The following is a 72,089-nucleotide window of genomic DNA, read 5'->3' on the forward strand; positions in this document are numbered from 1 at the left end:
TTAAATTTCGATTAATATAAAAAAAAGTAAAAATGTCAGCAGCAATGAAATACCACCAAATGAAAGTTCTGTTAGTGATAAGAAAAGGAGGTAAAATTCAATTGGGTGGTAAGTTGCATGACCGAGCAATAAACAGTGAAAGTAGTGTAGGTCAGAAGTGTAAAAAGTGGCCTGGTCATTAAGGGTGTTTAAGCTAGGGGGGCTGAGGTGGTTAAAGGAGACACGCAGTCCTGGGCCTTTTCTCTGCCGACCGGTTCTCTGGCCCTCCGGTCGGTGGATGAATTTTTTAAAGCCTTAGGATTAATTTATGATGAACCAGATCGTGTCTTGATGGCGGAATCTATGTTGCATAATTTATTACAAGGAGAACATACTGCAGAGGCGTACTGCGTTGAGTTTAGGAGATGGGCTACGGAGTCTGAGTGGAATGACCCCGCGCTACATAGTCAGTTTTGTCAGGGGTTGTCTGAGAGATTGAAAGATGCCCTCGCTTTTCATGAGTATCCGGATACGTTGGAGAATGCTATGTCTTTAGCAGTACGGTTAGATTGATGCATTAGAGAGAGGTGTAAGGTTCCTTCCGCGCGAGGGATCCCTTCTGGGAGTGGTTTCGTCTCACCGGTTCCCCAGGGTTATATGACATGTAATTCTGAGGTAGGGGAGGAACCCATGCAGCTGGGTCAGGTGTCTTTCCGTTTTGGTAATAGGAACTTTAGGAGGTTGCATAAGCTATGTTATTACTGTGGAGAAAGTGGTCATTTTGTTTATGCTTGTCCTTTTTTTAAACCGCAAGATGATGATAAAGAACCACAAAGGGGTTTACATAAAATAAAATAAAAAACATCCCTGACTCTTGGTAGTGTGAATGGTGTGTCGGAGCAAACAGGTATGCTATCTCCCTGCAATACTCGTTTTCTCCTTCCAGCTCCGGTGGCGCTAGACTCAGGAAAATTTAATTTTCAAGTATTCATTGACTGTGGTGCTGGGGTAAACCTTATTGATTTTCTTTTTCTTCAAAATCTGGGCTTAAGTACTTGTACTTTAGAAAGAGAGAATCCTGTGTTCGCAATTGATTCTTCCCTCTTTCTCAAAGGAGTCTCACTCAAATTGCTCATGGTTAGGGATGAGCGAACCCGAACTGTATAGTTCGGGTTCGTACCGAATTTTGGGGTGTCCGTGACACGGACCCGAACCCGAACATTTTCGTAAAAGTCCGGGTTTGGTGTTCGGCGCTTTCTTGGCGCTTTTTGAAAGGCTGCAAAGCAGCCAATCAACAAGCGTCATGCTACTTGCCCCAAGAGGCCATCACAGCCTTGCCTACTATTGGCATGGCTGTGATTGGCCAGTGCAGCATGTGACCCAGCCTCTATATAAGCTTGGGTCACGTTGCGCTGCACGTCACTCTGCTGATTCAAGCATAGGGAGAGGTTGCAGCTGCGACGTTAGGGCGAGATTAGGCAGATTAACTCCTCCAAAAGACTTCATTCTGTGATCGATCTGCAGCTGTGGATCATTGAAGTGCTAATATTGACTTGCTCACTTTTTTGAGGCTGCCCAGAGCGTTTTTAGATCACTTTTTTTCTGGGGTGATCGGCGGCCATTTTGTGACTTGTGGTGCGCCAGCACGAGCTATCAGCAAGTGTATTTAACCATCAATAGTGTGGTTATTTTGTGCTATATCCTACATCAGCTGCAGGCTGAGCCTGTGTCACCGAAGTGCATTTAACCATCAACAGTCTGGTTATTTTTTGGCCATATACTACATCAGCTGCAGGCTGAGCCTGTGTCACCGAAGTGCATTTAACCATCAACAGTCTGGTTATTTTTTGGCCATATACTACATCTGGTGCAGGCTGAGCCTGTGTCACCCAAGTGCATTTAACCATCAACAGTGTGGTTATTTTTTGGCCATATACTACATCAGGGGCAAGTTGAGCCTGTCACCCAGCGCCTAAAAAATAGACCTGACATTTCTATTCAACCAAATCTGTACTGTTTTAGCTGGTCAAGTTATTTGTAGTGACCGTAAAAGCAGACTTTTAGTTCTGGGTTGAAAAACTATTCCCAAATTTGCCATTCTCAAAATAACTAGTTTCTGGTATATGAGGCCTACTTGAAATCTATCCCAAAAAGGATATCTTACATTGAAGGTGCTGATAATGTCATTCAGAAAAACCTAAGACACACGCTACCGTGCAGATAGAAGTCTGATTCTGTGATTAAACCTATACCTGTCACACAGCGCAAAAAAAAAAACAGGCCTCACATTTCTATTCAACCAAATCTGTACTGTTTTAGCTGGTCAAGTTATTTGTAGTGACCGTAAAAGCACACTTTTTGTTCTGGGTTGAAAAACTATTCCCAAATTTGCCATTCTCAAAATTGTGGTGAACGGGAACAATGAGGAAAACATCTAATAAGGGACGCGGACGTGGACATGGTCGTGGTGGTGTTAGTGGACCCTCTGGTGCTGGGAGAGGACGTGGCCGTTCTGCCACAGCCACACGTCCTAGTGTACCAACTACCTCAGGTCCCAGTAGCCGCCAGAATTTACAGCCATATTTGGTGGGGCCCAATGCCGTTCTAAGGATGGTAAGGCCTGAGCAGGTACAGGCATTAGTCAATTGGGTGGCCGACAGTGCATCCAGCACGTTCACATTATCTCCCACCCAGTCTTCTGCAGAAAGCGCACAGATGGCGCATGAAAACCAAGCCCATCAGTCTGTCACATCACCCCCATGCATATCAGGGAAACTGTCTGAGCCTCAAGTTATGCAGCAGTCTCTTATGCTGTTTGAAGACTCTGCTGCCAGGGTTTCCCAAGGGCATCCACCTAGCTCTTCACCAGGGGTGGAAGAGATAGAATGCACTAACGCACAACCACTTATGTTTCCTGATGATGAGGACATGGGAATACCACCTCAGCACGTCTCTGATGATGACGAAACACAGGTGCCAACTGCTGCGTCTTTCTGCAGTGTGCAGACTGAACAGGAGGTCAGGGATCAAGACTGGGTGGAAGACGATGCAGGGGACGATGAGGTCCTAGACCCCACATGGAATGAAGGTCGTGCCACTGACTTTCACAGTTCGGAGGAAGAGGCAGTGGTGAGACCGAGCCAACAGCGTAGCAAAAGAGGGAGCAGTGGGCAAAATCAGAACACCCGCCGCCAAGAGACTCCGCCTGCTACTGACCGCCGCCATCTGGGACCGAGCACCACAAAGGCAGCTTCAAGGAGTTCCCTGGCATGGCACTTCTTCAAACAATGTGCTGACGACAAGACCCGAGTGGTTTGCACGCTGTGCCATCAGAGCCTGAAGCGAGGCATTAACGTTCTGAACCTTAGCACAACCTGCATGACCAGGCACCTGCATGCAAAGCATGAACTGCAGTGGAGTAAACACCTTAAAAACAAGGAAGTCAATCCGGCTCCCCCTGCTGCCTCTTCTGCTGCTGCCGCCTCGGCCTCTTCTGCTGCTGCCGCCGCCTCGGCCTCTTCTGCTGCTGCTGCCGCCGCCTCGGCCTCTTCCTCTGCCTCTGGAGGAACGTTGGCACCTGCCGCCCAGCAAACATGGAATGTACCACCAACACCACCACCTGCGTCACCAAGCATCTGAACCATGTCTCACGGCAGCGTTCAGCTCTCCATCTCACAAACATTTGAGAGAAAGCGTAAATTCCCACCTAGCCACCCTCGATCCCTGGCCCTGAATGCCAGCATTTCTAAACAACTGGCCTATGAAATGCTGTCATTTAGGCTGGTGGACACACACAGCTTCAAACAGCTCATGTCACTTGCTGTCCCACAGTATGTTGTTCCCAGCCGCCACTACTTCTCCAAGAGAGCCGTGCCTTCCCTGCACAAACAAGTGTCCGATAAAATCAAGTGTGCACTGCGCAACGCCATCTGTGGCAAGGTCCACCTAACCACAGATACGTGGACCAGTAAGCACGGCCAGGGACGCTATATCTCCCTAACTGCACACTGGGTAAATGTAGTGGCGGCTGGGCCCCAGGCGGAGAGCTGTTTGGCGCACGTCCTTCCGCCGCCAAGGATCGCAGGGCAACATTATTTGCCTCCTGTCGCCTCCTCCTCCTACTCAGCTTCCTCCTCCTCTTCTTCCACCTGCTCATCCAGTCAGCCACACACCTTCACCACCAACTTCAGCACAGCCCGGGGTAAACGTCAGCAGGCCATTCTGAAACTCATATGTTTGGGGGACAGGCCCCACACCGCACAGGAGTTGTGGCGGGGTATAGAACAACAGACCGACGAGTGGTTGCTGCCGGTGAGCCTCAAGCCCGGCCTGGTGGTGTGCGATAATGGGCGAAATCTCGTTGCAGCTCTGGGACTAGCCGGATTGACGCACATCCCTTGCCTGGCGCATGTGCTGAATTTGGTGGTGCAGAAGTTCATTCGCAACTACCCCGACATGTCAGAGATGCTGCATAAAGTGCGGGCCGTCTGTTCGCGCTTCCGGCGTTCACACCCTGCCGCTGCTCGCCTGTCTGCGCTACAGCGTAACTTCGGCCTTCCCACTCACCGCCTCATATGCGACGTACCCACCAGGTGGAACTCCACCTTGCATATGCTGGACAGACTGTGCGAGCAGCAGCAGGCCATAGTGGAGTTTCAGCTGCAGCACGCACGGGTCAGTCGCACTGCGGATCAGCCCCACTTCACCACCAATGACTGGGCCTCCATGCGAGACCTGTGTGCCCTGTTGCGTTGTTTCGAGTACTCCACCAACATGGCCAGTGGCGATGACGCTGTTATCAGCGTTACAATACCACTTCTATGTCTCCTTGAGAAAACACTTAGGGCGATGATGGAAGAGGAGGTGGCACAGGAGGAAGAGGGGTCATTTTTAGCACTTTCAGGCCAGTCTCTTCGAAGTGACTCAGAGGGAGGTTTTTTGCAACACCAGAGGCCAGGTACAAATGTGGCCAGACAGGGCCCACTACTGGAGGACGAGGATGAGGAGGAGGTGGAGGAGGATGAGGATGAAGCATGTTCACAGCGGGGTGGCACCCAAAGCAGCTCGGGCCCATCACTGGTGCGTGGCTGGGGGGAAACTCAGGACAATGACGATACGCCTCCCACAGAGGACAGCTTGTCCTTACCTCTGGGCAGCCTGGCACACATGAGCGACTACATGCTGCAGTGCCTGCGCAACGACAGCAGAGTTGCCCACATTTTAACGTGTGCGGACTACTGGGTTGCCACCCTGCTGGATCCCCGGTACAAAGACAATGTGCCCACCTTACTTCCTACACTGGAGCGTGATAGGAAGATGCGCGAGTACAAGCGCACGTTGGTAGACGCGCTACTGAGAGCATTCCCAAATGTCACAGGGGAACCAGTGGAAGCCCAAGGCGAAGGCAGAGGAGGAGCAAGAGGTCGCCAACGCAGCTGTGTCACGGCCAGCTCCTCTGAGGGCAGGGTTAGCATGGCAGAGATGTGGAAAAGTTTTGTCACCACGCCACAGCTAACTGCACCACCACCTGATACGGAACATGTTAGCAGGAGGCAACATTTCAATAACATGGTGGAACAGTACCTGTGCACACCCCTCCACGTACTGACTGATGGTTCGGCCCCATTCAACTTCTGGGTCTCCAAATTGTCCACGTGGCCAGAGCTAGCCTTTTATGCCTTGGAGGTGCTGGCCTGCCCAGGCGGCCAGCGTTTTGTCTGAACGTGTATTCAGCACGGCAGGGGGCGTCATTACAGACAAACGCAGCCGCCTGTCTACAGCCAATGTGGACAAGCTGACGTTCATAAAAATGAACCAGGCATGGATCCCACAGGACCTGTCCATCCCTTGTGCAGATTAGATATTAACTACCTCCCCTTAACAATATATTATTCTACTCCAGGGCACTTCCTCATTCAATACTATTTTTAATTTCATTTTACCATTATATTGCGGGGCAACCCAAAGTTGAATGAACCTCTCCTCTGTCTGGGTACCGGGGCCTAAATGTGTGACAGTGGCCTGTTCCAGTGGTGGGTGACGTGAAGCCTGATTCTCTGCTATGACATGAAGACTTATTCTGTGCTGACATGAAGCCAGATTCTCTGTTACGCGACCTCTCTCCTCTGCCTGGGTGCCTGGGCCTAAATATGTGACAGTGGCCTGTTCCAGTGGTGGCTGACGTGAAGCCTGATTCTCTGCTATGACATGAAGACAGATTCTGTGCTGACATAAGGCCAGATTCTCTGTTACGGGACCTCTCTCCTCTGCCTGGGTGCCTGGGCCTAAATATGTGACAGTGGCCTGTTCCAGTGGTGGGTGACGTGAAGCCTGATTCTCTGCTATGACATGAAGACAGATTCTGTGCTGACATAAGGCCAGATTCTCTGTTACGGGACCTCTCTCCTCTGCCTGGGTGCCGGGCCTAAATATGTGACAGTGGCCTGTTCCAGTGGTGGGTGACGTGAAGCCTGATTCTCTGCTATGACATGAAGACAGATTCTGTGCTGACATAAGGCCAGATTCTCTGTTACGGGACCTCTCTTCTCTGTCTGGGTGCCGGGGCCTAAATATGTGACAGTGGCCTGTTCCAGTGGTGGGTGACGTGAAGCCTGATTCTCTGCTATGACATGAAGACAGATTCTGTGCTGACATAAGGCAAGATTCTCTGTTACGGGACCTCTCTCCTCTGCCTGGGTGCCTGGGCCTAAATATGTGACAGTGGCCTGTTCCAGTGGTGTGTGACGTGAAGCCTGATTCTCTGCTATGACATGAAGACTGATTCTCTGTTATGGGACCTCTCTCCTCTGCCTGGGTGCCTGTGCCTAAATATCTGACAATGGACTGTTCCAGTGTTGGGTGACGTAAAGCATGATTCTCTGCTAGGACATGCAGACTGATTCTCTGCTGACATGAAGCCTGAATCTCTGTTATGGGACCTCTCTCCTCTGCCTGGTTGCCACGGCCTAAATATGTGACAGTGGCCTGTTCCAGTGGTGGGTGACGTGAAGCCTGATTCTCTGCTATGACATGAAGACTGATTCTCTGCTGACATGAAGCCGGAATCTCTGTTATGGGACCTCTCTCCTCTGCCTGGGTGCCGGGCCTAAATATGTGACAGTGGCCTGTTCCAGTGGTGGGTGACGTGAAGCCTGATTCTCTGCTATGACATGAAGACAGATTCTGTGCTGATATAAGGCCAGATTCTCTGTTACGGGACCTCTCTCCTCTGTCTGGGTGCCGGGGCCTAAATATGTGACAGTGGCCTGTTCCAGTGGTGGGTGACGTGAAGCCTGATTCTCTGCTATGACATGAAGACAGATTCTGTGCTGACATAAGGCAAGATTCTCTGTTACGGGACCTCTCTCCTCTGCCTGGGTGCCTGGGCCTAAATATGTGACAGTGGCCTGTTCCAGTGGTGGGTGACGTGAAGCCTGATTCTCTGCTATGACATGAAGACAGATTCTGTGCTGACATAAGGCAAGATTCTCTGTTACGGGACCTCTCTCCTCTGCCTGGGTGCCTGGGCCTAAATATGTGACAGTGGCCTGTTCCAGTGGTGGGTGACGTGAAGCCTGATTCTCTGCTATGACATGAAGACAGATTCTGTGCTGACATAAGGCCAGATTCTCTGTTACGGGACCTCTCTCCTCTGCCTGGGTGCCGGGGCCTAAATATGTGACAGTGGCCTGTTCCAGTGGTGGGTGACATGAAGCCTGATTCTCTGCTATGACATGAAGACAGATTCTGCGCTGACATAAGGCCAGATTCTCTGTTACGGGACCTCTCTCCACTGCCTGGGTGCCTGGGCCTAAATATGTGACAGTGGCCTGTTCCAGTGGTGGGTGACGTGAAGCCTGATTCTCTGCTATGACATGAAGACAGATTCTGCGCTGACATAAGGCCAGATTCTCTGTTACGGGACCTCTCTCCTCTGTCTGGGTGCCGGGGCCTAAATATGTGACAGTGGCCTGTTCCAGTGGTGGGTGACGTGAAGCCTGATTCTCTGCTATGACATGAAGACTGATTCTCTGCTGACATGAAGCCAGATTCTCTGTTACTGGACCTCTCTCCTCTGCCTTGGTGCCTGGGCCTAAATGTGTGACAGTGGCCTGTTCCAGTGGTGTGTGACGTGAAGCCTGATTCTCTGCTATGACATGAAGACTGATTCTCTGCTGACATGAAGCCGGAATCTCTGTTATGGGACCTCTCTCCTCTGCCTGGGTGCCGGGCCTAAATATGTGACAGTGGCAGTGGCGTACCTCCAATAGAGGCAGACCACGCAGCTGCTATGGGGCCCCTGGGGGAAGGGGGCCCGCAGTGGAGGATAGGCCCCGCCCACTAATTACTCTTGTATGGCTACCTGAGAAAGTAAGAGGTGGCGAAGGACCTTTGGTGATGTCATCAACCATGTGACCAGTGCAGGAAACCAATGAATAGCAGAGCAGCAGATGTCTAAAGGACCTTTGGTGATGTCATCATCATGTGACCAGTGCATAGGACTGGTGAAAGACCTGTGGCATATCACTGTGAGGGGGCGGAGCTTCTGTGTGGTGCCTGAAGGAGAGGTTAGTGGTGTTCTGGGATAACATAACATCCTAGAAAAGCTGGGAGTTGTAGTTTTGTCGTATTATATGTTTCTCAATGTAATTTAAACGTATGCCCTAGTACAGGCTGGTAATGCTGGGAGTTGTAGTTCTCTCCTCTTATACCCCCTCTTTGGAATGTATACTGATGACCCATAATAAGTCTGGCCATACTGGGGGTTATAGTTATTTCTTTTTAAAGCTCTTACCTGGTACAACTAGATGATGTCCTATAATCTGGACATGCTGAGAGTTGTAGTTCTCTTTTCTTAGGCTGGATTCTCATCACAGTTTAGTTTTCCGTTTTGCATGCAGGACTTTTTTCTGTCTAAAATAACGGATCTCCGACAGAAATGGCATAAACGGATGCCAAATGTGCAGAACTGATGCTTGAAATACAATATCATTTTTTTTTCTTTATTTTTCTGTTTATCTGAAGGATCAAAAGAACTGAAAACTAAACGGTGATATGAACCCGGCCTTATACTCTGTGTAATATCTACTTGTATCTGATCATAACAGCCTGGACATGCTGGAAATTGTAGTTCTCTCCACTTTCACCTCTCCCTGTGTTGCTCCCTAATTTCCAATAATAATCTGGTGATGATGAGACTTGTAGTTCCCTTGTCACTATTATAATGTTCTGCAGCAGCTGAGGTGTATATTACTTGTTCACTTCTGTGCTGGTGACGGTCGCTGTTCTGCCGTCATAGGAGCACAACAACGAAAATCACCGCAGTTCCAGATCTGGCACTTCATGGACGACAACACCTGATGGATCCCGCTGACTATGATGAGATCTGTCAGGTTTCCATCTTCCAGGCTATAAAATTGTGTCCAGCATTTATGACCTGATCCACGAATGAGGCCCCAACACAGATGTGAACGAAGCTTTATATGTTCTGCAGCAGCTGAGGTATGCATTAGGAGGTTCTGACAGTTCATAAGGCAAGGGGGGCTATGGTGGCACTGGTATACTATTATGCCAGCACCACCATAGCACCCCCTGTGTGCTGCTTATAGTGGACAGTGCCCTCAGACAATGAATGGGGACAATCAAAAGCGGGTTTTTTCCCGGTATTGAGACCCTATGACGCATCTCAATACCGGAAAATAGAAACGCAAGTGTGAAAGTAGCTCCTAATGTCTACATGGCTGCAACAGCTGGGGGTATGGCAGGGGAGAAGCCAGGGCAGGTGGTGGGATGGGCCAGTGGACGGAGTTAGTGGGGCCCCATTAAGATTCTTGCTATGGGGCCCAAGGATTTCTATGTACGCCCCTGGACAGTGGCCTGTTCCAGTGGTGGGTGACGTGAAGCCTGATTCTCTGCTATGACATGAAGACAGATTCTGTGCTGACATAAGGCCAGATTCTCTGTTACGGGACCTCTCTCCTCTGTCTGGGTGCCGGGGCCTAAATATGTGACAGTGGCCTGTTCCAGTGGTGGGTGACGTGAAGCCTGATTCTCTGCTATGACATGAAGACTGATTCTCTGCTGACATGAAGCCTGAATCTCTGTTATGGGACCTCTCTCCTCTGCCTGGTTGCCAGGGCCTAAATATGTGACAGTGGCCTGTTCCAGTGGTGGGTGACGTGAAGCCTGATTCTCTGCTATGACATGAAGACTGATTCTGCGCTGACATGAAGCCAGATTCTCTGCTATGGCATGAAGAGACTGATTCTCTGCTGACGTGAAGCCAGATTCTTTGCTATGGGACCTCTGTCCAATTGATATTGGTTAATTTTTATTTTTTTAATTTTTATTTTAATTCATTTCCCTATCCACATTTGTTTGCAGGGGATTTACCTACATGTTGCTGCCTTTTGCAGCCCTCTAGCTCTTTCCTGGGCTGTTTTACAGCCTTTTTAGTGCCCAAAAGTTCGAGTCCCCATTGACTTCAATGGGGTTCGGGTTCGGGACGAAGTTCGGGTCGGGTTCGGATCCCGAACCCGAACATTTCCGGGAAGTTCGGCCGAACTTCTCGAACCCGAACATCCAGGTGTTCGCTCAACTCTACTCATGGTATTCAGTTAAGTGTGGGTGATTCACATGTTGAGATCATTTCTTGTTTTGTCATGAAGGACTTGCCCGCTCCTATGGTCTTAGTTTTATCGTGGTTGATAAAACATAACCCTACTATAGATTGGCACGCAAGGCAGATCATTGTTTGGAGTGAATTTTGTTCAGACAATTGTCTTAGTGCATCTATCTCAGGGGTGTCTACTACAGTTCTACCTCAGTATCTCTCAGATTTTGCGGATGTCTTTTCGGAGGGTGGGGCTCAGGAGTTTGCCTCCTCATCGTGAATATGATTGTCCGGTTAATCTCATCCCAGGGGCTAAGTTGCCAAAGTCTCGGCTATACAATCTTTCTCAACCCGAAAGAGAGGTCATGCAGAAGTATATTGCCGAGAGTTTGGCAAAGGGTCATATTAGGCCATCTAAGTCTCTGGTCGCAGTTGTTTTTTTCTTTGTAAAGAAAAAGGATGGATCGCTTAGACCTTGTTTGGATTTCAGGGAATTTAACCTCATTACGGTCCGTGATCCGTATCCCCTTCCCTTTATTTCTGACCTTTTTGATCAAATTGTTGGAGCCAAGGTGTTCTCCAAGTTAGATTTAAGAGGGACTTACAATCTGATCAGAATCAAGGAGGGGGATGAGTGGGAAACGGCCTTCAACACGCACGAGGGTCATTTCGAGAATCTGGTTATGTCTTTTGGGTTAACTAACGCGCCAGCGGTGTTTCAGCGATTTGTCAATGATATTTTCCATCATTTTGTGGTTCTGGAATGGGACCGACCGGAGAATCAGAAAGCTTTGATGCGTTTTTTAGGGTTTACCAATTATTATAGAAAATGTATCTTGAACTACTCTACCATTGTAAAAGCTTTGACCAATATGACTAGGAAAGGTGTCGACTTCTCTGTCTGGTCGGATGAGGCATTGCAGGCCTTTTCGGCTATTAACCCCTTAGGGACACATGACGTACCGATACGGCATGTTTCCCGAGTCCTTAAGGACCCATGACGTACCGGTACGTCATGTGTTGTTCCGATTACCGCCGGCCAGCGGGCGGTGATCGGAACACGGTGCCTGCTCAAATCATTGAGCAGGCACCACGGCTAAATGCGCGGGGGGGTCCCGTGACCTCCCCGTGTCGGCGATCGCCGCAAACCGCAGGTCAATTCAGACCTGCGGTTTGCAGCTTTTACTTGGTGCGGCGGTGGTGCCATCGGGTCCCCATGGGGCTGTGGGGGGACCCGATGGCATGGAAGGCAGCGCAATGCTGTCCTGAGGCATCTGCGCTGCCTTCCGGTGAAAAAAAAATTGGTAAGAAATAGGGGGAAAAAAAAAATTAGGTATCGCCGCGTCCGTATCGACACTATCACAAAAAGTACAACAGCAAGCGATCAAAAAGGCGTTTGCCCACCAAAATAGTACCAATCTAACCATCACATCATCCCGCAAAAAATGAGCCCCTACCTGAGACAATCGCCCAAAAAAAAAAAAAAACTATGGCTGTTATTGTGTAAAACTTACATAAATTAAAAAAAAAGTAGACATATTTGGTATCGCCGCGTTTGTATCGACCGGCTCTATAAAAATATCACATGACCTAACCCCTCAGATGAACACCGTAAAAATTTTTAAATAAAAACTGTGCTAAATAAACCATTTTTAGTCACCTTACATCACAAAAAGTGTAATAGCAAGCGATCAAAAAGTCACACACACCCCAAAATAGTGCCAATAAAACCGTCATCTCATCCCACAAAAATCATACCCTACCCAAGGTAATCGGCCAAAAACTGAAAAAATTATTGCTCTCAGATTATGGAAACACTAAAACATGATTTTTTTTGCTTCAAAAATGAAATCATTGTGTAAAACTTACATAAATAAAGAAAAGTATACATATTAGGTATCGCCGTATCCGTGACAACCTGGTCTATAAAAATATCACATGATCTAACCTGTCAGATGAATGTTGTAAATAACAAAAAATAAAAACAGTGCCAAAACAGCTATTTCTTGTTATCTTGCCTCACAAAAAGTGTAATATAGAGCAACCAAAAATCATATGTACCCTAAACTAGTACCAACAATTCTGCCACCCTATCCCATAGTTTCTAAAATGGGGCCACTTTTTTGGAGTTTCTACTCTAGGGGTGCATCAGGGGGGCTTCAAATGGGACATGGTGTCAAAAAAAACAGTCCAGCAAAACCTGCCTTCCAAAAACCGTGTGGCATTCCTTTCCTTCTGCGCCCTGCCGTGTGCCCGTACAGCGGTTTACGGCCACATATGGGGTGTTTCCGTAAACTACAAAATCAGGGCCATAAATATTGAGTTTGGTTTGGCTGTTAACCCTTGCTTTGTAACTGGAAAAAAATTATTAAAATGGAAAATCTGCCAAAAAAGTGAATATTTGAAATTGTATCTCTATTTTCCATTAATTCTTGTGGAACACCTAAAGGGTTAACAAAGTTTGTAAAATCAGTTTCGAATACCTTGAGGGGTGTAGTTTATAGAATGGGGTCATTTTTGGGTGGTTTCTATTATGTAAGCCTCGCAAAGTGAGATTTGCTTCTAAACTTCTAAGCCTTGTAACATCCCCAAAAAATAAAATGTCATTCCCAAAATGATCCAAGCATGAAGTAGACATATGGGGACTGTAAAGTAATAACTATTTTTTGAGGTATTACTATGTATTATAGAAGTAGATAAATTGAAACTTTGAAATTTGCAATTTTTTTTTACAAATTTTGGGTAAATTTTGTATTTTCTTATAAATAAAAATGACTTTTTTTTACTTCATTTTACCAGTGTCATGAAGTACAATATGTGACGAAAAAACAATCTCAGAATGGCCTAGATAAGTCAAAGTGTTTTAAAGTTATCAGCACTTAAAGTGACACTCGTCAGATTTGCAAAAAATGGCCAAATCCTTAAGGTGAAATAGGGCTGAGTCCTTAAAGGGTTAAGGAATGTTTTGCGGCTGCTCCCATTCTGATGCAGCCCGATGTGTCTCAGCCATTCGTGGTGGAGGTGGATGCATCAGAGGTGGGGGTTGGAGCAGTGTTGTCGCAGGCAAATGGCGTCCGTGTGCTTTTTTTTCCAAGAAGCTCTCGGTTGCCGAGAGGAATTATGATGTAGGAGATAGGGAATTGCTGGCCATCAAATTGGCCTTTGAGGAATGGCGTCACTGGTTGGAGGGGGCGTCTCATCCAGTTACGGTATATACTGATCATAAGAATTTGGATTACCTGCAATCTGCCAAGCGTCTGAATCCTAGACAGGCTAGATGGTCACTTTTCTTTACTAGGTTCAATTTTGTGGTTACTTTTCGCCAGGGGGTTAAAAACGTCAAGGCAGATGCATTGTCTCATAGTTTTCCTGGGGTAAGTGATTCAGAGGATCCTGCTCCAATTTTGGCTGATGGGGTGGTGGTCTCCGCTCTGTACCCAGAGTTGGAGATGGAGGTGTTGGGAGCCCAGGAGGGGGCTCCTGATTCTTGTCCCCCAGGGAGGTTGTTTGTTCCTGCCGGACTGCGATACAAGGTATTCAAGGAACATCACGATACTGTCCTTGCTGGACATCCTGGTGTCAAGTCCACCTTTGATCTTATTTCTCGGAGGTTCTGGTGGCCCGGGTTACGTTGAGGATTACGTAGCAGCTTGTGAGACCTGTGCACGGTCAAAGGTTGCTCACACTTGACCTTCTGGTTCACTTCTTCCTTTGTCTATTCCATCTCGTCCTTGTACGCACTTGTCTATGGACTTTATTACTGATCTGCCGAGTTCCTCCGGGAAAACTGTGATTTTGGTGGTTGTGGACCGTTTTAGTAAAATTGTTCACTTTGTATCGTTATCTAGTCTGCCCAATGCTAAGACTCTTGCTCAGGTTTTTGTTGATAACATCATGAATCTACATGGCATTCACTCGGATGTGGTTTCTGATAGGGGCATACAGATTGTTTCCAGGTTTTGGAAGGCATTCTGCTCTCGTCTTGGTGTTCAACTTTTGTTCTCTTTGGCTTTTCATCCGCAGTCGAATGGGCAGACAAAGCGTACACTACTAACCAAAACCTGGAGACCTACTTGAGGTGTTTAGTGGCTGAGAACCAGGAGGACTGGTCCTTATTCTTATCTCTAGCAGAGTTTGCTTTGAATAACCGTAGGCAGGAGTCCATGGGTAAGTTGCCATTTTTTGGCGCATACGGTTTTCATCCTCAGTTTGGTACCTTTTCTGGGACTGGTTCCTCTGGGATGCCAGAGGAGGAGAGATTTTCTTCTGCCTTGTCTTCTATCTGGCGGAGGATCCAAGTTAATTTGGAGAAGATGGGTGAGAGGTATAAGCGTATGGCTGACAGGAGATGTATGACTGGTCCGGAACTGTGTGTGGATGATCTGGTGTGGTTATCTACTAAAAATATTAAACTGAGAGTACGATCTTGGAAACTGGGTCCAAGATTTATTGGACCTTACAAAATATCTGCAGTTGTCAATCCAGTGGCATTTCGTCTAGATCTTCCGCAGACCTGGAGGATCCATGATGTGTTCCACAGGTCTTTACTGAAAAATATGTGAAACCGGTGGAACCATCGCCATTGCCTCCTCCACCTGTTATGGTTGATGACAATTTAGAGTTCTAGATCTCTAGGGTTCTTGACTCACGTGTTCTTCGGGGTTCCCTTCAGTACCTGGTACACTGGAGGGGATACGGCCCCGAGGAGAGGATGTGGGTTTCGGCTGTGGATGTTAGTGCCAGCCGACTGGTGAGAGCCTTTCACAGGGCCCACCCGGATAAAGTTGGGCCGGGGTGTCCGGAGGTCACCCGTAGAAGGGGGGGTACTGTCATGCCCTGCTCAGGTTATGTGCGGAGGTCTGCCAGGTTAGCAGCACATGTGTAGTTTTTTGTTTGTTTTGGGTTTGGAGTTGAGCTGTATCCACCTCCCTTCAGGTGCACTGGGTGGGGTCATTTGTGTGAGTTTAAATTACGCCCCTTTCCAGTGTCCTGTGCGGGTTATAGCTTCTATCTTGCTCTGAGGAAAGGTAGATTTGCTGTTTCTGCTCTGCTACAAGATAAGTTGGTTTTGGTTTCCTTTTTGTGTTCTGTCTAGGCTGTTAGAGAGACACCTGCCTCCTCCAGGACCTGAGGAAGCAGGCTGCCTCTTTCCCCCTTTCCACCATCTCAGGGATTTTAGGGAATCTTCAGCCTTAGGCACAGGGGCACGTTGATTTCTACCTTTAGGTTCTGAACGTGGGCACAGAAGTCCAGGGAGAGCTGTTAGGGAATTGTCAGGAGGTGACCTTTATCCCCAGCTTCTGGCCTAGACGCTTGTTTTGAGGTTTTCTGTGTGTTTATTGTATTTTGTATCCTACCCACCGTGAAAATCACTTCATCTGCCTCTCTTCTTACCCTGATGCACCCATCACTCTGGAACAGGGTAAATCTTGACTCATCAGACCACATGACCTTCTTCCTTTGCTCCAGAGTCCAATCTTTATGCTCCCTAGCAAATTAAAGCCTTTTTTTTCTGGTTTGCCTCACTGATTAGTGGTTTTCTTATGGCTACACAGCTGTTCGGTCCCAATCCCTTGAGTTCCCTTCGCATTGTGCGTGTGGAAATGCTCTTACTTTTACTATAAACATAGCCCTGAGTTCTACTGTTGTTTTTCTTCAATTTGATTTCAGCAAACGTTTAAGTGAATGCCGATCACGATCATTCAGGCATTCACTTAACATCTGCCGGGACGGTTCGCGAACGCGATCGCGCGAATGTGATCAAATGTTCGCGAACCGCAAGTTTGCGGCGGGTCCCAATTATTTTAATAGCAGGTGAACCTGAAAAACCTTCAGCTCATATTTGCAGTCAAGAAATAATTACTAGAAGTGCACAAATAGTCCCACAACATGGACAGTGACATACCAGATGTATTATTTGAATTTGCGATCTCCATTCATTATTTTTTTCAATGCGAAATATCGGCAATATAATTTTCGTGTATGCACATGCGCAAATGCACTATACAGTACCCAAATGCACTATAAAGAAAGTATATTGGTATATAACACCCCACTTCAATCAGTTTTTTGGGGGGGCGACTGGTATATCACACCAGTAGAAATAATTTGTTCCAATAATGCTTGTCCCTCTATATATCAGCAGTATCGCAGCAGAACCGCACACAACTGCCGCACAATACAAATGCACGATAATATACTTTCTAACATAGAAAGTATATTATAACATTGTACAAGGAAGGCAATCCATTAGAATATACATAAAGATAAAACGTAACCTTTAATAATTTTACTATAAGGGTCCATTCACAAGTCCGTAAGTGTTTTGCGGATCCGCAATTGCAATGTGCATTCCGCAATTTGTGGACCGCACATCGCCGGCACTATAATAGAAAATGCCTAATCTTGTATGCAATTGCGGACAAGAATAGGACATATTCTATTTTTTGGAGGAAACGGAAGCACAAATACGGAAGTGCGGATCCGCAAATGCGGATGTGGATCCGCAAATGCGGATGCGAACAGCACATTCTGGCCCCATTGAAAATTAATGTGTCTGCACCCGTTCCGCAAAATTGCGGAACGGATGCGGACCCATTTTGGGGACGTGTGAATGGAAAAGATGTCCCTCAAAATGAAAATAAATAAAATTATTAAAGTTAAGCAAAAAGCATAGATGTGGTAGGCAATAACAAGTGCTCGGCGGCACTAAATCAGGTGCTTGGCGGCACCAAATCAGAAACCATATGTCCTACCACAATCCGGGGGGTTCCAGTGCACATCGATGAATCCCGGGGGGGAAGCAAAAAAACATCTATCCCTGGGCTAGATGATGATGTGGTATTGAAGGACAGGATGGGCAAAGAACTGTCCCTGGTATTGCCCCACAGGGGGGTGCTATTCTGGCCCTGATAGCCTAACCACAGACCACCCACCCTGATAAGAGCGACCCCGTCCGGAACCTTACCCTATATAAAAATGGCCCTAGTAAGCCCTTAGCCCCTAGGCCCCTGACTTCCAGGTGATCACTATATAGATCTATGTGTTTTTGACTCATTATAAAAGTATATTATAAGTATATCGCACCCCTCTGTGTATCACACATATCGATAGCACACCTATACTAGTGCTTAAAATGACTTCTGTGGCTCTATTAGCTAGCGTTTGGTGTCCCTAACAGCCTGTCCCTGCTCCACACAGCAACCTCTTCCTACACTGGCAAAACACTGAATTTAAAATGGCGGCCAGATCAGGTTTATTTATAAGGTAGGGGGTGTGTCCATGTGTGGAAATGTCTCAATTGGCTGTCCTGTACCACTTGATGGATGTGTCATGGGTCAAAGTTCTTCATAATGTAAAAGAATATGGCGGGCGCAAATTTCTCCATATGTTCGCATGTTTGGCGAATCGTGAACACACAAAGTTCGCCGCGAAACGACCGCCGGGCAAACCACAAGGCCATCTCTAGTCCCCACTATCCTTCCAGTTTTTAATAATGCGTTGGACAGTTCTTAAACCAATTTTAGTAGCTTCTGCAATATCCTTAGATGTTTTCTCTGCTTGATGCATGCCAATGATTTGACCCTTCTCAAACTGTTGTGCATTTTCATACATATATAATATTATCTAATGACATTATAATCAAAATGAATGCTCATCTCATTGCCTTTAAGAATAAAATCAGCCTGAACCAAAGTTCTATTATGTGGCCGAGGAAGCCAAGATGAGTTCATGGCAAGTTCAGTTTATATAAAAATAATTTTGAACTTAAAACGGACATTGTATTTAAAAGTTATTACTAAAGATATGGGACTATCTGTAAGGAGTAAACCAACTTCCTAAGACATGTCTGTCTGGAGGGAACAAGGTTATTTCATAGATAAGCAATGACGTGATAAGGATTCATATCCTTGAGGCACACCTGCTGTATGAGGTTCAATTTATATATTCATAATTATATTATACAGGGTGGGCCATTTATATGGATACACCTTAATAAAATGGGAATGGTTGGTGATATTAACTTCCTGTTTGTGGCACATTAGTATATGTGAGGGGGGAAACTTTTCAAGATGGGTGGTGACCATGGCGGCCATTTTGAAGTCGGCCATTTTGAATCCAACTTTAGTTTTTTCAATAGGAAGAGGGTCATGTGACACATTAAACTTATTGGGAATTTCACAAGAAAAACAAAAGGTACAAGTCAACCTATATTTCAAAAAGATAGGAGAAGACAGCCAACTCCAACAAGTCCAGGATATAGGTAATTAAAAGTGTCAGGAAAAGACCTTCCTCAATGATTTATATTAAGAAGGTCAACGAGGTCATGTGAACGTATTATTAGATATTTAATTTTAATGCTTAAAAGTTGTGATGTTCATCTGCAGTACCGCGGTGCCATCTGGAGGCAGATGGACAATATTATATTATTTCATTATTTGTTCTATACCATATTAGGAGTTAATATGACATCATGATGTTATTAGCATGCAAATACACCCACCTTACCTGATTGGGAATCCCTAATTTAAAGGGGATGATTCTTAGATAAGGGGGGGAATAATTACTCATGTACGGAGCAGCAAGGGAGCCATATAGATTCATATAGATCCAGGGATCCATATTAAGCCATAGATCCATCCATCCATCCATTCAATCAAAAAGAAAACTTTACCAGAAGAAACTTGGATTATTTTTTTGGATTACTAGGAAAGTTCTTCAGAACTGGTCCCATCTGAACTCTGTCTACCTTTGACCCGGTAACGTATATTTTGTTTACTACTCGTGATATTAATAAGATATTTATCTCAGGATATAGCCAAGAGTCCCCATACTGTGGGAATATATAGTGTTAGGTGCCTCCATAATGCTGATTATTCCCTTAGCAAAGATGCATATTGTTAATGGAAGATCTGACATTATTTGAAAAGAGGACTAAGCCCTTGGAAAGTTATTTTCCATAGTCTGATTGCCGAGCTGAATATTTTAGCATATTAATATCATATATTTTTGATTGGTCATAGGAAAACAGAGTCAAGGGATAATTATAACAGTTATTTTCCTGTATATCCGTGTTTTATTGCTATAGCCTGTTTGATAAACAGAAGATCCTAAGTTTCTCTTGGTATATGAGTCTGTTTGTTAAAAGTATGACACTAGTTGTCATAAATCACTAAATCATACTGTGCTGATCAGATAGGGGTGTGTTAACACCACCGTGTCGTACATTTTGGGTGTTATTTTGTAACTTCATCATTTGTTTTGCAATCGTATTGTTTTATATTCTTTGTTTTTATAATAAACGATTATATATTTTTGCATATACAATTGTCCCTTTGTTTCACTGCTTGCACAAATCAAATTAATACACCCAATAAAAAGAACTTAAAGGCGATTATGTCCGCCTGAAGGATAATATCATTTTATAGTTTTTTTTTTTTATCCTCTCTTTTATATGAAGATTATTTTTATATAGAAGATATATGACATAAAAAACATCTTTTCCACGACCACGAGATGTGTCTTTCGACATGGTTGTTTATGAAATGAGAAGCAACTCATTGCACCAGTTGGGGTTAAATAACTTGTTGCCAGCTGAAAGATAATCGCCCATGCGGTAATTTTCCAATATGAGGCTCATAACTATTTACTTAGTTAAATCCAGGTGGTGACTTTTTTTTTGGACAGGCAGTGTATAATTGCCAGTGGAGTATAGGCAGCTGCGAAATCACCAAATGTAGAGCTGCACAAATAGGAACGAGGGTTGCCCTCCCTTTCCCTGGCCTCTAATATGGGAATGAGGGTTGACCTCCCTCTTCCTAGCCTCTTTCATAGGTACGAGTGTCGACTTCCCTCTCTGAGACCTCTTACATAGGTACGAGTGTCGACCTCCCTCTCCAGAGCCTCTAGCATAGGTACAAGGGTTGACCTCCCTCTCCCTGGCCTCTTACATAGTTACGATGGTCGACCTCCCTCTCCGGAGCCTCTTGCAGGCCGATCACATCTGATCTCCATCAACTATCTCCACAGACTTCAATTAGAGAAAAGGTTACTTAACCCCTTCCTGCCGCAGTCAGTTACGACAGCCATACCTTTATTTTTTTCCAGCTAAACGGGGTCTTATTTTTTGCGGGTGGAGTTGTATTTTTCAATGGCACCATTTTGGGGTCAATATAACTTATTGATTGACTTTTAGTGACTCTTTCCTGGAGAACAAGGAAAAAAAAAGAGCAATTTCACCACCTGAACCAAGCATTTGCTTGGTTTACATGGTGGTAAAGTCTGACCACAGCATCTATGGTCTTAAACTCTGGTTAGGGAGGGTGCAGACAGACTATTGGGGGTGGGCACATAGGTCATACTTACAGTGGTAAGTTAGGAACAAATAGACCCAGCTCCCTCGCTGCAAAACTGCACAGAGTAGCTCATTTATGGGCGGAGATTACATAGACCCCACTCATTTCTGCTTGGGAAAGCCTGAATGTTTAGGGACTGTCTCTAAAAATGTTGTGTGGCATTTTTTGAGGCATTTTGCCCATCTCGTGCGTCCTAGCATCTGGTGTTTTTTGTAGACCCGGCATTTTATTTTATAGGAAAGTATGTGCCTCCGTGTGATGTCACTTTCTCCGTAGATCATTGGTAAAAAAAACAAAAAACATTAAGGCCTCTTTCACATGGGCGTCGCGTGTGAGGGCCGGACAAGATGCGGGTGCGTTGCGGGAAAATGCGCAATTTTTCCGCGCGAGTGTAAAGCGCTTTAATGCGTTTTGCACGCGCGTGAGAGAAATCGGCATGTTTGGTACCCAGACCCGAACCCGACTTCTTCACAGAAGTTCGGGTTTCGGTTAGGTGTTGTGTAGATTTTATTATTTTCCCTTATAACATGGTTATAAGGGAAAATAATAGCATTCTTAATACAGAATGCATAGTAAAATGTCCTTTGAGGGGTTAAAAATAATAAACAAATTTAACACACCCCATCCACTTGGTCGCGTAGCGGATCTCCTCTTCTTTCTACTTTCTTCAGGACCTGGCTAAAGGACCTTTGATGACATCACTGCACTCATCACATGGTCCATCAACATGGTGATGGACCATGTGATGAGCGCAGTGACGTCACCGCAGGTCCTTTTCATCAAAAAAGAAAGAAGACATGCCAGGCTGAGCGTTCAAGTGTATTAAGGTGAGTTTATTAATTGTTTTATATTTTTAAACCCCTCCATCACTATTTTACTAGGCTTTCTGTATTAAGAATGCTATTATTTTCCCTTATAACCATTTTTTAAGGGAAAATAATAAAGATCGGGTCCCCATCCCGATCGTCACCTAGCACTTGCTTGCGGATGCTTGTGATTTTCACGCAGCCCCATTTACTTCTATGGGGCCTGCTTTGCGTGAAAAACGCACAATATAGGGCATGCTGCGATTTTCACGCAACGCACAACTGATGCGTGAAAATTACCGCTCATGTGCACAGCCCCATTGGAGTGAATGGATTCGGATTCAGTGCGGGTGCAATGCATTCACTTCACGCATTGCACCCGCACGGAATTCTCGCCCGTGTGAGAGGGGCCTAAAAAATTCAAATTAACACACATTACACATGCATTTTTTTTTTTAAGCTGCAGAAACAAAAACAAAAAAAAAAGCAATGGCAATTTTATGGGAGAAATATGCCAGGCAATGAGGGAAATAATGCCTGCTCTTAAAGGGGTTTTCTGGGAGTGCAATGTTGATTTAACCTCTGGATAGATCATCAATATCTGATTGGTGGGGGTCTGACTCTCGACATTATCATCGATCATCTGTTTGAAGTGGCCGTAGAGCGCCGGTGAGCACAGCGCCGTACATTGTATAGTGGCCGAGCTTGGTATTGCACATGGATTGGACAAGGCTGCATGTAGGCTATGCGACCAATGTATGTGATGTCACTGGCCTAGGAAGAGACTGCGGCACTGACCGGAACACCTCAGCCTCTTCAAGCAGCTGATTGGATGCCCCACCGTTTATTTGTTTGAAGTAGCCGTAGAACTCCGGTGAGCACAGTGCTGTACATTGTATAGTGGCCGTGCTTGGTATTGCAGCCTAGGCCCATTCACATGGATGGGAGAAGATCGCATGTAGGTCATGCGACCAATTAATGTGATGTCACTGGCCTAGGAAGAGGTCGCAGTGCCCACCGGAGCACTGCAGCCTCTTCAAACAGCTGATTGGATGACCCACCTGTGAAGTGGCCGCAGAGATCCAATGAGCACAGCGCCGTACATTGTGTAGTGGTCGAGCTTGGTATTGCAGCCCAGGCCCATTTCCATGGATGGGAGAGGGCCGCACGTAGGTCAGCGACCAATGAATGTGATGTCACTGGCCTAGGAAGAGGCCGCGGCGTTCATCAGCTGATTAGATGCCCCACCGATCTGATACTGATGAGCAAAGGTCATCAATATTAACCTCCTGGGAAACCACTTTAATATTTACCATAGAAATTCATGCAACATTCCTAAAAATCACTGCAAAAAAAATAAATATGCCCCAGCGGGAGGATGCACTAGGTATGTGTGTTGGGATGTTTATGCCTGCCTGCAGTTCTTACACTTTTCAAGACATCTGCTGGCTGTCAGGTCCATTGTTTACATGTGAAGGCTAATGGTTTTACAGCGGAGGAATTTTTCCAATTACATCCAATCTTGATAATCCTCCGTCAATATGCCTGAAGCTTTGCCAGAAGCGCTGGATGAGAAAAAACAGTGACAGATATCAGAAATAAACGGACAAACAGACTCTACCCTCTGCCAGGCCCCTCCCCCTCCTACCTACTGATGATTTCCCACACACACCTGGATCCTGGCAGTGGATGGCACATGCCCAGTAGAAGATCTGCCTGCCCGACCCCTGAGCCTGCAGGAAAGTCAGGCCGGACTGGAGCGCAGCGGTGGGGTAGGACGCGCATGAAGAGGCTTGGCGGTGAAGGACAGGTGAGGAAAGGGTTAGTTGGTTGTGGGGGCGGTATAGGAGAAGAGGCGCGAGTTGCCAGGGCGGCGGAGGGCGTGGCCAGAGCGGAGACGGAGGAAGAAGGCGAAAGTAAGGACAGTGCGGCCAGGGGATCGGAACGAGCAGGACGGACTCCAGGATGTCGGCGCCGGTGATGTCAGTTGAAGAGATGCTGGAGAGGTTGCGGCGAGAGGCGGAGGTGAGGGGGCCTGGCTGGCTACAGGAGCAGGTGGGCGCCTGCATAGTTTCTCCTGCTCCTGTGGCTACCCCCATTGCTCGGGCTGCCCGGCCGCGGCGGAGTATCCCGCCGGCGCGCCTAAGCCCTGAAATCACCCCCCGGGCCCGGCGCCGAATAGGGAGCCCCCCTGCGGACCCTTGACGGCGGAGAGCGGCCGCTCAGCCTTCTGCGAGCCGCTCTCGCCGTGGGAGGAATCCCGATTCTCGGCGGGGCCCTGAGAGGAGCGGGACGCCCCTTCCCCCGTTCCCTGCGGCAGGGCAAATGGTTTCGGGACCAGGAACGGTGGACCGGCCCAGTCCTTCCTTCAGCGGGCGGTCTACTCGGCTGTCAGATAGCATCCGGGTTCCTCGGGCTGCTCTGGTGGGAGACGAATTCCAGGGCAGGCCCAGAGAAGATATGAGCAGTGTGGAGGAAGATCCCCTTGCGGTGGTGGGCGCCGCGGTCTCGTTCAGGTGTCCGTCCAGCGTGGTGCAGAGGGTCGTGCAGGTGGTCCAGGAGGAACAGCCGTCGACATCCAGGAGCTTTGACGGTGAAGTGTCTGTACGGCGGGAGTCAGGATCTACGGCAGCGGGAGTCACAGCGCCCGTGGTGCCTGGTGAGATTGCTTGGGGATCCGTGTTAGCGCATGGTTTCCCGGGTGGTGGGGGGGGGGACCATGGTTGAATTTGGTAAGGGTTTGGGGCAGTTTTTGGGGGGATTGGCGGGTTGGTTGTCGGGTATGGGTGCTGGTGCTGGGTCTCCGTTGCCGGGGTGGGGTGTGGTGCCGGGGTTAGGAACAGGGACGCAGGTGGTTACGGCGGGGTCGGTGTCGGTGGAGACGCAGGCGGGGGGGGGGGAGGAAGAGGTGCAGAGGTTGGATGATAGGGCTCGCGGTGAGGTGTACGTGTGCTTTGAGGGGCCGCTGGGGGCTCATTTAAAGCAGGAAGTGAGGGACAAGATCTGGAAGGGAGAGTATGTGGAGATATTCTCGCTGCTCCCATTGGAAAGGTTTAACCTGGATAGGGGTAAGAAGGATGAGGGGAAAAAGGAGGATGAGGATAAGCGTAGGCATCGATTGATTCCACGTACCTTTGCTAATTGGCTACAGGCGTTTGCCATATTAGCAAGTGTCATTGGGGAAAGGGCTCCGGAATGCTGTTCGACGCTGTTTTGCTACCAGGACGCTATTGGGGAGGCTTATAGGGTCTATGGTGGGGTGGGTTGGCTCCGGTACGACGAGCAGTTCCGACAGCGTAAGGCGGTGAGACCCGATATCCGGTGGGATCATAAGGATATTGGGTTGTGGTTGAGGGTGACGGCGCCTCCTAGGGCTGGGCAGTCCTTTCGTGGGGAGTCCGGGGGGTCATCCCCGGGGGCTTTGGCAGCGGCATCGGCAAAAGGGTTGTGCTTCCTTTTTAATGAAGGAAATTGCAGATTTGGGGCCAAGTGCAAATTTAAGCACGAGTGCACGGGGTGTGGGGGAGCCCATGGAGCTAACCGTTGCTTCAAAGGGGGAAGGAATAGGGGGGGTGATGGTGCTGGAAAAGGGACGGACGCCGGTGCGGGTGGAAGAGATGCAGATGTTCCTAGATAGATATCCGGATCGGGTTGCGGCTGGTTTGTTGGGGGATGGTTTTAGGTTTGGTTTTCGTATTCCATCGGTGGTTACGGCGGGGCCTACGGTTCATAAGAATCTTAGGTCCGCGCTTGTTCACGCGGGTGTAGTGGCGGAGAAGTTGAGGAAGGAGGTGGAGTTGGGGCGGATGGCGGGTCCATTCAAGGAGCCGCCGATTATGGGATTGAGGGTGTCCCCGCTAGGTGTGGTGCCAAAAAAGGAGCCGAACAAGTTTCGGCTCATTCATCATTTGTCTTATCCAAAAGGTGCGTCGGTCAATGATGGTATAGATCCTGAACTTTGTTCGGTGGTATATACCTCCTTTGACGCGGCTGTAAGATAGGTGAGGCGGTTGGGGCAGGGGACGTTGATGGCTAAGGTGGATGTGGAGGCAGCTTTTCGTTTGCTTCCGGTACACGTGGAGAGCATGGGTTTGTTGGGTTGTTTTTGGGATGGGGATTATTTTGTGGATAGGTGCTTGCCGATGGGGTGCTCTCTTTCGTGTGCATATTTTGAGACCTTTAGCTCATTTTTGGAATGGGTGGTGGTGGAGGTTTCTGGTTGTTCATCCGTTATCCATTATTTAGACGATTTTTTGTGTTTAGGGCCGGCGAATTCGCGGGTCTGTTCTTTGTTGCTGCACACGGTGCAGTCGGTTTTTGCGCGGTTTGGGGTACCGTTGGCGCGGGAGAAGACGCTGGGGCCGGTGACAGAGTTGTGTTTTTTGGGGATTGTTATAGATACTGAGCGGATGGAGTGTAGGCTTCCACAGGATAAGTTGGTGGATTTGTGTCTGGAGATTGGTAGGGCCTTGGTCAGGGAGAAGATTAGGTTGAGGGATTTGCAGTCATTGTTGGGTAAATTAAATTTTGCTTGTCAGATTATGCCAATGGGTAGAATTTTTTGTAGACGATTGGCCGCGGCTACGGCGGGGGTGTTAGCGCCGTATCATTTTGTTAGGTTACGTAAGGAGTTAAAAGGGGATTTGAGGGTGTGGGCGGAGTTTTTGGGTCAGTACAATGGCAGGTCTTTAATGATGGCGGAGTTGTGTGATAGTGTGGAGTTTGAGTTATATACTGATGCGTCGGGTGGAGTGGGTTTTTGGGGCTTATTGCCAGGGACAATGGTGTGCGGGCGTATGGCCGGATTCGTGGGTAAGTCGTGGGTGGGTGAGGAACATGGCTTTGTTGGAACTTTTTCCTATTGTGATGGCGGTGGTGTTGTGGGGTGAGAAATTTGAAAACAGGAAGGTGCGTTTTCATTGTGACAATTTGGGGGTGGTTCAGGCTATCAACAGTTTGTCCGCATCTTCTCCGCCGGTGGTTAGGCTGTTACAGTTTCTGGTATTGCGATGTTTGTCGATTAATATGTGGTTGGTGGCAGAACATGTGGCCGGAGAGTCTAATTCGGTGGCGGATTCTCTTTCTCGTTTACAGTGGGAGCGGTTCCGGCTTCTTGCGCCAGAAGCGGAGGTGGAGGGTCTGGAGTGTCCGCCGTGGCTGTGGGGGATCCTGGAGGAGAAGTGATGGGGATGTTGAGGGATTCATTGAGCCCGGGTACTTGGAGGGAGTACGGTAAGGCGTGGACGACCTGGGAAACTTGGAACGGATCCTGGGGGGCTGGTGTTGTGGATGGTGATGTGAGGTTGTTGATGTTGCTAGGACAGTTGAAGAGCGAGGGGTGGTCGTGTCAAAGGTGAGTCATTTGATTGCGGGTGTAGCATTTGGTTTTAAGTTGCGGGGGTTGCCGGATTTGACTAAGGGTTTTTTTGTTAGGCAGGTTTTGAAGGGGTGGCGTAGGGGGGCAGGCAGGGTGCCGGACTATCGGAGGCCGGTGTCTTTTGAGTTGCTGGTGCAAATGGGTGATAAGTTGAGTTGTGTTTGTAGCTCAGGATGGGAGTTAGTGCTGTTTAGGGCTGCATTTGCTTTGGCGTTTTTCGGTGCTTTTCGCTTGGGGGAGTTGGTGTGTGATAGTGTTAGTAGAGCGGGGGGACTTAGGAGTGAGGATGTTGAGTTGGCGGGTGATAGGGTGTATGTCCGGATTCGGAGGTCGAAGACTGATCAGGAGGGCAGGGGGCAGCGTTTTACGTAGTTTCCGGTACCTGGGTGTAGTATGTGTCCGGTGCGGTGTGCAGGGTCTTATGGGGCGGGGCTACAGCGTAATGAGGTTCCTTTTCTTAGGCATGAGGATGGTTCCTTTTTGTTTAGGTTTCAGTTCCTGGCGGTTTTTAAAAAATGTTTAAAGTTCTTGGGTGTGCCGGTCAAGGATTATTCTGGTCATTCGTTCAGAATTGGTGCGGCAACTGAGGCAGCCAGGTGGGGCGCCAGTGAGGAGGTTATTAGGAAGATTGGGCGTTGGGAGTCGGTGCGTTTTAAATCATATGTGCGGCCTGCATTATTGTAGATGTACGGTGGGTGGTAGGTGGGTCTTAATTTGTTCTTTTTGTGTTCACAGGTCAGACGGTGGCGGCTTTGGTGTGGATTCTGGGGCACTCCTATGTGTTCTAGGGTGAGATCAGAGCAGATGTGAGGCCGAATGGGCGACAGTTGGGTATTAGTCCGGAGTGTGCTACGGTCAGGTGGTTAGGTGTGAGAGGTATGTTGTGGGGTGGAGTGTTGCGGGAGGTGCATCATTTCGTGCGGTTGGATCGTTCTCCAGATGTGTTAGTTTTGCATGTGGGGGGGAATGATTTGGGCAAGCGTCCTTTTAGGGAATTGGTTCGTGACATCAAGTTTGACTTGCTCAGGATCTGGGCGTTGTTTCCAGGGATGATCACAGTTTGGTCTGACATTGTGCCGCGGAAGGCGTGGAGGGGTGCGAGGTCAGTGGAGAGCCTTAATAAGGCTCGGATTAAGGTAAATAGAGCAGTGGGCCGGTTTATGGCAAGGAATGGCGGTGTGGTGGTGCGGCATGAGGTGTTGGAGAAGGGGGAGGGTGCATTTTGGAGAGCAGATGGAGTGCACCTGAATGCGGTGGGTACGGATTTGTGGGCTCTGGGGCTCCAGAGTGGGGTTGAAATTGCTTTGCGTGTGTGGAGGGACGCGCAGGGTTGAGGTGGTCAAGCTGCGCGTTCTTGGAGGCGGGGGAGGTCCTTGAAGTGGAGGAATATGGTGGTACCTGAGGATGGGAGGGCCCCGCGGGAGGGGCTGGACTCTCATTGAGGAGCTGGTAGGAACTAATTACGCGTCCATCAGTTGCTGCCTCCGAGCTGGGTTCAACGGCTGGGGGCAAGATGGAGACGCAGGTGTTCCAGCGTTTATGGAGTTATTGGGGCTTCTAGGACCTCCCTCGTCAGTGGTTAACTTATGTTATATATGTTTGTATTTATTTCAATAAACGGCTGCTGTGGCCGATTAAATCCAAGCAGTGGTGTGGTGTGTTTATTTCCTGGGTTAGGGTGTGGGGTTGGGTGTAAGATGATTGTGGAGTTAGGGGGACTGAACAAATAGCCAATGCCCTCTTCATGTAACTAAACGCATAGTCAGGCCTCATGCACACGACCGTTGGGCGGCTGTGGCCGTATCGCGTCCCGCAAACGGCGGGTCAGCGATCCACGGGCGCCGGCCGTGCGCACCACGCATCACGGATGCGGACCCATTCACTTGCATGGATCTGCAATTCCGGAGCTGCGGAACGGAGTCACGGAACACCGGAAGCACTACGGAGTGCTTCCGTGGTGTTTCTTTCCGTTGTTCTGCACCGCAAATAAATAGGACATGTCCTATTTTTTTGCGGTGCGGACAGACCACGAACTCATTCAAGTTGAATGGGTCCGGCCCGCTGCACGGATGTTGCCCGTGCATTGGGGACCGCAATTGCGGTCCCCAATGCACGGAACGGCCGCACGACGGCCGTGTGGATAAGGCCTCATCGTGTGACTGTTTTCACGTTTCTGCAAGATCAGTTCACATCTCAAGATCTTTGCCGCCTGTCAGTGACTGGAAACATTCTTTGCTTATGTCCAGATGCCAAAATCCTGTACGTGCCTAATACTTCTCACAGCTGATAGTTTGTTACAACGGCTTCCAGTCTCTGTGAGGAAAACACATCAGGAGCACAAATGTCTCTCCCCTGTCCTGATAGTTTGTTACAATGTATCAGCGCAGGTAAAAGGTACCAGGATATTTATCTCACAGAGGATTAGCAGGATTGGATGCAATTGTATCGACCGTCTGCTGTGAGAAGTAGGGGTCTGTAGGAGTTTTCAGCCCCTGGTTATAAACAGCAGTTTTCCCATTCGCTGACAGCAAACAGGGGTCTTGAAAAGATGAGCTGAAAATCATAATATATGGAAAGTTGCAGAACTTTTCATTACTTTAAATACCTGCAATGGTTACATACGTGTTACATATGCTGTATGTCGGTTCTATATTTACTGTGCAGGCTTGGGGTCGACAGCTGTGCTCGTCTGGCCGCAGCCCTTCACGAGAGGTAGCGCACAGCTCAAGGGTCGTCTTTTTTTTATTAGCTGAAATATGAAAAGTTAAAATAAACTTTCTCCCACATCCAGCCTGTTGGCAGCGCCCCAGCCTCATTTCCTGCAGCCAGTGAGGGAGGGTTTATACGACTTGGCATCGGGAAGCGTTTATATACCACCGACGTAAGAGAAAAAAAAACTAAACACGAAACCTACTGGAAAAACATTGTGCAGTCCGGACCGTGGCCTGTGGGTGGCGCTGTGTTAGTGCAATGGTGATGGTGAAAGTAGCCTCAGCTATGTGTACAATGTCCATGGATGATAAACATGGCGTATGTGCATCGTGGATGCATCGCGTGCAACGCATACGCGCAGCACGTTGGATAAATATAGTGTACACACACCGTGGAGGATAAACATGGCGTTGACGCAACACGTAGGATAAACATGGCTTTCGCACACCATGAATGATAAACATGGCTCAAGCGCATCGTGGATGATAAACATGGCGTACACGCACCGCGGAGGATAAACATGGCGTAGGCGCAACAAGGAGGAAAAACATGGCGTATGCACACTGTGGATGATAAATATGGCGTAGGCGCACCACGGAGGATAAACATGGCGTAGGCGCACCACGGAGGATAAACATGGCGTAGGCGCACCACGGAGGATAAACATGGCGTACACGCACCGCGGAGGATAAACATGGCGTAGGCGCAACAAGGAGGATAAACATGGCGTATGCACACTGTGGATGATAAATATGGCGTAGGCGCACCACGGAGGATAAACATGGTGTAGGCGCACCACAGAGGATAAACATGGCGTAGGCGCACCACGGAGGATAAACATGGCGTAGGCGCACCACGGAGGATAAACATGGCGTAGGCGCACCACGGAGGATAAACATGGCGTAGGCGCACCACTGAGGATAAACACGGCGTAGGCGCAGCATGGAGAAAAAACATGATGTATGTGCATCGCGGATGATAAACACGGCGTATGCACACTGTAGAGGATAAACATGGCGTTCACGTATTGCGGAGGATAAACATGGCATAGGCGCACCACTGAGGATAAACACGGCATAGGCGCAGCATAGAGAATAAACATGATGTATGTGCATCGCGGACGATAAACATGGCGTAGGCGCACTGTGGATGATATACTTGGCGTAAGGGTACTTTCACACTAGCGTTTTTGTTTTCCAGTATTGAGTTCCGTCACAGGAGTTCAATACAGAAAAAAAACTGATCAGTTTTATCCTAATGCATTCTGAATGGAGAGCATGCGCAGACCTTTAAATATGCAAAAAAATATATACCGGATCCATTTTTACGGATGACACCGGAGAGACGGATCCGGTATTTCAATGCATTTGTCAGACGGATCCGCATCCGGATCTGTCTGACAAATGCCATCAGTTTGCGTCCGGATTGCCGGCGATGGAACTGCCTGCCGGAATCCTCTGCCGCAAGTGTGAAAGTAACCTTAGCGCAGCGCGGAGGATAAACATGGCTTTCACTGGAGTCAATGGAGATTTATGAAACTGCCTGTGTTGCCCCTAGTAACCAATCACATCACAGCTTTCATTTCTTATCATGCTCTTGAAAAATGAAATCTGTGCAGTGATTGGTTGCTGCTGGCAACAGGCCCCCCCTCCCCCCCACCTCTTTTAGAAATGTCTGCCATCTGGAGCTGGTTACGAGCGGCCTTCGTGTCTAGAGGCTCGCAGATGTTTAGAGGAATATGGAGAAAGCTCTCTGTGGGGCCAGATATTGTCGACCATGACTGGATCTCATTATAAGGAGGGAATTTGTACAGTATCCTGGGTGTCACGTGGGCGACACGTTGGTGTTTTGTATTATTTGCCTAGTGATGTGCTGTTCAGGAGTCTGGGAAAGCTGGGTGACCGGACCTGAGGGAGGGAGCTGTGGTTGCGGCCATGAGGGTTGTCACTGGATGATAGGAGTGCTGGGGCAGGTCCAGGATGTTCTGGTTTGTGTAAGGCTGCGTTCACACGGGCGAGATTTCCGCGCGGGTGCAATGCGGTAGGTGAACGCATTGCACCCGCACTGAATCTGGACCCATTCATTTCAATGGGGCTGTGCACATGAGCGATGATTTTCACGCATCACTTATGCGTTGCGTGAAAATCGCAGCAAGCTCTATATTCTGCGTTTTTCACGCAACGCAGGCCCCATAGAAGTGAATGGGGTTGCGTGAAAATCGCTTGCATCCGCAAGCAAGTGCGGATGCGGTGCGATTTTCACGCACGGTTGCTAGGTGACAGTCTATAAACTGTATTATTTTCCCTTATAACATGGTTATAAGGGAAAATAATAGCATTCTGAATACAGAATGCTTAGTAGGTGATCAGTTGAGGGTTAAAAAAAATTAAAAAAATTAACTCACCTTCTCCGTTTGTTCGCGTAAGTCCCGGTCTCTTCTTTACTTCTCAAAAGATGAACTATGGGCTAAAGGACCTTTGATGACGTAAGATCACATGCTCCAATCACATGGTCCATCACCGCCCCCCTCCCTCCCCTGTAGTTAACTCTTTGTTGTCCTGTGCGGCCGGCCCCCCTCCCTCCCCAGTAGTTAACACGTTGGTGGCCAGTGGGCCCCCCCTCCCTCCCCTGTAGTTAACACATTGGTGGCCAGTGCGGCCGGCCCCCCCCCTCCCTCCCCTGTAGTTAACTCGTTGGTGGCCAGTGGGCCCCCCCTCCCTCCCCTGTAGTTAACTCGTTGGTGGCCAGTGCGGCCGGCCCCCCTCCCTCCCCTGTAGTTAACTCGTTGGTAGGCCAGTGGGCCCCCCGCCCTCCCCTGTAGTTAACTCGTTGGTGGCCAGTGCGGCCGGCCCCCCTCCCTCCCCTGTAGTTAACTCGTTGGTGGCCAGTGGGCCCCCCCTCCCTCCCCTGTAGTTAACTCGTTGGTGGCCAGTGGGCCCTCTCCCCTCCTAATTAAAATCTCCCCCACTATCATTGGTGGCAGCGGAGAGTACCGATCGGAGTCCCAGTTTAATCGCTGGGGCTCCGATCGGTAACCATGGCAACCAGGATGCTACTGCAGTCCCGGTTGCCATGGTTACTTAGCAATTTGTAGAAGCATTATACTTACCTGCGAGCTGCGATGTCTGCGTCCGGCCGGGAGCTCCTCCTACTGGTAAGTGACAGGTCTGTGCGGCCAATTGCTTAATGACCTGTCACTTACCAGTAGGAGGAGCTCCCGGCCGGGGAGATTTTAATTAGGAGGGGGAGGGAGGGGAGAGGGCCCACTGGCCACCAACGAGTTAACTACAGGGGAGGGAGGGGGGCCCACTGGCCACCAACGAGTTAACTACAGGGGAGGGAGGGGGGCCGGCCGCACTGGCCACCAACGAGTTAACTACAGGGGAGGGCGGGGGGCCCACTGGCCTACCAACGAGTTAACTACAGGGGAGGGAGGGGGGCCGGCCGCACTGGCCACCAACGAGTTAACTACAGGGGAGGGAGGGGGGGCCCACTGGCCACCAACGTGTTAACTACTGGGGAGGGAGGGGGGCCGGCCGCACAGGACAACAAAGAGTTAACTACAGGGGAGGGAGGGGGGCCCACTGGCCACCAATGAGTTAACTACAGGGGAAGGAGGGGGGGGGGCGGCCGCACTGGCCACCAATGTGTTAACTACAGGGGGGGGCTTCCCCCTGCTGCCTGGCAGCACCTGCCAGGCAGCAGGGGGCAGTCATGTACACAGTTCTTTTAGTATATTCTAACCTGAAGCGTCCCCATCACCATGGGAACGCCTCTGTGTTAGAATATACTGTCGGATCTGAGTTTTCACGAAGTGAAAACTCAGTTCTGAAAAAGCTTTTATGCAGACGGATCTTCGGATCCGTCTGTTTTAAAGTAACCTACGGCCACGGATCACGGACACGGATGCCAATCTTGTGTGCATCCGTGTTCTTTCACGGACCCATTGACTTGAATGGGTCCGTGAACCGTTGTCCGTCAAAAAAATAGGACAGGTCATATTTTTTTGACGGACAGGATACACGGATCACGGTCTCGGCTGCAAAACGGTGCATTTTCCGATTTTTCCACGAACCCATTGAACGTCAATGGGTCCGCGAAAAAAAATGGAAAACGGCAAAACGGCCACGGATGCACACAATGGTCGTGTGCATGAGGCCTAAGATACAGCAGCTCAGAAGACTGTATCACACATGATAGGATTAGATACAGAAGCTTAGAAGACAGTATCACGCATGAAAGCCTTAGATACGCTCGGTCCAGAGACAGTCTATGATCATTCTTTTTCTTCCCGCTGAGAAGGTTTATCTTTGGAGATCTCAGTTGATTGTAGTTTACGTCCAAATAATTGGCGTCTGTGTCCAGTGCAGCCGTCTGGTCCTTGTTCGTCTCTGGAATTACGCAACTATTATAAGTCTATAAAACTGTGGACAAGAAGCATTTTACGGAATGTGACATCACAATAAACCAGGGCTGTAGTTTATGAGCCGCAAGCCCCCACTTTCCAATGCACACTGCAGATCATGGCGCCATCTGGTGGCTGTATGGCAGTATTACAGTTTGGGCCATATTACAAGCAGTCATTTTTCACCCCCAAAAAAATCAGGGATGGGGTTCACATTTTTACACCAGGTTTTAAGCAGTGATTGGGTTTTTCAAAGCATACCGCTGAAATGTACTGTAAACCTAGTCCTAAAGTTACTCCACTGATACTGTGCCATCCCCAATACAGTACTCAGCCCCCTACAGCGGGTTCCACCAGTGCCCTTATAGAATGCTTTATTAATACCGCTGTACACCTGAGTGCATTTCTACAGTGCTTGATTAACCACTTCAGACATTCTCCTCCCTGCCATCCTGTTGGTCAATACTACTACAGCAGTACCAGCTTTTGCTGTATTACTACATTTAAAACCTTGTAAAACCTTTTACAATTTTTTTATTTTTTATTAAAAATTCACTGTGTCTTCATACTGGTGCCATTTTGTGGTGCATACAACTTTTTGATAATTTTTTAATGTATTTTTGGGTAGGCCAGGCAGCCAAAAAACTGCTATTCTGTCAATTGTCCATTTTTTTTTTAATAGTGTTTATAGTGATACCAGTTATGTTTATTTATTTGATAAATGGGAAAATACTTTTATTTAAATTTTTAATATTTTTTTTAAATTGTAAACATTTTTATTTTTATTTCCTAAGGTGACTTGAACTTGTGATCGCCTGTATATACTACAATACTTCTGTAATACCGTTCTGTACATATTGGTAACGGTATCTGAGGGCCACGTGGTTGGGATCACAGATATCTCTGAGTTTGGTCACTGCAGATGGCAATCAGCTGTGTAAGGCCTCATGCACACGAGCGTATCCGCTTTGTGGTCCGAAAAGCGCAGATCCGTAAAATATGGATGGATTTTTTGCAGACCTGTTGACTTTGATGGGTCCGTGGTCTGCATTTTGCAAGTATAGGACATGTTCTATCCCTTTGCGTAATGGACACAAAGATGCAGAAAGCACATGTATCATCCGTCTGCTTTCCGTGTCCGTATGTGAGTTCCATGGACCTATTAAAATCAATGTGTCTACAAATAAAATGCGCAAAGCACACGGATCGCATACGTATTTTGTGGATACGCGATTTGGGAACTGCAAAACTGATACACTGCTAACTGCCATGTACGTGTAACACCCCAGAGGTGCATTACCATCTTTTACACCTCTTCACTATCTCTTATGGTTAACCTCATGTCATCATGTGTATTTATTCCAGGTTCAAACACTGTGCATTTCCTATTTTGCAACTGTTGTGTGTAAATGTAATGTGCCTGGTTCACCAGCAGGTGGCAGCAAGCTTGGCTGAGCTGTTTTGTCTGGAATGGAGCCTTTCTTTCCATTCTAGCCCTCTCTAGAGAGGGAGGCGTTTTAGTTAGTGAAGGTCAGTCTAACCTACCCCTTCTAGCGGAGAGGTTGTGTTGAGAGCCGGGCCCTGCCAAGGCCAGCAGATCACCATCAGCTCTGCTGTATCAAGAGGCCCAAGCTACAATCCTCAGGAGCCAGGAGGAAAAGTTCCCTGGATAAGGATAAAGATAAAGCTAAAGACAGAGTCAAACTACAGAAAGGAAAGGATTCCTATTTAAGCCGGTTAACACAGCAGAGCCAGAGAGCAACAGATGTAGCAGTGCAGAGTGTGTTTGCCTGCCAGAATTTATGCCAAAGCCTGCTGGTAACCAAGACAAAGTCTGTAAATCGTTTGGAAGAAAGTTTATGCAAAGTAAAGCTGCTGTTCAACGTTATACAAAGTCTGGACTCCATTTATTTCATCCTCCCCTGCTTTAACTATCCCTTTTTCTGCAGCGGATGACCACGTCTGGGGTTCCAGTGTATCCAGGTAGGAGTACCGTGACAAGTGCAAAACCATTCAGGGACAATATAGGCCACTCTACACCACTCTGGAATTCATACACTGGGTACCACTACCTACCATATCACTAAAAGGGGCCCTGTGCCCTTGTTGCATCATTGCAACTGGCGTCACGACAAAACCATGGACATTATTTTCCCTCTTAAAGGGACCCTTATGGCTGCGCTCTACCCCCCGCTGTATATGGATCATGATCAGCTCGTGAGCCCACTCTATACACTCCACTTGTGATGTACGTATATGTCAAGGTGCCCAGGGGGTAAAGCCAGTGAATTTCCTGGTGAAATTCTCTACCAGTCTGATGTATCACACTCCTACCATCCCATTAAAAAAACTGGAGTTGGCTGGAGTGACATGGCAGATTTCTTCCTTCATCACTGTGTGCATTATCCCATTATTGTGACATCACAGTGTGCATTATCCTCTATTGCGACACCACTGTGTGCATTATCTCACTATAGCTTTCATAGTGGAGTGGGACTTTAGTCCAAGTTTGGTGGGTGCAAGTCAGGACTTGAAATGGTGCAGTGGCCAAAGTGTTGTGTTAGGAGTGTCATTAACCAAACAAAAGTCTCTCTTTATTGTGTACAAAATAGGAGTTGTAGTACATTCAGCAAATATCTGTACACAGTGCAAATTCTTCCTTGATGTCCAAGCATGAGCTGAGCAAGTCTGGGTCCTCTTTCTCCTGCTAAAGTCCTTGTGGCTGGGATCTCTGGCTAACAACTGCAATCTGGCCACTGTGGCTGTAGTATCCAATAAACTGAGGTGTAGAGGATGTCTTAACAAGTTACCCCTCTGCGGCAGCATGGTCTGCAACACTTTATGCTAGGTTACCTTGCTGACTCTCATGCTGCAGCCACGCAAATCCTTCTTCAGATCTTCCTTTCTTTCATCCCATGGAGCTCGTGGAGGTACCAAAGGCTCCTGGACTTGAAGCAGAAGTCTGGGGGGTGGGCTGGGGAGAGGAGTATGTGGAGATTGGTCCCTACCTTGTCTCTACAGCCAGACTAACTACCAAACTCTGGAACAAGGGGGTGGGACCAGCCCACACCCTAAACTCAAGAGTTACTGCACAGGAACTCACAAAATCATCTATTTCTTTAAGGAGTCTTTTTTTAATTAAAATTATTCATGAGATTTCCACAGGAGTCAATAGAACATCTATGTACATGATATTATAATACACAAGGTGGACAAAGCGAAGGAAATCCCATCATTCTCTGTACATTACAAAAACATTGCTGAAGGCTACATGAAATCAGTAACAAACTAAAAAGTTGCAGAACATTTCTTTATGATTAAAGGGGTCTTCCGGGACTTTAATATTAAAGGCATATCCTTAGGCCAGGCCATCAGTATCAGATTAGCGGGGGGCTGACTTCAGCTGATTGAAGGGGCCGGCAGTGGCCATGCCTGGTGTTGTAGCTCATTGCTGCTCAGTCCCATTCAAATAAGCTGCAGTACCAGGCGTGGCCACTACCAAACCTACGGCCCACTTCAACCAGCCGATCAGTAGGGGTGTCAGGAGTCGGGCCCCCACCAATCTGATACCGATGGCCTGTTCTGAGGGGTCTCCATCAATATCAAAGTCTCTCTATGCCTTATTTACTAAAGACTGCACTGGCACTCATTAGGGGTACAAACAATTAGGGGATGTACAAAGAATCAAAATATTTCATAATTAATTAAATTGTAATTCATATTATAATTAGTTATGACATATGGTGAATGCCTAATATTAATAATAATCTTTAATTATTATATAGCGCCAACATACTCCGCAGCGCTGTACAATTAGGCTACCTGCCATATTCGCCAGGAGACATGTTATATTTACAAGGGGAACCATTCATTAAATAGCAAAGTTTGGGAGACAAATTTAAAGGGGAAATCCATCAAACACACATCCTGACATGTCATCAGGGAAGGTGAACTCAGACCCTTGCCGATTTGAAATCAATGGTGGTAGTGCAAGTTCAGGTGCTCTGTAGAGCTTTGTGGCCCCTTCGATTTTGGAATCGGCAAGGGTTACAATTTTCACGTCCTCACCAAGGGCATAATGATGTATTTCCCCTTTAAGTTGTGTCTTGAGTCTTGTCTAGGGCACTGAGGTTGATGTATCATCTGTGTTCAATAGGTTGTTCTGGTTCATTCTCATCTGCACCATCCATAGGCAGAGGTTGTGCGTCAGGCGTCAATGCCAGAGATGTTCACCACATGACTCTTGGCCGCGGTCTCCTTCCTGCAAAAGGTTATTTCCATTAATACCAATTTAAAGTGCAGCTCTGGAGTATAATACAGGATGTAACTCAGGATCAGTCCAGAATATGTAATGTATGTACACAGTGACTGCACCAGCAGAATAGTGAGTGCAGCTCTGAAGTATAATACAGGATGTAACTCAGGATCAGTACAGGAGAAGTAATGTAATGTATGTACACAGTGACTGCACCAGCAGAATAGTGAGTGCAGCTCTGGAGTATAATACAGGATGAAACTCAGGATCAGTCCAGAATATGTAATGTATGTACACAGTGACTGCACCAGCAGAATAGTGAGTGCAGCTCTGGAGTATAATACAGGATGTAATTCAGGATCAGTACGGGATAAGTAATGTAATGTATGTACACAGTGACTGCACCAGCAGAATAGTGAGTGCAGCTCTGGAGTATAATACAAGATGTAACTCAGGATCAGTACAGGATAAGTAATGTAATGTCTGTACACAGTGACTGCACCAGCAGAATAGTGAGTGCAGCTCTGGAGTATAATACAGGATGTAACTCAGGATCAGTACAGGATAAGTAATGTAATGTCTGTACACAGTGACTGCACCAGCAGAATAGTGAGTGCAGCTCTGGAGTATAATACAGGAGGTAACTCAGGATCAGTACAGGATAAGTAATGTATGTACACAGTGACTCCACCAGCAGAATAGTGAGTGCAGCTCTGGAGTATAATACAGGAGGTAACTCAGGATCAGTACAGGATAAGTAATGTATGTACACAGTGACTGCACCAGCAGAATAGTGAGTGCAGCTCTGGAGTATAATACAGGCTATAACTCAGGATCAGTACAGGATAAGTAATGTATGTATACAGTGACTGCACCAGCAGAATAGTGAGTGCAGCTCTGAAGTATAATACAGGATGTAACTCAGGATCAGTACAGGATAAGTAATGTATGTACACAGTGACTGCACCAGCAGAATAGTGAGTGCAGCTCTGGGGTATAATACAGGATGTAACTCAGGATCAGTACAGGATAAGTAATGTATGTATACAGTGACTGCACCAGCAGAATAGTGAGTGCAGCTCTGAAGTATAATACAGGATGTAACTCAGGATCAGTACAGGATAAGTAATGTAACGTACACAGTGACTGCACCAGCAGAATAGTGAGTGCAGCTCTGGAGTATAATACAGGATGTAACTCTGAATCAGTACAGGAGAAGTAATGTATGTACACAGTGACTGCTCCAGCAGAATAGTGAGTGCAGCTCTGAAGTATAATACAGGATGTAACTCTGAATCAGTACAGGATAAGTAATGTAATGTATGTACACAGTGACTGCACCAGCAGAATAGTGAGTGCAGCTCTGGAGTATAATACAGGATGTAACTCTGAATCAGTACAGGATAAGTAATGTCTGTACACAGTGACTCCACCAACAGAATAGTGAGTGCAGCTCTGGAGTATAATACAGGATGTAACTCAGGATCAGTATAGGATAAGTAATGTATGTACACAGTGACTGCACCAGCAGAATAGTGAGTGCAGCTCTGAAGTATAATACAGGATGTAACTCAGGATCAGTACAGGATAATTAATGTAATGTATGTACACAGTGACTCCACCAGCAGAATAGTGAGTGCAGCTCTGGAGTATAATACAGGATGTAACTCAGGATCAGTACAGGATATGTAATGTAATGTATGTACACAGTGACTCCACCAGCAGAATAGTGAGTGCAGCTCTGGAGTATAATACAGGATGTAACTCAGGATCAGTACAGGATAAGTAATGTAATGTATGTACACAGTGACTCCACCAGCAGAATAGTGAGTGCAGCTCTAGAGTATAATACAGGATGTAACTCTGAATCAGTACAGGATAAGTAATGTAATGTGTGTACATAGTGACTCCACCAGCAGAATAGTGAGTGCAGCTCTGGAGTATAATACAGGATGTAATTCAGGATCAGTACGGGATAAGTAATGTAATGTATGTACACAGTGACTGCACCAGCAGAATAGTGAGTGCAGCTCTGGAGTATAATACAAGATGTAACTCAGGATCAGTACAGGATAAGTAATGTAATGTCTGTACACAGTGACTGCACCAGCAGAATAGTGAGTGCAGCTCTGGAGTATAATACAGGATGTAACTCAGGATCAGTACAGGATAAGTAATGTAATGTCTGTACACAGTGACTGCACCAGCAGAATAGTGAGTGCAGCTCTGGAGTATAATACAGGAGGTAACTCAGGATCAGTACAGGATAAGTAATGTATGTACACAGTGACTCCACCAGCAGAATAGTGAGTGCAGCTCTGGAGTATAATACAGGAGGTAACTCAGGATCAGTACAGGATAAGTAATGTATGTACACAGTGACTGCACCAGCAGAATAGTGAGTGCAGCTCTGGAGTATAATACAGGATGTAACTCAGGATCAGTACAGGATATGTAATGTAATGTATGTACACAGTGACTCCACCAGCAGAATAGTGAGTGCAGCTCTGGAGTATAATACAGGATGTAACTCAGGATCAGTACAGGATAAGTAATGTAATGTATGTGCACAGTGACTCCACCAGCAGAATAGTGAGTGCAGCTCTGGAGTATAATACAGGATGTAACTCTGAATCAGTACAGGATAAGTAATGTAATGTGTGTACATAGTGACTCCACCAGCAGAATAGTGAGTGCAGCTCTGGAGTATAATACAGGATGTAATTCAGGATCAGTACGGGATAAGTAATGTAATGTATGTACACAGTGACTGCACCAGCAGAATAGTGAGTGCAGCTCTGGAGTATAATACAGGATGTAACTCAGGATCAGTACAGGATAAGTAATGTAATGTCTGTACACAGTGACTGCACCAGCAGAATAGTGAGTGCAGCTCTGGAGTATAATACAGGAGGTAACTCAGGATCAGTACAGGATAAGTAATGTATGTACACAGTGACTGCACCAGCAGAATAGTGAGTGCAGCTCTGGAGTATAATACAGGATGTAACTCAGGATCAGTATAGGATCAGCCACTCACTTTAAGTCAGTGTCCTCCAGCTTGACTCGTGGGGCCGATTGCCCCAGTACATGCCTGGCGACGTACATGAGGAAACCTCGGCGCCTGGTTCTATAGCAAGTCAGATCCACAGCCAGAAGAGTCACCAATAAGACCAGGAGAATAATTCCAGCGACCACCCCGGCTCCTACACCCTGCGGTACATCTGTGGAAGCATTGAATGTTCAGTGGAGAGTCCTTGGAGCAAAGTCACATCAAATGCTGCCAAAAATGACTTCACCCCATTGTCCATGCAGTATCTTACCTCTGTAAATCGGATTTTTACTATTTATTAAAAAACAATACATTGTTCCCTGTTATCAGCCATTTCAAGTTTGGGGAGAGATTATCTGTATACATGACAGGGAGTGCAGAACTCCCCCTTGCCCCCCACAATCACATATCTCCAGGGAAGAGACCACCCAGAAACAGTTACATCCGTATGTATGGCCGATATCAGCCACTCCTCTAATAAGCAGCAGACTCTGAGGGCACTGGCCCTTTAAAGATATATAATAGTAACCTCTAAAGAGAAAGCTCCTGCTCCATTGGTCCAAACCCTCTGCTCGGCATTTTACCTACCTATGACTTGTAGGAACAATGTTGTGTTGTGCTCTCCATAGCTGTTCGCAGCATGACACGTGTACTCTCCTGCATCAGACTTGTCCAGCTCTGTGATTGACAGCTCCAGACCATTGGAGCTCAGAACAAACTTCTGCCCATCGAGAGGAACCTTCTCATCACCCCTGTGCACAAGCAAGCCCCAAATCAGTACCAAAACATGTAACCAGAGGACAAATCCACCATGTATCTAAGCCTGTCGTCTGTGATACTGTCTGACGAGCCCTGTTTCTAAGCCTATCATGTGTGATACTATCTGTTTAGTGTATCTAAGCCTATCATGTGTGATACTATCTGTTTAGTGTATCTAAGCCTATCATGTGTGATACTATCTGTTTAGTGTATCTAAGCCTATCATGTGTGATACTATCTGTTTAGTGTATCTAAGCCTATCATGTGTGATACTATCTGTTTAGTGTATCTAAGCCTATCACATGTGATACTGTCTGCTCAGCCACTGTATGTACGCCTATCCCTTGGTGATACTGTCTCCTAAGCTGCTGTATCTAATCCAATCATGTGTGATACTTTCTACAGAATTGATGCCTATGAAAGATGGTATTGTCCACTGAGCTGCTGTATCTAAGCCTCTCCTGTGTGGTACTATGCTGACATGGTGTATCTAAGCCTATAAAGTATGATGCTACTATCTGTTGTGGTATTGTATCTAAAACTGTTATGTGTGCTACTGTATGTTGAGCCAGTGTATCTCAGCCTATCACATGTGATACTTTCTGCTCAGCAATTGTATCTAAGCCTATCATTTGCTGATACTGTCTTCTGAGCTGCTGTTTCTAAGGTAATCCTGTGTGATGCTGCCAGTACTACAACCCCCATCATTTCTTTATAGATGTCCGTCACTCACTTTTTCCATGTGATCTGAGGTTCGGGGTGTCCAGTCACAAAGCAGGTGAAGGACGTGTTGGATTTGGAGGTGATGTTGGGGTTTGTGTTGTTGAAGCGAACGATCGGGGCAGCTGAAAGAAAGGATAGGATGAGGCTTATTATATTCTGTAATGTTCACTGGGGCAAACGGGCACATCGCCACCGGATACTGTTATATGGGATCCCATCGCCACCGGATATTCCAACATGGGGGTCCATCACCACCTGATACTGTTATACTGGATCCCATCACCACCTGATACTGTTATACTGGATCCCATCACCACCTGATACTGTTTTACTGGATCCCATCACCACCTGATACTGTTATACAGGATCCCATCACCACCTGATACTGTTATACAGGATCCCATCACCACCTGATACTGTTATACTGGATCCCATCACCACCTGATACTGTTATACTGGATCCCATCACCACCTGATACTGTTATACAGGATCCCATCACCACCTGATACTGTTATACTGGATCCCATCACCACCTGATACTGTTATACTGGATCCCATCACCACCTGATACTGTTATACAGGATCCCATCACCACCTGATACTGTTATACTGGATCCCATCACCACCTGATACTGTTATACAGGATCCCATCACCACCATATACTGTTATACTGGATCCCATCACCACCTGATACTGTTATACTGGATCCCATCACCACCTGATACTGTTATACAGGATCCCATCACCACCATATACTGTTATACTGGATCCCATCACCACCTGATACTGTTATACTGGATCCCATCACCACCTGATACTGTTATACTGGATCCCATCACCACCTGATACTGTTATACAGGATCCCATCACCACCATATACTGTTATACTGGATCCCATCACCACCTGATACTGTTATACAGGATCCCATCACCACCATATACTGTTATACTGGATCCCATCACCACCTGATATTTCTACATGGGGGTCCATCACCACCTGATACTGTTATACTGGATCCCATCACCACCATATACTGTTATACTGGATCCCATCACCACCTGATACTGTTATACTGGATCCCATCACCACCTGATACTGTTATACAGGATCCCATCACCACCATATACTGTTATACTGGATCCCATCACCACCTGATATTTCTACATGGGGGTCCATCACCACCTGATACTGTTATACTGGATCCCATCACCACCATATACTGTTATACTGGATCCCATCACCACCTGATACTGTTATACTGGATCCCATCACCACCTGATATTTCTACATGGGGGTCCATCACCACCTGATACTGTTATACTGGATCCCATCACCACCATATACTGTTATACTGGATCCCATCACCACCTGATACTGTTATACTGGATCCCATCACCACCTGATACTGTTATACAGGATCCCATCACCACCATATACTGTTATACTGGATCCCATCACCACCTGATACTGTTATACAGGATCCCATCACCACCATATACTGTTATACTGGATCCCATCACCACCTGATATTTCTACATGGGGGTCCATCACCACCTGATACTGTTATACTGGATCCCATCACCACCATATACTGTTATACTGGATCCCATCACCACCTGATACTGTTATACTGGATCCCATCACCACCTGATACTGTTATACTGGATCCCATCACCACCTGATACTGTTATACTGGATCCCATCACCACCTGATACTGTTATACTGGATCCCATCACCACCTGATACTGTTATACAGGATCCCATCACCACCATATACTGTTATACTGGATCCCATCACCACCTGATACTGTTATACAGGATCCCATCACCACCATATACTGTTATACTGGATCCCATCACCACCTGCTATTTCTACATGGGGGTCCATCACCACCTGATACTGTTATACAGGATCCCATCACCACCATATACTGTTATACTGGATCCCATCACCACCTGATACTGTTATACTGGATCCCATCACCACCTGATACTGTTATACAGGATCCCATCACCACCATATACTGTTATACTGGATCCCATCACCACCTGATACTGTTATACAGGATCCCATCACCACCATATACTGTTATACTGGATCCCATCACCACCTGATACTGTTATACTGGATCCCATCACCACCTGATACTGTTATACAGGATCCCATCACCACCATATACTGTTATACTGGATCCCATCACCACCTGATACTGTTATACTGGATCCCATCACCACCTGATACTGTTATACAGGATCCCATCACCACCATATACTGTTATACTGGATCCCATCACCACCTGCTATTTCTACATGGGGGTCCATCACCACCTGATACTGTTATACTGGATCCCATCACCACCATATACTGTTATACTGGATCCCATCACCACCTGATACTGTTATACTGGATCCCATCACCACCTGATACTGTTATACTGGATCCCATCACCACCTGATACTGTTATACAGGATCCCATCACCACCATATACTGTTATACTGGATCCCATCACCACCTGATACTGTTATACAGGATCCCATCACCACCATATACTGTTATACTGGATCCCATCACCACCTGATATTTCTACATGGGGGTCCATCACCACCTGATACTGTTATACTGGATCCCATCACCACCATATACTGTTATACTGGATCCCATCACCACCTGATACTGTTATACTGGATCCCATCACCACCTGATACTGTTATACAGGATCCCATCACCACCATATACTGTTATACTGGATCCCATCACCACCTGATACTGTTATACAGGATCCCATCACCACCATATACTGTTATACAGGATCCCATCACCACCTGATACTGTTATACTGGATCCCATCACCACCATATACTGTTATACTGGATCCCATCACCACCTGATACTGTTATACTGGATCCCATCACCACCTGATACTGTTATACAGGATCCCATCACCACCTGATACTGTTATACTGGATCCCATCACCACCTGATACTGTTATACTGGATCCCATCACCACCTGATACTGTTATACAGGATCCCATCACCACCTGATACTGTTATACAGGATCCCATCACCACCTGATACTGTTATACAGGATCCCATCACCACCATATACTGTTATACTGGATCCCATCACCACCTGATACTGTTATACAGGATCCCATCACCACCATATACTGTTATACTGGATCCCATCACCACCTGATATTTCTACATGGGGGTCCATCACCACCTGATACTGTTATACTGGATCCCATCACCACCATATACTGTTATACTGGATCCCATCACCACCTGATACTGTTATACTGGATCCCATCACCACCTGATACTGTTATACAGGATCCCATCACCACCATATACTGTTATACTGGATCCCATCACCACCTGATACTGTTATACAGGATCCCATCACCACCATATACTGTTATACAGGATCCCATCACCACCTGATACTGTTATACTGGATCCCATCACCACCATATACTGTTATACTGGATCCCATCACCACCTGATACTGTTATACTGGATCCCATCACCACCTGATACTGTTATACAGGATCCCATCACCACCTGTTACTGTTATACAGGATCCCATCACCACCTGATACTGTTATACTGGATCCAATCACTGGATCCAATGTACATGATCATTGGTTTTCACGCATCACTTGTGCGTTGCGTGAAAATTTCAGCATGTTCTATATTCTGCGACCTTCATGCAACGCAGGCCCCAAAGAAGTGAATGGTGCTGGGTGAAAATCGCATCGCATCCGCACGCAAGTGCGGATGCAATGCATTTTTCACAGATGGTTGCTAAGAGATGTTGTTTGTAAACCTTCCGTTTTTTATCACGAGCGTGCAAAACGCATTAAAATCGCATCGCACCTGCACGGAAAAAACTGAACGCGATCGCATACTAAACTGAATGTTCTTGCTTGCAAAATCACGCATTTTTCACTGAACGCATCCGGACCTAATCCGCTCACGCTCGTCTGCAAGGGGCCTTACCCTGTGGAACTTGATTGTTCTTGGGAACCCCGGGAGAGAAGAAGACCCCACAGCTGTTTCGGTAATCTGTTCCTCACCTTTTTGGCCCCATATCAATGGCGCGTCTATATAAACACTGGTCGTAATAATATAGGATGACCTTAAAGGGACACTCCAAGCTAAGCTGATACATTATGTTATGCCAGTGGACGGCAGAGCATGAAATAGAGGTCTGCTTTCTGTCTATAAATCTCGGTATCACACTTCGCCCCCTTGTGTCTGCATCGGGGATAGCACAGTGTATTAGTTTAAACTGGAATGTTCCTTTAAGAAATACTATGTGAATTCTAACATTTGGCCTGGAGTCTGTTACAATGTTACTGTGCAGGGAACTCACCATTGACAGTGACAGACACATTCTTGTAGGCCATCTCGTTCCTTTCTCTGATGTACGCCATGCAGTAGTACATCCCAGCATCGGAAAGCTGGATCTTCTCTATGGTCAGAGTGCCATCAGCACTGGCAGAGAGGTGACCTGTAAGGGAAATCATAGGACCGGTGATGGGGCCATTCAAAAGGGCCAATGACCGTACAGGTTGCATGTATAGAAGTTTCCAGCACTGACCTGGGAGGGGAGTGATGGCAATTCCGTATCTGTACCAAGTGACCTGGGGGGGTGGGATACCCTCCACGTCACAGGGCAGCCTAACCATGGAGTCTGCAGTGAATTCTTTCCGTGTCGCCACGTCCTTCACAAATTTAGGTTTTTCTGCAGAAATTAAAGTCAAATTACAAACGTAGTTTGGTGGCAAATTACGTATGTTGAATTACCACATTCTGACCTCTAGGGGTCACTGCTGAGCATTGCTGCATAGCTATCTACACGATTATGGCACATGGTAGAGGGCAGTACAACTTACGGATAATCCTCAGTTTGATCTGTGCAGTTGAAGTCTCTCCAGACTCGGACTCGGCGTGGCACTGGATCACGCGCTCAGGCTCGAACTTGGACGCGGTCACATACAGGCTCTTCACACTTTCGTCAATGTTTTTTTGCTTGTAACGACCTTCCTCATCCTCAATTTCTTCGTCGTCCGAAGTCATCCATTTTATTGTGGCCTCAACGCTGGCTGTTGGAAAAGAAAAAAAATCAAATAATCATAAGATTTTGTATAAGTCTTTAAAAAAAACTATTGCATTTTAAGGCATCTCCACCGCCCCTGCACCTGTACCTGACATCACTGATATAATATAATTACATTGTGATCAGACATGAGATCCTCACACCTTATACTACAGGAGCAGCTATTCATCTATCACTGCTGACAACCAGCCTGTATATCATGTCTGAGAGGTTGTCACAGCCCCGCCCCCTGTCACTGACATCACTGATATAATATAATTACATTGTGATCAGACATGAGATCCTCACACCTTATACTACAGGAGCAGCTATTCATCTATTACTGCTGACAACCTGCCTGTATATCATGTCTGAGAGGTTGTCACAGCCCCGCCCCCTGTTACTGACATCACTGATATAATATAATTACATTGTGATCAGACATGAGATCCTCACACCTTATACTACAGGAGCAGCTATTCATCTATTACTGCTGACAACCTGCCTGTATATCATGTCTGAGAGGTTGTCACAGCCCCGCCCCCTGTTACTGACATCACTGATATAATATAATTACATTGTGATCAGACATGAGATCCTCACACCTTATACTACAGGAGCAGCTATTCATCTATTACTGCTGACAACCTGCCTGTATATCATGTCTGAGAGGTTGTCACAGCCCCGCCCCCTGTCACTGATATAATATAATTACATTGTGATCAGACATGAGATCCTCACACCTTATACTACAGGAACAGCTATTCATCTATTACTGCTGACAACCTGCCTGTATATCATGTCTGAGAGGTTGTCACAGCCCCGCCCCCTGTTACTGACATCACTGATATAATATAATTACATTGTGATCAGACATGAGATCCTCACACCTTATACTACAGGAACAGCTATTCATCTATTACTGCTGACAACCTGCCTGTATATCATGTCTGAGAGGTTGTCACAGCCCCGCCCCCTGTCACTGACATCACTGATATAATATTATTACATTGTGATCAGACATGAGATCCTCACACCTTATACTACAGGAACAGCTATTCATCTATTACTGCTGACAACCTGCCTGTATATCATGTCTGAGAGGTTGTCACAGCCCCGCCCCCTGTCACTGACATCACTGATATAATGTCATTACATTGTGATCAGACATGAGATCCTCACACCTTATACTACAGGAGCAGCTACTCATCTATTACTGCTGACAACCTGCCTGTATATCATGTCTGAGAGGTTGTCACAGCCCCGCCCCCTGTTACTGACATCACTGATATAATATAATTACATTGTGATCAGACATGAGATCCTCACACCTTATACTACAGGAGCAGCTATTCATCTATTACTGCTGACAACCAGCCTGTATATCATGTCTGAGAGGTTGTCACAGCCCCGCCCCCTGTCACTGACATCACTGATATAATATCATTACATTGTGATCAGACATGAGATCCTCACACCTTATACTACAGGAGCAGCTATTCATCTATTACTGCTGACAACCAGCCTGTATATCATGTCTGAGAGGTTGTCACAGCCCCGCCCCCTGTCACTGACATCACTGATATAATATAATTACATTGTGATCAGACATGAGATCCTCACACCTTATACTACAGGAGCAGCTATTCATCTATTACTGCTGACAACCAGCCTGTCTATCATGTCTGAGAGGTTGTCACAGCCCCGCCCCCTGTCACTGACATCACTGATATAATATCATTACATTGTGATCAGACAAGAGATCCTCACACCTTATACTACAGGAGCAGCTATTCATCTATTACTGCTGACAACCAGCCTGTATATCATGTCTGAGAGGTTGTCACAGCCCCGCCCCCTGTTAGTGACATCACTGATATAATATCATTACATTGTGATCAGACATGAGATCCTCACACCTTAAACTACAGGAGCAGCTACTCATCTATTACTGCTGACAACCAGCCTGTATATCATGTCTGAGAGGTTGTCACAGCCCCGCCCCCTGTTACTGACATCACTGATATAATATCATTACATTGTGATCAGACATGAGATCCTCACACCTTATACTACAGGAACAGCTATTCATCTATTACTGCTGACAACCAGCCTGTATATCATGTCTGAGAGGTTGTCACAGCCCCGCCCCCTGTCACTGACATCACTGATATAATATCATTACATTGTGATCAGACATGAGATCCTCACACCTTATACTACAGGAGCAGCTATTCATCTATTACTGCTGACAACCAGCCTGTATATCATGTCTGAGAGGTTGTCACAGCCCCGCCCCCTGTCACTGACATCACTGATATAATATAATTACATTGTGATCAGACATGAGATCCTCACACCTTATACTACAGGAGCAGCTATTCATCTATTACTGCTGACAACCAGCCTGTCTATCATGTCTGAGAGGTTGTCACAGCCCCGCCCCCTGTCACTGACATCACTGATATAATATCATTACATTGTGATCAGACAAGAGATCCTCACACCTTATACTACAGGAGCAGCTATTCATCTATTACTGCTGACAACCAGCCTGTATATCATGTCTGAGAGGTTGTCACAGCCCCGCCCCCTGTTAGTGACATCACTGATATAATATCATTACATTGTGATCAGACATGAGATCCTCACACCTTATACTACAGGAGCAGCTATTCATCTATTACTGCTGACAACCAGCCTGTATATCATGTCTGAGAGGTTGTCACAGCCCCGCCCCCTGTTACTGACATCACTGATATAATATCATTACATTGTGATCAGACATGAGATCCTCACACCTTATACTACAGGAACAGCTATTCATCTATTACTGCTGACAACCAGCCTGTATATCATGTCTGAGAGGTTGTCACAGCCCCGCCCCCTGTCACTGACATCACTGATATAATATAATTACATTGTGATCAGACATGAGATCCTCACACCTTATACTACAGGAACAGCTATTCATCTATTACTGCTGACAACCTGCCTGTATATCATGTCTGAGAGGTTGTCACAGCCCCGCCCCCTGTCACTGACATCACTGATATAATATAATTACATTGTGATCAGACATGAGATCCTCACACCTTATACTACAGGAGCAGCTATTCATCTATTACTGCTGACAACCAGCCTGTATATCATGTCTGAGAGGTTGTCACAGCCCCGCCCCCTGTCACTGACATCACTGATATAATATAATATAATTACATTGTGATCAGTCATGAGATCCTCACACCATATACTACAGGAACAGCTATTCATCTATTACTGCTGACAACCAGCCTGTATATCATGTCTGAGAGGTTGTCACAGCCCCGCCCCTTGTTACTGACATCACTGATATAATAGTAATTTAATTACATTGTGATCAAACAGAGATGCAGAGTATGGGTCATGTCCTTACATTTACATAGAAAGTCCTTTCCTTCTCCAAGAAAAATCTCTCCATTGGCCGGGATGATCTCCAGTCCTAGCTTAGAACAGAAAACTAAAAAAAAAAGACAAAGGATCAGAATTAGCATGGAAAATGGTCCAAATCATTATAAACCCCACCCAAGAGCTAAAGAATAACTCCATCATATAAAAAATGTAAAAAAGAATTTAAGGGAAAACTCCACCCAAGAATCAGTAAAAAAAAAAAAAAAAACAATCTGGGCTCCTTATCTGCAGTGCTACTCATGTAGTACTGCAGATAGTAGTCCAAGATCAAGGCAACCTTTAAAGAGTCACTGTACTTTCACGCAATTTTAAATAAATCAATAGTAGAACGACCACAAGAAACTTTGTAATATGTTTTATCAGTGAGAAATGTCTAGTTCTCATTTAATCAGCTGTTTACCTCACCTCCCCCCCCATGCTAATTGTTTTTCAAATGCTTTGAATTCCTTCAGGATGTTCATATTACACATGTCAAAACAAGTCTATGGAATGGGGGGGGGGGGGAGTGAGCAGCAGCGTGAGTGAGACAGGACTCAAAGGGGGACACTAAAGAGACTGCACAAGTCCAAAGAAGATTTATATCTCAGCACAAGTGCTAACATCATAACCAATAGAGGTCACTACCTCTCTGTAGCATCCTTCATGATCCTGGGGAATACTTCTGAGTGAGTAAGAGAAGCTTAGGAAGCAGCTTCTCCTCTACTTTCAGTGTGCAGTTGCTAGTCTCCGCCCACCATGTCTGAGAGATCTGCAAACTAGATGTTCGGCATGTACAGAGGAAAACTGCTAAAAAATGCCAGATACAAGTGATACAGTGGCCAGCAATAGTGTTATGTACACACCCTGCACTATTGATTAATGCAGAGCTTGTTGAAAGGTTAGGTATATTTTAACTATGTCCCAGCTGCATTTTTATACAGTTGTATTTGAATATTTTTTCAAATATTGCAACAATTATTTTTTTATAACAAATCCTAAAGAAAAAGAAAAATAAAAACGAGATAAAATAAAATAATAACAATAATAAAAAAAATACGGTAAAAAGCTACTACTAATAAGAAGCACTGGCCAGATTTATTACAAGCCAAGTGAACACTGCATGAGTATTGGATGCGGTCCAGAGCGTCTGCTGATCTGTGTACATTTCATTGTTCATCCTGCGCTCCCTGAAAACGACACGTGTGCAGCGCCTGTGGCCGAATGGGCTCATTTACTATATGCTACAAGCCCGGCACCTGCTTAGCATATTGGTGCTTCGTTCGCCATTGGTTTTGGACACACAAACTCAAATATCTTATCAATTCAATTTAAAAAGTAAAACTTAAAACTTTTAGCCAAAAATGTACCTTAACTGACGAATACATTATTTTTATTACTTTTGTTATTTTATATGATGTATATTGAAGATAAATATAAAAGCAAAAAAAAATTAAAAAAAATAACAAAAATAACTCATCCCATGTTAATATACACATTATAAGAAGATAAATAGCAATAAATACTTAGCACCTAGCAGGTGCTGCCACGGACACGAGGAAGATGAAATTTCAGGTATGTAAATTTCACTCTTCCTTATAGTCCTTGGCAACAACTGCTAGGTGCTGCCTTGGACTCGAGGAAAAGGAAATCTTAGGTAAGTAAATTTCGCTCTTCAGCTATAAATAAACCTAACCTAAACCTACTGGTAATAAACTAAAATTAATGCAAATGAAATTTTTTTTTTTTTTAAATCTATATGTATTTTACAAGAAAACTATTAAATTTTTTGGTGCTAAATGTAAACATTTACGAAATGTAAAATTAAAAATACAGTAAATGTGTTATAATTTTTGCAAAATCCTAGAAAAATTAAAAAATCTTTCGAGAGATAATAACATAATACAATGTAATTTATAGTAAATGAAAAATTGAAAAAACAAGAATAAAAATATTAGAGCAATGCAATAAATATAATGCAGGGTATAACAAAAATAAAAGTAATATAATATAACATACCAATATAATAAAATATATTGAAGTAATGTAATATAATAAAATTACATTAGGAATTGCTCACCTGATTTGGTCAGTAGCAATACCAAGATGACTGAGCATCCTTGTGGTGACATCTTGAACATCTTCTGGTCCTTGTGAGTGTGTGTGGTGCATGACTCTGACCCTTGGAGGATTTATACTCTGGTGTCCCTGATCCTGCCCTCTGCCCCCCACACTGTCCTGCAGCCCCCTCCTCACCCCATCTCACGTCCAACTCTCTGCTCACCTCACTACCATGTCATCCCAGAGTCTGTGAGGCGCCAAGAGAAAGAACTGGAGACTCCGGAGACCATAGGGGAGAGGAAAGGAGGGGGTGGGGAGGGGGGATATGACAGAAGAGATGTGTGTCTGTCTTGAGGAGGAAGGAAGGGTGCTTACACACTGGTCTGCTACAAGAGACATAAGGAATCTAAATGCGTTTTATATTCCTGACATATCTAATGTATAACACAAAGAAAAGAGTGCATGGAAAAAAGCAAAGTCAAATAAAAAGATAATTCCCAGGTTATATAACATGTACTTATATAACTATATACAAAATATTCTCGGGTACGCCAGCATGGTCCACATCATTATATACAAGATATATTATACCAGTTGTACATATATAATTATATACAGGAGATACCCAGGTTATACCAGCATGGTCCATATCATTATATACAAGAAGATGTATAACTAAATGATTTTCCTATTCCATGACGTAAAGTCATAGTTTTATTAAAGACACGGAGGCGAGTATTGCTTTCTCCTTCTTTACTGTCCACCAATAGCAGCAAAGAGAAAAAATTTACATACAAGGAACCATAGCAACCACGGTCCCTCCCCAATGGCCCCTATAATAGGCCACTCTTCCTCTGGACCTTCCTCTTTCTTTGAAAACCTGGTGCTGACATCACGAACATCCCAACGATAACTCCGAACTGTAACTGGAACGGAAAGTCCAACGCCAACGAAGCGCATTCAACTAGCCAACCTGGCTAAACTGTAAGAGACATCAACTGGGAACACGGCATCTTAGAATGGAAAGAGCTTCATCCTGAAAAAGAAAACAGACCATAGGCCTAGGTGAAACAAGCATGTCAGGACAGAATGTCCGGAAGCCATCTACTCAACCGACTCAACAGGTGTCAAGTGACTGAAGAACAATATAAATTGCAATAAATAACATGAAATACAATGGCAATGAAACAGACATTAGGACAATAAATACCTAAAACAAAATAACTTAAAAGGTTAATAATACATAGAGGCAATACTACATGACCCCTGTAACAAAAAAACGCGAGAAAACCCAAGGGAGGGAATAGGGCGGGCAATACTCGCCTCCGTGTCTTTAAAAAAACTATGACTTTACATCATGGAATAGGAAAATCATTTAGTTTTACAGCAAGACACGGAGGCTTCATATTGCAAGTTCAAAGCCTGTCTATAATAGAAGCAAACAAATTAGACGGAGGGCGAAAATAAAATTCTCTGAACGTGGTAACACTCGGCCAATCAGCCAAACGCATGACATCCTCCAATCTGGCCCCCGAAACCGCCAAGGCAGTGGCAGAGGCACCCCGCGCAGAATGGGCCGTGAAGATAGAAGTGTCAATACCTGCTAGAGACATGACCCATTTAAGCCAACGTGCCAACGTAGGGCTAGAAACTGGACCAAAAGGATGTCGGATCGAAAGGAACAATTGAGAAACAGCGGAAGACCGGTGTGACAAAGTTCTGGATTCGTACTCCTTAAGGCAAGCCACAGGGCACAAAATAGGAGAGGAAGGAAAACTGGGATAGGAGACAGACCGGATGTTAGTCTTGGTTCGACGCGAAATGTTAAAGGTGACCCCCTCCGGGGTAAACGAACGAGCGTCGTAGTCAAGGGCCCTCACATCCGAGACCCTTTTGCAAGAAACAAGGCAAAACAATGCCAACAATTTTGCGGACAATTGCCTAAGCGTAAGGGCAGAATTCTCGGGCCAAGAGGATAAAAAGGATAGGACCAGGGAGACGTCCCACGTAGTGGAAAAACGAGGCCGAGGAGGGCGAGCCAACCGTGACCCACGAAAAAGGCGGGACACAGAAGGATGTTGACCAGCCGGGACACCCTCGTACCCAGCATGGGAAGAAAAAATAGCGGACCTGAAAAGGTTGATGGTCCGATACGCCTTTCCCGCCTCAAAGAGAGAGGTGAGGAACTCCAGCAGGTGAGCTACAGGTGCTGAAACGGGATCCAAGTCCCGTTCCACGCACCAGTTAGCCCAAGTTCTCCAGGCTGCCCGGTAAGACTTTCTGGTATCGGGAGCCCATGCGTTATCCAGTAACTGTCGAGTCGCTGCCGAAATGCCCTTGACAGCTCCGGGTGTCCGGAGATCCGGCACGCCAACAGCCGTAGGGATCCATCGAGGAGAAGTGGATGGTGTAGACCCTGAGGGTTGCGTAGGAGATCCGGTCGGGTCGGGAGGAGAAGAGGTACTTCCACTAGGATCCTCATCAACGAAGGGAACCAGACCCGAGACCCCCAGAACGGAACCACCAACACCACATCCGCCAGGTGACGTTGGACCTGGAGGAGAGTCCTCGGAATCATCGAGAAGGGAGGAAAAGCGTAGAGGCGGGATACCGACCAATCTTGGAGAAACGCATCCACCGCCACTGCTTCCGGATCCGGACGCCAGCTGAAAAACCGGACGAGTTGCCTGTTGAGCCGAGAGGCAAAGAGATCGACAGACATCGGACCCCATATCTCCGAGATTGCTGAGAAGACCTGTGGATCCAACTGCCAATCGCTGCCATCCGATAGGTAGCGTGAGTTCCAGTCCGCACGAACGTTGCTCATCCCCGGTAAGTATTCCGCCTGTACCATGATGTCCCTGGACAGGCAAAACGACCAAAAATCCATGGCTAACCGAGCCAAGGTTGCCGAGTGAGTACCTCCCAAACGGTTGACATACCGGGCCGCCGATATATTGTCCATCCGTAGCCTGATGCACGCGTTGGCGACCCCGTTGGAGAAGTTCCTCACTGCAAACGAACCGGCTAGTAGTTCCAAGGCATTGATATGGAGGAGAGATTCCTCCGCCAACCAGGCTCCCCCCGTGGAGACCCCATTGCAATGGGCGCCCCAGCCCTGGAGGCTCGCATCCGATTCGATGGTCAATTCCGGCAGAAATCCGAAGATCGCTCTGCCGTTCCACGCCTCCAGATTGGCGATCCACCAACTCAACTCCTCTCGGGCCTCCGAGTCCAGAACCACCGCGTCCGCAAAGGAGGCACCGGTCCGAAGATGGGCAATCTTCAGCCGCTGTAGAGCCCGGTAGTGCAACGGGGCCGGAAACACAGCCTGAATCGATGCGGCCAACAAACCGATGATGCGAGCTAGGTGACGTAATGAGAGACTGGGAACGAGAAGAGCATGCCTCAACTCCTTGCGGATGGCTCGCAACTTCGCCAGCGGCAGACTGAGGGACTCCGAGAGCGAATCCACCATGAATCCCAGGAACTCCATCCTCTGGGATGGGATGAGGGAAGACTTCTCCTTGTTGAGGAGGAAACCGAGATCCGACAGTAGGTTCGCTGTCCACTGAAGATGTTCCAGTAGTCCCACCCTGGACTTGTGCATCAGCAAGATGTCATCCAGGTAGATGATAAGGCGCACGCCCCGTGTCCTCAACCATGACACGACCGGACGCAGCAACTTGGTGAAACACCAAGGGGCTGATGACAGTCCGAATGGCAGACAGGTGAATCTCCAGATCTCTCCTCTCCACCGGAACCGGAGAAGATCCCTGCAATGAATGGCCACTGGGACCGTCAGGTAAGCATCCTTCAGATCCAGCTTTACCATCCAGTCCCCGGGAACTAACAAGTCCCGAAGGAAGTGGATTCCCTCCATCTTGAAATGCCGGTAGCGTACTACCGAATTTAGAGCGCGAAGGTTGATGACAGGCCCCTACTACTGCCGGCCCGATGAGACCCGTCCCTGGAATACCCTGCGCATATTGGCTTGGGCCTTGTCAAGTGCGGTAAAGGTACCCACAAAACAGCTCATATCTTTAATGAAAGAGTCCCCGAAGAGGAGACCCTGGGCGTCCTTACCCGCCTCTGTGAGAGCCAAATTCGCCAACTTGGGGTCGATCTTAAACAAGATGGCTTTGCGCCTCTCGATTGCCAAGGAGGTATTGGCGTTACCGGCAATGCAAATTGCCCTCTGGGTCCAACCCCGCAGTTCTTCGGGGTCTATTGGGGAGCCCTCATTTCTAGCTGCCTCAGTTAATTCAAAAATCTTTGCCAGCGGGCCAAAGATATCTAAAACCTTGTCCTGGCAGCTGCGGAGAGCTGAATCCAGGCCCTTCTTAGGGTTCCAGCCCGTTTTGGCCAAGAATTGTGCCATCTTGGGGTCCACTACAGGGGTGTCACACACCTTGTTGGGCACTAATGGTCTGGGGCACTCGGCCCTAAGCTTGTTCCGTGTCTCACGGCTAAGAGGGTGACGTACCCAATGTTCTAAATAAGACCCCACATGTTCAGTGGGGAGCCACTCAGCTGAGCACGGGTGATGCAGAGTCTCAGGGTCGAACATCGGTTCGCCTGACGCATCTAGCAAAACCTCTGAACGTTTAACGTTAGATGAGGATGCCACATCTTTGGCAGAGGAGGCCGCAGTAGCAGATAAGGGGGGATCCTGAACTGGGGGGACGACATCCTCTTCTGACCCATAATCAAAGTCCGCAATAGCCTCCTCGTCTGATGCTCTATCTGAGTCAGACATCTCCGGTGATTGTGCTCTAGCACACTTCCATGTCCGCCCCCGTTCTGCCTGGCGGGAAAAGGCCCTTTTCCGTGAACTATGCACGATCTCTGGGGTGGCAGGATGCGCACCAGTCAAAGTCTCCTGTGGCACAGGATGGTCATAATAGGTAGGCTGCGGAGTAGTACTATGGTCTGGCAATGACCTACTAGCTGGCTGGGCGGACAGAGCATGGGTAATGGTTTGCGACAAAATAGTCGACATGGAACCCATGGCCGCCATGATAGCGTCTGATACAGAGCGCTGCAAGGCCAGTGCCTGTGCATCCACCTCAGTGGAATTGTGACCCTCAGGGGAAGAGGGGGGCATATTACTCGCAGGAGGTGTAGGGGCAGACATGATCCCACAATAAGGCCTGAAGTTCAAGCAACCTGGGGTAATAGTAGGCGCTGGCTAAATCTGATGGCACCTGAATAAACAGCAAACGTAGCTAAAGGCAGTGAGAGCAGGAGCCGCCGACCGCAGAGCACAGGAGCTGGAGGAACCGGAAGCACTATTGCAAAGCCCGCGAAATGCGGTAAGCTAATACAGGACAGCCGCTGAGATCTCGCGGCCGGCCGGGATACTGGAGGCATTTCCAAAATGGCCGCCAAGATCTCGCGAGATCTCGCGGCCGCTCTGACTACCGAAGGCGCTCAGGAGAGGCGCCGCTGAAGCCTGGGAGAGGAGCTGCCGTCCCCCAAATGTCAAGGGACGAGAGGAGACTGCTCCGGTAGGTAAAAAAGGCGGGGGGTGGGAGAGACTGCCGCACAAGCGAGATGGATCGCCGCAGTGAGCGGCTGTCAGTAGTGAAGGGGGGTGCAGGGAAGCGCAAGTGGAGGTACAATAAAGTGCAGGGAATAAGCGCAAAGGCCCTAACAAGCTCAGCAGAGGCAAAAGTGGGCAAACAAAGCAAAAGGGTAGCGCTGCTAGCAAAACAGGGTTAGTCACCCTGGGTTAAGAGCGCAAATACACAGAAACGCAATCACTGATAAGAAAATTTCACAAGTGTACTTATCTGGTGGCAGCAGCAAAGAAAGAGGAAGGTCCAGAGGAAGAGCGGCCTATTATAGGGGCCATTGGGGAGGGACCGTGGTTGCTATGGTTCCTTGTATGTAAATTTTTTCTCTTTGCTGCTATTGGTGGACAGTAAAGAAGGAGAAAGCAATACTCGCCTCCGTGTCTTGCTGTAAAACTTATTCCAGCTGTAAATATATAATTATATACAGGAGATGCCCAGGTTATACCAGCATTGTCCATATCACTGTATACAAGAAGATGTATAACTTATACCGGCTGTACATAGATAATTATATACCAGAGATACCCAGGTTATACCAGCATGCTATATATCACAATATACAAGAAGATGTATAATTTATACCACTTGTACATATATAATTATATACAGGAGATACCCAGGTTATACCAGCTGTACATATATAAATATATACAGGAGATACCCATGTTATACCAGCTGTGCATGTATACCGTACATATATACAGAAGATACCCAGGTTATACCAGCATGATCCACATCACTAGATACAAGAAGATGTATAACTTATACCAGCTGTACATATATAATTATATACAGGAGATACCCAGGTTATACCAGCATGGTCCATATCACTATATACAAGAAGATGTATACCTTATACCAGCTGTACATATATAATTATATACAGGAGATACCCAGGTTATACCAGCATGGTCCATATCACTAGATACAAGAAGATGTATAACTTATACCAGCTATACATACATAATTATATACAGGAGATACCACTGGCATACATAGAGAAGTAAGGGCCCCATGACAAGGATCAAACCAGGCCCCCACAGAAAGGACAGAAGGGTTTCCGCCTAAACCCCTTCAATAACCCTTGGGCCATTTTTCCACTGCCTCATTTACTAAAAGTTGTTCCTTTAGAGGGTAGAGTCCTGACCAAGTTTTCACCTAGAGTAGAAGAGTAGATAATCCCAAATAAGACTGGGCCCCCCTCTTGCCCTGGGCCCCATAGCAGACACATGGTCTGCCGCTATGGTAGTTACACCCCCGGGAGATACCCAGGTTATATCAGCATGATCTATATCACTATATACAAGAAGATATATAACTTATACCAGCTGTACATATATAATTATATACAGGAGATGCCCAGGTTATATCAGCATGATCCATATCACTATATACAAGAAGATATATAACTTATACCAGCTATACATATATAATTATATACAGGAGATACCCTGGTTATACCAGCATGGTCCATATCACTATATACAAGAAGATGTATATCTTATACCAGCTGTACATATATAGTTATATACAGGAGATACCCAGGTTATACCAGCATGGTCCATATCACTGTATACAAGAAGATGTATAACTTATACCAGCTGTACAGATATAATTATATACAGGAGATGCCCAGGTTATACCAGCATGGTCCATATCACTATATACAAGAAGATGTATAACTTATGCCAGCTGTACATATATCATTATATACAGGAGATGCCCAGGTTATACCAGCATGCTCCATATCACTATATACAAGAGAATATATAACTTATACCAGCTGCACGTATATAATTATATACAGGACATGCCCAGGTTATACCAGCATGGTCCATATCACTATATACAGGAAGATGTATAACTTATACCAGCTGTACATATATAATTATATACGGGAGATGCCCAGGTTATATCAGCATGGTCCATATCACTATATACAGGAAGATGTATAACTTATACCAGCTGTACATACAGTTGCAAGAAAAAGTATGTGAACCCTTTGGAATGATATGGATTTCTGCACAAATTGGTCATAAAATGTGATCTGATCTTCATCTAAGTCACAACAATAGACAATCACAGTCTGCGTAAACTAATAAAACACAAAGAATTAAATGTTACCATGTTTTTATTGAACACACCATGTAAACATTCACAGTGCAGGTGGGAAAAGTATGTGAACCCCTAGACTAATGACATCTTCAAGAGCTAATTGGAGTGAGTTGTCAGCCAACTGGAGTCCAATCAATGAGATGAGATTGGAGGTGTTGGTTACAGCTGCCCTCCCCTATAAAAAACACACACAAGTTCTGGGTTTGCTTTTCACAAGAAGCATTGCCTGATGTGAATGATGCCTCGCACAAAAGAGCTCTCAGAAGACCTACGATTAATAATTGTTGACTTGCATAAAGCTGGAAAGGGTTATAAAAGTATCTCCAAAAGCCTTGCTGTTCATCAGTCCACGGTAAGACAAATTGTCTATAAATGGAGAAAGTTCAGCACTGCCGTCCTGTAAAGATGACTGCAATAGCACAGCGCAGACTGCTCAATGAGGTGAAGAAGAATCCTAGAGTGTCAGCCAAAGACTTACAAAAGTCTCTGGCATATGCTAACATCCCTGTTAGCGAATCTACGATACGTAAAACACTAAACAAGAATGGATTTCATGGGAGGATACCACAGAGGAAGCCACTGCTGTCCAAAAAAAACATTGCTGCACGTTTACAGTTTGCACAAGAGAACCTGGATGTTCCACAGCAGTACTGGCAAAATATTCTGTGGACAGATGAAACCAAAGTTGAGTTGTTTGGAAGAAACACACAACACTGTGTGGAGAAAAAGAGGCACAGCACACCAACATCAAAACCTCATCCCAACTGTGAAGTATGGTGGTGGGGGCATCATAGTTTGGGGCTGCTTTGCTGCGTCAGGGCCTGGACGGATTGCTATCATCGAAGGAAAAATGAATTCCCAAGTTTATCAAGACATTTAGCAGGAGAACTTAAGGCCATCTGTCCACCAGCTGAAGCTCAACAGAAGATGGGTGTTGCAACAGGACAACAACCCAAAGCATAGAAGTAAATCAACAACAGAATGTCTTAAACAGAAGAAAATACTCCTTCTGGAGTGGCCCAGTCAGAGTCCTGACCTCAACCCGATTGAGATGCTGTGGCATGACCTTAAGAAAATGATTCACACCAGACATCCCTATAATATTGCTGAACTGAAACAGTTCTGTAAAGAGGAATGGTCAAGAATTACTCCTGACCGTTGTGCACGTCTGATCTGCAACTAGAGGAAACGTTTGGCTGAAGTTATTGCTGCCAAAGGAGGTTCAACCAGTTATTAAATCCAAGGGTTTGCATACTTTTTCAATTCTTTGTGTGTTATTAGTTTAAGCAGACTGTGATTGTCTATTGTTGTGACTTAGATGAAGATCAAATGACATTTTATGACCAATTTGTGCAAAAATCCATATCATTCCAAAGGGTTCACATACTTTTTCTTGCAACTGTATATAATTATATACAGGAGATGCCCAGGTTATACCAGCATGCTCCTTATCACTATGTATAACTTATATCGCTCTACGTATACAGTACAGACCAAAAGTTTGGACACACCTTCTCATTCAAAGAGTTTTCTTTATTTTCATGACTATGAAGGCATCAAAACTATGAATTAACACATGTTGAATTATATACATAACAAACAAGTGTGAAACAACTGAAAATATGTCATATTCTAGGTTCTTCAAAGTACCCCCCTGAAATGGTCTTCCAACAGTCTTGAAGGAGTTCCCAGAGATGCTTAGCACTTGTTGGCCCTTTTGCCTTCACTCTGCGGTCCAGCTCACCCCAAACCATCTCGATTGGGTTCAGGTCCGGTGACTGTGGAGGCCAGGTCATCTGGCGCAGAACCCCATCACTCTCCTTCCTGGTCAAATAGCCCTTACTTTCAAAGTTTTCCCAATTTTTCGGCTGACTGACTGACCTTCATTTCTTAAAGTAATGATGGCCACTCGTTTTTCTTTACTTAGCTGCTTTTTTCTTGCCATAATACAAATTCTAACAGTCTATTCAGTAGGACTATCAGCTGTGTATCCACCTGACTTCTCCTCAATGCAACTGATGGTCCCAACCCCATTTATAAGGCAAGATATCCCACTTATTAAACCTGACAGGGCACACCTGTGAAGTGAAAACCATTTCAGGGGACTACCTCTTGAAGCTCTTCAAGAGAATGCCAAGAGTGTGCAAAGCAGTAATCAGAGCAAAAGGTGGCTACTTTGAAGAACCTAGAATATGACATATTTTCAGTTGTTTCACACTTGTTTGTTATGTATATAATTCCACATGTGTTAATTCATAGTTTTGATGCCTTCATAGTCATGAAAATAAAGAAAACTCTTTGAATGAGAAGGTATGTCCAAACTTTTGGTCTGTACTGTATAATTATACACCAGACCGTAGCTGCCATGTTTTGCCCCCAGTGACAGCTGTGCTGTCAATGTCTGCCAGCTAATGACATGGTGACGAGTCCTGATGCTTCTGATTGCCTTTGATGCCAGGCACGGAGGGGCCGTTAATGCTTCTGTAGCCTCTCAGTGTTGTTGCTTTTCCTCTTAATTGCTTTTGTCTGGGGTTTCCTGATGCCACACCTCTCACTTGATCTTTTTGGTGACCACCGCTGATAAGTGTATTTTCAGGACTATACACAGGGGCCCGGATGGCAGCTGCACCCAAGGAGGAGATAACTTGTCGCTAACAGCCCCTCCAATATCGTGCAGAGAAAGTCCTCAGGGGTTCGTGTTCTGGGTGTCAATGAGGGCGAAATATTGTATCCCACGTGCTGCAAGTCAGAGAGTCAGCACAGTCCCCACAGGACCACTGGATGAGAGCATGACAGTCTTAGATACAGCATTTTAGTAGACGGTATCACAAATGATAGGATTAGATACAGCATCTCAGCAGACAGTATCACACATGATAGGATTAGATACAGCATCTCAGCAGACAGTATCACACATGATAGGATCAGATGCAGCTTCTCAGCAGACAGTATCACACATGATAGGATTAGATACAGCTTCTCAGCAGACAGTATCACACATGATAGGATTAGATACAGCATCTCAGCAGACAGTATTACCTCATGATAGGCTTAGATACAGCTTCTCAGCAGACAGTATTACACATGATAGGCTTAGATACAGCTTCACAGCAGACAGTATTACACATGATAGGCTTGGATACTGCAGCTCTGCAGACAGTATCACACATGATAGGCTTAGATACAGCTTCTCAGCAGACAGTATTGCACATGATAGGCTTAGATACAGCTTCTCAAGAGATAGTATTACACAATACAGGGAGTGCAGAATTATTAGGCAAGTTGTATTTTTGAGGATTAATTTTATTATTGAACAACAACCATGTTCTCAATGAACCCAAAAAACTCATTAATATCAAAGCTGAATATTTTTGGAAGTAGTTTTTAGTTTGTTTTTAGTTTTAGCTATTTTAGGGGGATATCTGTGTGTGCAGGTGACTATTACTGTGCATAATTATTAGGCAACTTAACAAAAAACAAATATATACCCATTTCAATTATTTATTTTTACCAGTGAAACCAATATAACATCTCAACATTCACAAATATACATTTCTGACATTCAAAAACAAAACAAAAACAAATCAGTGACCAATATAGCCACCTTTCTTTGCAAGGACACTCAAAAGCCTGCCATCCATGGATTCTGTCAGTGTTTTGATCTGTTCACCATCAACATTGCGTGCAGCAGCAACCACAGCCTCCCAGACACTGTTCAGAGAGGTGTACTGTTTTCCCTCCTTGTAAATCTCACATTTGATGATGGACCACAGGTTCTCAATGGGGTTCAGATCAGGTGAACAAGGAGGCCATGTCATTAGATTTTCTTCTTTTATACCCTTTCTTGCCAGCCACGCTGTGGAGTACTTGGACGCGTGTGATGGAGCATTGTCCTGCATGAAAATCATGTTTTTCTTAAAGGATGCAGACTTCTTCCTGTACCACTGCTTGAAGAAGGTGTCTTCCAGAAACTGGCAGTAGGACTGGGAGTAGAGCTTGACTCCATCCTCAACCCGAAAAGGCCCCACAAGCTCATCTTTGATGATACCAGCCCAAACCAGTACTCCACCTCCACCTTGCTGGCGTCTGAGTCGGACTGGAGCTCTCTGCCCTTTACCAATCCAGCCACGGGCCCATCCATCTGGCCCATCAAGACTCACTCTCATTTCATCAGTCCATAAAACCTTAGAAAAATCAGTCTTGAGATATTTCTTGGCCCAGTCTTGACGTTTCAGCTTGTGTGTCTTGTTCAGTGGTGGTCGTCTTTCAGCCTTTCTTACCTTGGCCATGTCTCTGAGTATTGCACACCTTGTGCTTTTGGGCACTCCAGTGATGTTGCAGCTCTGAAATATGGCCAAACTGGTGGCAAGTGGCATCTTGGCAGCTGCACGCTTGACTTTTCTCAGTTCATGGGCAGTTATTTTGCGCCTTGGTTTTTCCACACGCTTCTTGCGACCCTGTTGACTATTTTGAATGAAACGCTTGATTGTTCGATGATCACGCTTCAGAAGCTTTGCAATTTTAAGAGTGCTGCATCCCTCTGCAAGATATCTCACTATTTTTGACTTTTCTGAGCCTGTCAAGTCCTTCTTTTGACCCATTTTGCCAAAGGAAAGGAAGTTGCCTAATAATTATGCACACCTAATATAGGGTGTTGATGTCATTAGACCACACCCCTTCTCATTACAGAGATGCACATCACCTAATATGCTTAATTGGTAGTAGGCTTTCGAGCCTATACAGCTTGGAGTAAGACAACATGCATAAAGAGGATGATGTGGTCAAAATACTCATTTGCCTAATAATTCTGTACACAGTGTATGCTTATATACAGTCGTTTAGCGGTATCATACATAATAGCCTTAGATACAGCAGCTCAGTAGACAGTATCACACATCATAGGCTTAGATACAGTAGCTTAGCTGACAAACTCACACATGATAGGGTTAGATACAGCAGCTTAGCAGGGAGGATCTCATGTGATAGTCTTAGATACAGGGGCTCAGCAGTTAGTATCAAACATAATATGCTTAGATACAGTGACTCAGCAGACCAAATCACATATAATAGGCCTAAATGCAGTGATTCAGTGGACTGTATCACACATGAAAGGCTTAGATACTTAGATTGTTTATTTAAAGTAGACTGGAAAAAGTATAACAAAATATCATAAAAAATTCCTCCGTTCTTAAAATAGTTCCAGTTTCATCTCCCGAGATGATGGACAACATGATCCGAGGACCAAAATATTTATGTTACTTCTGATAACGGTGGAAACCAAACTTTATAAATAGATTGTTATGACAAAGCCCTAAGAGATTTCGTCTGCGGAGTTGACATCCATCATCTGCACCGGTCAGGGCTCACTTCTCAAGGGAGGTTTGTTGCTTCAAGTGCTTAGTTACAAAGTTATCGATCCAGAATTTAGGTTTGTTGATATCAGAGTATTCTGGATATTACTGTACATATTGTATCAAGCTATACGTATTGTTAAAGTCTGAATTATACTCCAGAGCTGAACTCATTATTCTGCTGGTGGAGTCACTATGTTCATACACTACATTACTTAAAAAGCTCTGCATGTCCTCCATCAACAACATGTCTGTAAAGCGTCCTGTCCTTTCCGGCGTGGTCGTGGTAGGAGGAGGATTACTTTCACCTCTTCCCCTGTTAGATTCCCATTGTGCTGTGACATCATCCTTATACTCTGTGTAAAGCATACTTTTTAACTTGTTTTGGAACTGCTGCATTCCGACTTCCGGTAATTCGGTAACATTTCAGGCACTTTCTGCTTATACCGGGGGTCTAGTAGTGTGGCCACCCAGTACAGGTCGTTCTCCTTCAGCCTTTTTATACGAGGGTCCCTCAACAGGCATGACAGCATGAAAGACCCCATTTGCACAAGGTTGGATGCCGAGCTACTCATGTCCCATTCCTCGTCCTCACTGATGTCATTGAAGGTCTGTTCTTCCCCCCAGCCACGTACAACACCACGGGTACCAGATAGGTGAAAATGAGCACCCTGAGATGCCTGCTGTGGTTGGTCTTCCTCCTCCTCAAAGCCACATTCCTCCTCTGACTCCTCTTCCTCAGACTCTTCTTCCAGCGTTGCTGCAGGTCCAGCAAGCGATGCTGATAAGGCTGTTTCTGGTGGTGATGGTGACCACAACTCTTCCTCTTCACGCTCATCTACAGCCTGATCCAGCACTCTTCGCAGGGCACGCTCCAGGAAGAAAACAAATGGGATGATGTCGCTGATGGTGCCTTCGGTGCGACTGACTAGGTTTGTCACCTTCTCAAAAGGACGCATGAGCCTACAGGCATTGCGCCTGAGCGTCCAGTAACGTGGCAAAAAAATACCGAGCTCCGCAGAGGCTGTCCTAGCACCCCGGTCATACAAATACTCGTTGACGGCTTTTTCTTGTTGGAGCAGGCGGTCGAACATTAGGAGTGTTGAATTCCAACATGTCGGGCTGTCGCAAATCAAGCGCCTCACTGGCATGTTGTTTCGCCGCTGAATATCTGAAAAGTGCGCCATGGCCGTGTAGGAATGCCTGAAATGGCCACACACCTTCCTGGCCTGCTTGAGGACATATTGTAAGCCTGGGTACTTACACAGAAAGCGTTGTACGATCAGATTCAACACATGCTTGGCAGCCGTCAGCAGGTTTACCCAATGCGCAGTGTACGTGATATACCTGCCCTGACCGTGCTTTGCAGACCAGGTTTTAGTGGTCAGATGGACCCTTGCCCCAACACTGTGTGCCAGACATGCCATGACTTCCTTTTCCACAATAGAGTACAGGTTGGGGATTGCCTTTTGTGAAAAGAAATTTCGGCCGGGTACCTTCCACTGCGGTGTCCCAATAGCTACAAATTTTTTGAAGGCCTCAGACTCCACCATTTGTATAGTAAAAGCTGGCGGGCTAAGAGTTCCGACAAGCCAGCTGTCAGACGCCGGGCAAGGGGGTGACTCTGTGACATTGGCTTCTTATGCTCAAACTTTTCCTTGACAGACACCTGACTGTGGGCAGATGAGCAGGAACTGCTGGAGGTGAGAGGCGGAGTGGCGGGTGATTGAGAGGGGGCAAGGAGGACAGCAGTGGTTGACGTGGCTGAAGATGCTGGACCAGGAGGAGGATGGTGGCTTTGAGTTTGTGTACTCATCATGTGTTGATCCCATAGGCGTTTGTGATGTGAGATCATGTGCCTTCTCAAAGCAGTTGTAGCTAGGTGGGTGTTGGACTTCCCACGACTCAGTTTCTTTTGGCACAGGTTGCAAATGGCTTCGCTGTTATCAGAGGCAGACACACAAAAAAAATGCCACACTGCTGAGCTTTGCAATGACGGCATTCTGGTGGTGGCAACAGCATGCGTTGATTGGCGTGCTGTCTGGCTGACCCCGGGTGCCGATACATGCTGTCTGACTGTGCCACTAGCTCCTTGCGACGACCTCCCCCTGCTTCCAACTCGTCTCCTCCTCTCTGTCTCCCCATCTGAACTTTCCCCCTGTTCTTCTTCTCTTCGAGCGGGCACCCACGTGACATCCACGGACACATCGTCATCATCAACCGCTTTACTTGTATCTGACAACTCAGCAAAGGAAGCAGCAGCGGGTACAACATCATCATCACACCGTACGTCCATGGGTGTAATGCTGCCTGACTGAGACATATCCCTGTTATCTACATCCTCTGGCAATAATGGTTGTGCATCACTCATTTCTTCCAACTGATGTGTAAATAACTCCTCTGACAGATCAAGTGAAGCAGCTGTGGTGCTAGTGTTGGTGGTGGCGGCAGGCGGGCGAGTGGTAACTTGAGAGGTGCCCGAAGCTGAGCTGGAGGAGGATCGTGCGTCAAGGCTCCTAGCGGAAGCTGTCGAAATTGGGTGTCCTGTGTTAGCCAGTCAACTATGTCCTCAGAACTTTTTGAGTTCAGAGTACGTGGCCTCTGAACACTAGGCATTATTCTAGGCCAAAGGAAATCACAGCACCACGATCACGACGGCCCCTGCGGGATGGCCTGCCTCTGCCTGTCACTTTTTTTTCAATTAGTTGTACTATGCGTGCAAGCTACTGTGACACCAGATATGAGTGGTGGCACTGGGCACAGGCAGTAGTGGGCATAGTACACGCTGTGGGCCTGACACACTTGCTTGCAGGCAAGTGCAATTATATTACAGTGAAAAAATTGTTTTTTATTTTTAAATGCAAGCTACTGTGACACCAGATATGAGTGGTGCAGCTGGGCACTGGCAGTAGTGGGCACAGTACACGTTGTAGGCCTGACACACACGCTTGCAGGCAACTGCAATTATATTACAGTGAAAAAATAGTTTTTTATTTTTAAATGAAAGCTACTGTGACACTAGATATGAGTGGTGGCACGGGGCACTGGCAGTAGTGGGCACAGTACACGCTATAGGCCTGACACCCACGCTTGCAGGCAACTGCAATTAGATTACAGTGAAAATATATATTTTTTTTTTTAATGCAAGCTACTGTGACACCAGATATTAGTGGTGGCACTGGGCACTGGCAGTAGTGGGCACAGTACACGCTGTAGGCCTGACACACACGCTTGCAGGCAATTACAGTTAGATTACAGTGAATTTTTTTTTGTTTTTTTAAAATGCAAGCTACTGTGACACCAGATATTAGTGGTGGCAGTGGGCACAGTACACACTATAGGCCTGACACACACGCTTGCAGGCAACTGCAATTATATTACAGTGAAAAAAAAAATTATATTTTTTAAATGCAAGCTACTGTGACACCAGATATGAGTGGTGGCACTGGGCACTGGCAGTAGTGGGCACAGTACACACGCTGTGGGCCTGACACACACGCTGGCAGGCAACTGCAATTATATTACAGTGAAAAAATTTTTTTTTATTTTTAAATGCAAGCTACTGTGACACCAGATATTAGTGGGGGAACTGGGCACTGGCAGTAGTGGGCACAGTACACGCTGTGGGCCTGACACACACGCTTGCAGGCAACTGCAATTAGATTACAGTGAAAAAATTGTTGTTGTTTTTTAAATGCAAGCTACTGTGACACCAGATATTAGTGGTGGCACTGGGCACTGGCAGTAGTGGGCACAGTACACGCTGTAGACCTGACACACACGCTTGCAGGCAACTGCAATTATATTACAGTGAAAATAATTTTAATTTTTTTTAAATGCAAGCTACTGTGACACCAGATATGAGTGGTGGCACTGGGCACTGGCAGTAGTGGGCACAGTACACGCTGTAGGCCTGACACACACGCTTGCAGGCAACTGCAATTATATTACAGTGAAAATTATATTATTTTTTTTTAAATGCAAGCTACTGTGACACCAGATATTAGTGGTGGCACTGGGCACTGGCAGTAGTGGGCACAGTACACGCTGTAGGCCTGACACACACGCTTGCAGGCAACTGCAATTATATTACAGTGAATTTTTATTTTATTTTTTTTAAATGCAAGCTACTGTGACACCAGATATGAGTGGTGGCACTGGGCACTGGCAGTAGTGGGCACAGTACACGCTGTGGGCCTGACACACACGCTGGCAGGCAACTGCAATTAGATTACAGAGAAAAAAAACAAAAGAAAAAGCAGACTGATGTACTAGCCCTAAAAAGGGCTTTTTGGGGTGCTGTCAGGACGCTGTCCTTACAGCAGATCAGATGAGTCTTTGAGGACTGGAGTGGACACTGAATACACTGGCCTAGCTATCAATTTCCCTATTAAATCAGCAGCAGCTGCACTGTTATGGACGGGAACGCGGCGGGAGATCGTCCCCCGGGGCCAGTGGTGCCGGATCAGGACCCAGCCCAGGTTGCACAGGCGCAAGTTTAGCTTGCCCCCAACAATATGGCTACCCCAGCAGGATACATCCCTGTAGGGGCACTGCTGCGTCATCTGCCAAAGTATGATGGTAGCAACATGACATTGCAGGACTGGACTGAAAGGGTAACCTGACCCCCGAACTGCAGGCCGAGGTTGCATTGGGAGCCCTAGAGGGTGACGTCAGGCGGACAGTGATGGTAAGGCCTGACTCCGAGAGAGATACCCTAGAGAAGATATTCTCCCTGCTAGAGAGAGCCCAAGGGGGGCGGGCCAAAGTGGTACAGTTACGGAATCACTTCTTTAACCGACCCCAGCAAGAGGGCGAGACCCTGATGCAATATTCCAATGCTCTACAGGAGACACTGAATGAACAGGTAGCGTCAGAGCCGACGTTAAACTTCCGACCGCTGCAGTAGCTGGGCGTCCTGCAGCGGTGCACCTAAAGTTAAGCCCTCTGCGTGAAGAACGTGATCTGTATGCCAGCAGCACCGTATTAGAAGCCGAGCTGGAAGGCCGAAAGGTTTGCTGCCTAGTTGATACAGGGTCAGAGTGCACTCTAATGCCTTTGGAGTTCTTCGAGAGGCACTTCGGGCAAATGATGGAGCCTGAAGATGGGAGCGTCATCAGGCTGCCGGCTGCTGATAATAGAGCGATGGGTGTTCGAGGGATAGTCTGGATGCGGGTCCGACTGTTTTGGCAAGACATCGGCAAGAAAGGGGTCGTGCTGGTGGACCATTCATCCTGGAAAGGAATGGACGTGACCCTCGGCATGAATATACTGAGAGACCTAGACCATCAACTCTATGCCAAGGAAGGGCCGAAGTACTGGCAATGGGCCACCGCACACCGGCCTACCCAGAAGGTCTTACAACAAATGGTGAGGAGCTGTAGCCATTGGAGACATGAGGGTGCTACGG

General features: G+C 46.4%; 1 protein-coding gene across 1 annotated transcript; it reads right to left on the reverse strand.

Annotated features, from left to right (window-relative positions):
• Positions 1–37,894: 37,894 nt before the first annotated feature.
• LOC120986817 (neural cell adhesion molecule 1-like) lies at positions 37,895–53,813 on the reverse strand. Its single transcript, XM_040415522.1, has 9 exons — positions 53,654–53,813; positions 51,563–51,646; positions 47,945–48,154; positions 47,650–47,793; positions 47,422–47,559; positions 43,046–43,157; positions 42,142–42,305; positions 41,542–41,725; positions 37,895–38,507 (listed from the first exon to the last, which is right to left on the reverse strand). The coding sequence occupies exons 1-9, from the start codon at positions 53,712–53,714 to the stop codon at positions 38,453–38,455; spliced, it is 1,152 nt and encodes a 383-aa protein (XP_040271456.1). The 5' UTR covers positions 53,715–53,813; the 3' UTR covers positions 37,895–38,452.
• Between the last annotated feature and the right edge of the window lie 18,276 nt (positions 53,814–72,089).

Source organism: Bufo bufo, chromosome 1 (assembly GCF_905171765.1).
Source record: "Bufo bufo chromosome 1, aBufBuf1.1, whole genome shotgun sequence".
Lineage (NCBI taxonomy): Eukaryota > Metazoa > Chordata > Amphibia > Anura > Bufonidae > Bufo > Bufo bufo.

What these genes read in the sequence shown, in the direction of transcription:
- LOC120986817 (XM_040415522.1), bottom strand. Translation starts at nt 53,714, where the DNA reads ATGTTCAAGATGTCACCACAAGGATGCTCAGTCATCTTGGTATTGCTA. An exon ending in ATTGCTACTGACCAAATCAG is followed by an intron (nt 51,647 to 53,653) that starts GTGAGCAATTCC and finishes TTTTTTTTTTAG; the next exon opens with TTTTCTGTTCTAAGCTAGGA. An exon ending in TGCCATCACTCCCCTCCCAG is followed by an intron (nt 47,560 to 47,649) that starts GTCAGTGCTGGA and finishes TTTCCCTTACAG; the next exon opens with GTCACCTCTCTGCCAGTGCT.